The 72,089-nt window shown below is 35.6% G+C and overlaps 6 protein-coding genes across 8 annotated transcripts in view; 3 read left to right on the top strand and 3 right to left on the bottom strand.

The window, feature by feature from the left end:
* LOC138315600 (FK506-binding protein 5-like) overlaps positions 1 to 9,056 on the bottom strand; it is a 15,755-nt gene extending 6,699 nt beyond the window's left edge. The window contains exons 1-5 of the mRNA XM_069256740.1: positions 8,878 to 9,056; positions 3,737 to 3,849; positions 3,094 to 3,223; positions 2,797 to 2,908; positions 2,429 to 2,662 (exon numbers count right to left, since the gene is read on the bottom strand). Coding sequence (XP_069112841.1) covers positions 2,429 to 2,662; positions 2,797 to 2,908; positions 3,094 to 3,223; positions 3,737 to 3,849; positions 8,878 to 9,041 — 753 coding nt within the window. The 5' untranslated portion in view covers positions 9,042 to 9,056. The remainder of the gene's footprint in view (positions 1 to 2,428; positions 2,663 to 2,796; positions 2,909 to 3,093; positions 3,224 to 3,736; positions 3,850 to 8,877) is intronic.
* A 6,927-nt stretch (positions 9,057 to 15,983) lies between these two features.
* LOC138315601 (tyrosinase-like protein 1) lies at positions 15,984 to 18,020 on the top strand. The gene is made up of 3 exons (XM_069256741.1): positions 15,984 to 16,367; positions 16,730 to 16,845; positions 17,142 to 18,020. Exons 1-3 carry the CDS (start codon positions 15,984 to 15,986, stop codon positions 17,989 to 17,991), a joined length of 1,350 nt encoding a protein of 449 aa, XP_069112842.1. The 3' UTR covers positions 17,992 to 18,020.
* A 4,853-nt stretch (positions 18,021 to 22,873) lies between these two features.
* On the top strand, positions 22,874 to 24,651 carry LOC138316650 (putative tyrosinase-like protein tyr-3). Its single transcript, XM_069258325.1, has 3 exons — positions 22,874 to 23,257; positions 23,482 to 23,591; positions 23,814 to 24,651. Exons 1-3 carry the CDS (start codon positions 22,874 to 22,876, stop codon positions 24,649 to 24,651), a joined length of 1,332 nt encoding a protein of 443 aa, XP_069114426.1.
* A 9,418-nt stretch (positions 24,652 to 34,069) lies between these two features.
* Positions 34,070 to 38,464, bottom strand: LOC138315602 (vacuolar protein sorting-associated protein 4A-like). 3 transcript variants are annotated; one of them, XM_069256743.1, is made up of 7 exons: positions 37,857 to 38,001; positions 36,134 to 36,245; positions 35,693 to 35,834; positions 35,397 to 35,485; positions 35,135 to 35,254; positions 34,887 to 34,924; positions 34,070 to 34,227 (listed from the first exon to the last, which is right to left on the bottom strand). In XM_069256743.1, exons 1-7 carry the CDS (start codon positions 37,866 to 37,868, stop codon positions 34,105 to 34,107), a joined length of 636 nt encoding a protein of 211 aa, XP_069112844.1. In that variant the 5' UTR covers positions 37,869 to 38,001; the 3' UTR covers positions 34,070 to 34,104. The 3 variants fall into 3 exon arrangements, with proteins under 3 accessions (XP_069112844.1, XP_069112845.1, XP_069112843.1); XM_069256744.1 differs by lacking the exon at positions 37,857 to 38,001 and adding an exon at positions 36,598 to 36,624; XM_069256742.1 differs by lacking the exon at positions 37,857 to 38,001 and adding an exon at positions 38,292 to 38,464 and having other exon boundaries at positions 34,071 to 34,227.
* Positions 38,465 to 42,923: 4,459 nt separating this feature from the next.
* On the bottom strand, positions 42,924 to 47,885 carry LOC138315603 (uncharacterized). The gene is made up of 2 exons (XM_069256745.1): positions 47,454 to 47,885; positions 42,924 to 45,191 (listed from the first exon to the last, which is right to left on the bottom strand). Exons 1-2 carry the CDS (start codon positions 47,698 to 47,700, stop codon positions 45,061 to 45,063), a joined length of 378 nt encoding a protein of 125 aa, XP_069112846.1. The 5' UTR covers positions 47,701 to 47,885; the 3' UTR covers positions 42,924 to 45,060.
* Positions 47,886 to 66,509: 18,624 nt separating this feature from the next.
* The window catches only part of LOC138315604 (beta-hexosaminidase subunit alpha-like), an 8,155-nt gene continuing 2,575 nt past the window's right edge, over positions 66,510 to 72,089 (top strand). Inside the window, exons 1-11 of the mRNA XM_069256746.1 lie at positions 66,510 to 67,031; positions 67,442 to 67,918; positions 68,262 to 68,371; positions 68,937 to 69,047; positions 69,335 to 69,436; positions 69,681 to 69,786; positions 70,089 to 70,296; positions 70,757 to 70,906; positions 71,216 to 71,293; positions 71,484 to 71,574; positions 71,882 to 72,041. Coding sequence (XP_069112847.1) covers positions 66,884 to 67,031; positions 67,442 to 67,918; positions 68,262 to 68,371; positions 68,937 to 69,047; positions 69,335 to 69,436; positions 69,681 to 69,786; positions 70,089 to 70,296; positions 70,757 to 70,906; positions 71,216 to 71,293; positions 71,484 to 71,574; positions 71,882 to 72,041 — 1,741 coding nt within the window. The 5' untranslated portion in view covers positions 66,510 to 66,883. The remainder of the gene's footprint in view (positions 67,032 to 67,441; positions 67,919 to 68,261; positions 68,372 to 68,936; positions 69,048 to 69,334; positions 69,437 to 69,680; positions 69,787 to 70,088; positions 70,297 to 70,756; positions 70,907 to 71,215; positions 71,294 to 71,483; positions 71,575 to 71,881; positions 72,042 to 72,089) is intronic.

The following is a 72,089-nucleotide window of genomic DNA, read 5'->3' on the forward strand; positions in this document are numbered from 1 at the left end:
AAAGATTTTAGCCTATTTGACCCTCGTGACCTTGAATGAAGGTCAAGGTCATTTATTTGAACAAACTTGGTAGCCCTTCATCCCAGCATCCTACAGGGCAAATATCAGTACCCTGGGCCTTCTGGTTCTTGAGAAGTTGTTTAAAGATTTTAGCCTTTTTGACCCTCGTGACCTTGAATGAAGGTCAAGGTCATTTATTTGAACAAACTTGGTAGCCCTTCATCCCAGCATCCTACAGGGCAAATATCAGTACCCTGGGCCTTCTGGTTCTTGAGAAGAAGTTGTTTAAAGATTTTAGCCTATTTGACCCTCGTGACCTTGAATGAAGGTCAAGGTCATTTATTTGAACAAACTTGGTAGCCCTTCATCCCAGCATGCCACAGGCCTAATATCAGGTCTCTAGGCCTCTTAGTTATTCACAAGAAGTTATTTAAAGGATTTTAGCCTATTTGACCAGTGTGACCTTGAATGAAGGTCAAGGTCATTTATTTGAACAAACTTGGTAGCCCTTCATCCCAGCATCCTACAGGGCAAATATCAGTACCCTGGGCCTTCTGGTTCTTGAGAAGAAGTTGTTTAAAGATTTTGGCCTTTTTGACCCCTGTGATCTTGATTGAAGGTCAAGGTCATTCATTTGAACAAACTTGGTAGCCCTTCATCCAAGCATGTCACAGGCCCAATATCAGTACCCTGGGCCTTCTGGTTCTTGAGAAGAAGTTGTTTAAAGATTTTAGCCTATTTGACCCTCGTGACCTTGAATGAAGGTCAAGGTCATTTATTTGAACAAACTTGGTAGCCCTTCATCCCAGCATGCCACAGGCCTAATATCAGGTCTCTAGGCCTCTTAGTTATTCACAAGAAGTTATTTAAAGGATTTTTAGCCTATTTGACCAGTGTGACCTTGAATGAAGGTCAAGGTCATTTATTTGAACAAACTTGGTAGCCCTTCATCCCAGCATCCTACACAGGGCAAATATCAGTACCCTGGGCCTTCTGGTTCTTGAGAAGAAGTTGTTTAAAGATTTTAGCCTATTTGACCCTCGTGACCTTGAATGAAGGTCAAGGTCATTTATTTGAACAAACTTGGTAGCCCTTCATCCCAGCATGCCACAGGCCTAATATCAGGTCTCTAGGCCTCTTAGTTATTCACAAGAAGTTATTTAAAGGATTTTAGCCTATTTGACCAGTGTGACCTTGAATGAAGGTCAAGGTCATTTATTTGAACAAACTTGGTAGCCCTTCATCCCAGCATCCTACAGGGCAAATATCAGTACCCTGGGCCTTCTGGTTCTTGAGAAGAAGTTGTTTAAAGATTTTAGCCTTTTTGACCCTCGTGACCTTGAATGAAGGTCAAGGTCATTTAAAGATTTTACAAACTTGGTAGCCATTCATCCCAGCATGCCACAGGCCTAAAATCAAGTCTCTAGGCCTCTTAGTTATTCACAAGAAGTCATTTAAAGATTTTAGCCTATTTGACCCCTGTGACCTTGAATGAAGGTCAAGGTCATTTATTTGAACAAACTTGGTAGCCCTTCATCCCAGCATCCTACAGGGCAAATATCAGTACCCTGGGCCTTCTGGTTCTTGAGAAGAAGTTGTTTTAAAGATTTTAGCCTATTTGACCCTCGTGACCTTGAATGAAGGTCAAGGTCATTTATTTGAACAAACTTGGTACCCCTTCATCCCAGCATGCCACAGGCCTAATATCAGGTCTCTAGGCCTCTTAGTTATTCACAAGAAGTTATTTAAAGGATTTTAGCCTATTTGACCCCTGTGACCTTGAATGAAGGTCAAGGTCATTTATTTGAACAAACTTGGTAGCCCTTCATCCCAGCATCCTACAGGGCAAATATCAGTACCCTGGGCCTTCTGGTTCTTGAGAAGAAGTTGTTTAAAAATTTTAGCCTTTTTGACCCCTGTGACCTTGAATGAAGGTCAAGGTCATTCATTTGAACAAACTTGGTAGCCCTCCATCCCAGCAACCTACACGCCAAATATGAGTACCCTGGGCCTTCTGGTTCTTGAGAAGAAGTCGTTTGAATAAAAAGTTTACGCACGGCGCACGGCGGACGGCGCACGGCGGACGGCGCACGGCGCACGGCGCACGACGACGGACGGTGCATGATGACAATAGGTCATCCTGACCCTTCGGGTCAGATGACCTAAAAATCCAAAGATGGAAGGTGGTAATTGAATGCCTAAAGTTCAATGAAAATTGAAATAAGACCAGTATTAATTGATTACAGGATGATAATTGAACCATAACGAAATCTGTATAAGGATCAATAATACTGTTCATCATGATTGAATGTATTTTATATATCAGTTCAAATTTAAATTAGATTTGGAAAGAGTGTCTTTAAGATGGGACACTGAGTAATTACTTTAATGATGAAAATTACATCAGATTCATGCAATTGAATTTTACCTTCAGAAGGTTTTTTCTACTTTCAGCTTCTTCTATGACCAATGCCTGGCACTGTTTGAGTGATTTGTTGAGCCGAGTAATCAGATCCTTTTCAACTCCTCGGAGAGTTCTCTGCTCCTTAATATCACGGGCTGATACTTCTACATCCATTCTAATGGTTAAATGTAGTGTAGCTTGGACTGTCTCAAGTTTCTTCTGGCAAGTTGTTAGTTGTTCACGTAACTTTGTCAGTGTCTATTTAAGATTAAACATTATAAGATAATTGCATCATCATTTGCATTAATTACATGCAGAAAATGTAAATATAAGGTTATCATACAGGTTTGTTATGGACATTAGTTTGGTGTAAGCATTTATTCTTAATTTACCTTTTTCTCCTTTTTTAGAAGTGTGAGTTTACTGGAATGGTCATCACATAAGAAGGAATATTGCTTTTTCAGGTCATCTGGTCTGGATTTGGTTGTAGGAGAGTCCAACCATCTATCAAGTAGTATTACAAATATTAGTTATAAATTGTCTGTAACATGAACTGCTGTTTTTTGTGCATCATTTAAATGTTTATAGTTACACATAAATTAATGACATATGCTTACACTGACCATAAGATCAATGAAATCTTAAATATTTTTTTTGCAACTGTTTCTTTCCATTTTTCTTGCCCTTACCTTTTAATCATTTCATATGGTCCATTAACTTCACGTAGTTTGGTAACAAAGTCCTGCTGAAGGGTGACAGAACTTTTCATGTAAGCCTGGTATTTCTCAGTGAAGTTATCAAACATTGCAAAATTTGATGCTGCGAATAAAACAAAGATACAAGTATGTACATGTAGTGATCAATTGTAAAAGTAACATTTTACAGTATCTATGGCACTGCCTAGATACATAGTATGGTACAGGTACACATTAAATTGGTCTGAGTGATACCAGGTATAATCTGACTATTCTTGCATTCCAAGGAATTTATTCATAAACCATTTTTAAAACACTTTTAAGTCAATCATTATCTACGAATCAATGTTTCTTTTTTCATCTTTTATTTACATAACACTAAGCAGAATGTAAAACAATGATATAATTAGAGACTGAGAATAAAGGGAGGTTACTGCCAGATGCTTGGCCTGGTATTAAACTATTTTTTTCAGAAAGACATGCACAATTGAGGTCCGAAAATGACCCAGTAAAGGTCTTAACAGCTAAGGGAAGACAAAGAATTGAAAACATTTTGAAATACCTCATATAAATCAAGTTTGAAAACAGAAATTTTTTATGATGACATACATGTTTTAAAGCACAGATGTACACTTACCACCATTACTCAATGTTTGCAAAGTAGCATTGTTTTGTTTTTCCATAAGTTGCAATTGGGATGATTCACACGCAAGTCTGTCTTTGACAATGTGCTTTATCTCCAATGCTATCCTGAAATATAGTTCAGTGATGAATAAATTTAATATTAGACCATTATACATGTCTGAATTTCTCATCGTCTTTCCTACATGTAGATGTATTGCTTGAAACTAAAATCAGCAACATTCATATAAACCACGTTACCACATTGCTATCATGTTTTCTACAGTACTGAAAAGAAGTAACTTTACGATTTGACCAAAGGCAAGTTTACATTTGTATTCATTTAAGCCTTAAGGTAAATTGTACCACCAAAAATAATATGTAAATAAGAACAAGAGGCCCATGGGCCTTAACGGTCATCTGACTATTAGTACAATACAACATAATCGTTTAAAGATTTTAGCCTATTTGACCACTGTGACCTTGATTGAAGGTCAAGGTAATTCATTTGAACAAACTTGGTAGTCCTTCATCCCAGCATGCTACATGCCCAATATCAGTACCCTGGGCCTTCTGGTTCTTAAGAAGAATTCATTAAAAGATTTTAGCCTATTTAACCCCTGTGACCTTGAATGAAGATCAAGGTCATTCATTTGGACAAACTTGGTAGCCCTTCATCCCAGCATGCCACAGGCCTAATATCAGGTCTCTAGGCCTCATAGTTATTCACAAGAATTTGTCTAAATGATTTTAGCCTATTTGACCCCTGTGACCTTGAATGAAGGTCAAGGTCATTTATTTGAACTAACTTGGTAGCCCTTCATCCCAGCATTCTACAGGCCAAATATCAGTACCCTGGGCCTTCTGGTTCTTGAGAAGAAGTCGTTTAAAGATTTTAGCCTTTTTGACCCCCGTGACCTTGAATGAAGGTTAAGGTCATTCATTTGAACAAACTTGGTAGCCCTTCATCCAAGCATGTCACAGTCCCAATATCAGTACCCTTTGACCCTCGTGACCTTGAATGAAGGTCAAGGTCATTTATTTGAACAAACTTGGTAGCCCTTCATCCCAGCATCCTACAGGGCAAATATCAGTACCCTGGGCCTTCTGGTTCTTGAGAAGAAGTTGTTTAAAGATTTTAGCCTTTTTGACCCTCGTGACCTTGAATGAAGGTCAAGGTCATTCATTTGAACAAACTTGGTAGCCCTTAATCCAAGCATGTCACAGTCCAAATATCAGTACCCTGGGCCTTCTGGTTCTTGAGAAGAAGTCGTTTAAAGATTTTAGCCTTTTTGACCCTCGTGACCTTGAATGAAGGTCAAGGTCATTTATTTGAACAAACTTGGTAGCCCTTCATCCCAGCATCCTACAGGGCAAATATCAGTATCCTGGGCCTTCTGGTTCTTGAGAAGAAGTTGTTTAAAGATTTTAGCCTATTTGACCCTCGTGACCTTGAATGAAGGTCAAGGTCATTTATTTGAACAAACTTGGTAGCCCTTCATCCCAGCATGCCACAGGCCTAATATCAGGTCTCTAGGCCTCTTAGTTATTCACAAGAAGTTATTTAAAGGATTTTAGCCTATTTGACCAGTGTGACCTTGAATGAAGGTCAAGGTCATTTATTTGAACAAACTTGGTAGCCCTTCATCCCAGCTTCCTACAGGGCAAATATCAGTACCCTGGGCCTTCTGGTTCTTGAGAAGAAGTTGTTTAAAGATTTTAGCCTTTTTGACCCCTGTGACCTTGATTGAAGGTCAAGGTCATTCATTTGAACAAACTTGGTAGCCCTTCATCCAAGCATGTCACAGGCCCAATATCAGTACCCTGGGCCTTCTGGTTCTTGAGAAGAAGTTGTTTAAAGATTTTAGCCTATTTGACCCTCGAGACCTTGAATGAAGGTCAAGGTCATTTATTTGAACAAACTTAGAAGCCCTTCATCCCAGCATGCCACAGGCCTAATATCAGGTCTCTAGGCCTCTTAGTTATTCACAAGAAGTTATTTAAAGGATTTTAGCCTATTTGACCCCTGTGACCTTGAATGAAGGTCAAGGTCATTTATTTGAACAAACTTGGTAGCCCTTCATCCCAGCATCCTACAGGGCAAATATCAGTACCCTGGGCCTTCTGGTTCTTGAAAAGAAGTTGTTTAAAGATTTTAGCCTATTTGACCCTCGTGACCTTGAATGAAGGTCAAGGTCATTTATTTGAACAAACTTGGTAGCCCAGCATGCCACAGGCCTAATATCAGGTCTCTAGGCCTCTTAGTTATTCACAAGAAGTTGTTTAAAGGATTTTAGCCTATTTGACCCTCGTGACCTTGAATGAAGGTCAAAGTCATTTATTCAAACAAACTTGGTAGCCCTTCATCCCAGCATCCTACAGGGCAAATATCAGTACCCTGGGCCTTCTGGTTCTTGAGAAGAAGTTGTTTAAAATTTTTAGCCTTTTTGACCCCTGTGACCTTGAATGAAGGTCAAGGTCATTCATTTGAACAAACTTGGTAGCCCTCCATCCCAGCAACCTACACGCCAAATATGAGTACCCTGGGCCTTCTGGTTCTTGAGAAGAAGTCGTTTGAATAAAAAGTTTACGCACGGCGCACGGCGCACGGCGCACGACGACGGACGGTGCATGATGACAATAGGTCATCCTGACCCTTCGGGTCAGATGACCTAAAAACTAAATGGTATAAATATACAAGAAATAAAATACATACCTTACCAAGCTATTTTTCATGTTATGATTTTTTTCTTGTACAATCACCGCTTATTCATACATGTATGTAGTATACAGAGTGAGATATATATGCAAATAACATTTTGGAACTTGTGGATCAGTCAATGTCATCACATCCTCCATATTCTCCAGGGATTCCAATGATACACAAGCTTGTAAGTGATCGCAACCCCTGGAGTATCGAGGATGATGTCGACAGTGATTATAAGTTATGTCATGGAAGCAAAGCCGTCATCTTAGGACAAGATTATTTAACAAGAGGCCCAAGAGGCCTTGAGTCCTTGACAGTCACCTGAGTGCTTCTACAGAAAAAACATTGCAAAGTTGGTTCAAATCTATAAAAATTATTTACGAATTAAAATAAACTTTAAAGTTGAACTTTCGTATTAGAATTTTTATTTTTTGTTTTTCATTTTAACAAGAGGCCCAAGAGGCCTTGAGTCCTTGACAGTCACCTGAGTGCTTCTACAGAAAAAACATTGCAAAGTTGGTTCAAATCTATAAAAATTATTTACGAATTAAAATAAACTTTAAAGTTGAACTTTCGTATTAGAATTTTTATTTTTTGTTTTTCATTTTAACAAGAGGCCCAAGAGGCCTTGAGTCCTTGACAGTCACCTGAGTGCTTCTACAGAAAAAACATTGCAAAGTTGGTTCAAATCTATAAAAATTATTTACGAATTAAAATAAACTTTAAAGTTGAACTTTCGTATTAGAATTTTTATTTTTTGTTTTTCATTTTGAGAGCTAGTGTATTATGTTACCAAACCTTATGCTTAAAATTCCCATTTGCTTTGCCAACGTTAAACAATAAAACCAAACTAGAAGTCAGTCAGTATCAGTGATTTTGTAAATTTCTCTTTTTAATCTATGGAGATTATTTGGTTCCATCAAACCTGTGAATTCAGAAGAAGATTTTTGAAATTTTAGCCATTTTTACCCATTTTGGCCCCGCCCCTCTGGTACCTGGGGGGTCAGCCAGGACCAATATGGATATGGTGTTAAAATGCTATTTCAGGCTAATAATTCTAACCCAGTTTGACTCATTTCCTATTAAAACTAAGCAAATAATGTTCATAAATGTGTTTTTCCTATATAGACCATAGTAAATTTGACCCCCTCCCCTTGGGAAAATCTGATATCCCAGGGCCATGAAATTTACAATTTTTTGTAAAGGGCCTTAAGACCTTCCAATCTATAAAGAGTATTTGGTTCCATCAAATCTGTGCATTCAGAAGAAGATTTTTGAAGTTTTAGCCTATTTGACCCTTTTTGGCCCGCCCCTAAGGCCCCTGAGGGTCGGCCAGGACCAATATGGATATGACGATAAAATGCTATCTCAGGCTAATAATTCTAACCCAGTTTGACTAATTTCCTATGAAAAATAAGCAAATAACATTCATAAATGTGTTTTTCTTTTATAAACTATAGTAAACTTGACCCCCTCCCCAGGGGTAAACATGAGACTCAATGGTCATATAATTCACAATTTTTGTAAAGGACCTGAAGACCTTTCCATCTATGAAGAGTATTTGATTCTACCAGTTCCAGAATTTCAGAAGAAGACTTTTGAAGTTTTAGCTTATTTTACCCCTTTTGGCCCCACCCCTAAGGCCATTGGGAGTCAGTCATGGAAAATTTGTTAATAGGATTCAGTGGCCATTTCATAGGGATAATTCTGACAACATTTGACTCATTTCCTTTTACAAATGACCAAATATGCTCAAAAAAGTGTATTCCCTACTGTATATAAACTATAGTAAACTAACCCCCTCCCCAAGGGGAAACCTGAGTCCCCAGGGTCATATAATTTACAATTTTTGTAAAGGATCTTTAGACCTTTCTATCTATGAAGAGTATTTGATTCCATCACATCTGTGAGTGGAGAATAAGATTTTTGAAATTATAGTCAATTTTACCCCTTTTGGCCCCTTCCACAGGCCCCAGGGGGGTGGGGACCATATAATTCACAATTTTGATTGACCTATGCCTTAAAAGATTTGTGCAAAATTTCATTGAATTTGCTTCAACTGTTTTTGAGAAGAAGACGAAAATGTAAATTAATTACTGACATACGACGGACGACGGACGATGCACGACGCACGACGACGGACAAATGGCGATTAGAATAGAATAGGTCACTTGAAACTTCGTCTCAGGTGACCTAAAATCCAAATTTACAACGATTCTCCATTTTATGTTGAAAATCTCAATTAAAAACATGCAGATTATCTTAAATAAATCCCCATTCTTTTTCAAAACCACTTAATAAGCAATATATATTGACTAGTTCTTAGAACTCGAGAAAATTTTGATGGCTGCAAATCGATGCCAGCGTATGGCGCTTAGCCTTTAATTCAAAATAAAATTGATTGTGTGAAAACACCTTTAAAAGGTAATTTTAAATAAAGCATTACTTACTCTCGTCCTTTGGCGAGACTGTCAACTATTTCTTTCTTCAATAAACGCATTTTACAGATCATTTTCTTGGAAGGACTTTCAGTAATCGACTCCATGATTGATTCACAAACGGAATATGGCGCCTTAGCAACCCTCGAAAAGTCACGTGAAAACAACCGCGCCATCTAGTTCACGTGACCTTAAGGGAGCTAACTCTAAATGACATCGATCTTTAGGAATACATCCACTATTTTTCAATGTGAAAATCTTTGTCACATTGACCCACAGGGACCTGGCACGAAAATTTTTTTTACCAATAGTATACATATATATATTATAGAATCAAGGGTGTGAACTCGGCGGTCGAGAAAAAACGGACCTATAATGGTAGTTTCAGATCCTCTAGCATTCTGGAAACGCATTCTGTGCCTCCCTGGTCTCATTGGAAATTATACGGCTAGTCCTTTGTATTCATTTCAAGTTTTGACAAAGTCTTTTTTTATATAAGGGTCCCCAAATTAATTGCATCACCATCTCCAAGATGGAGCGGCAACCCAGTATGAAATATAAGCTATTTTTGTTCACGTAGAAGGTCAGTGTTTCGAGGTTCCGTTTTAGGAAGCCTAATGGTTCTATCTTGTTTTGCTATAGTTGTTATATGAGTGTCCCAATCAAAACGTCCGCAACATATAAGACCAAGATATGGATTTGTTTTTTATTCCAGAATGTGTCCCGTTTTAATTTTAAAATTTGTGACTTTTTCCTTATTACAGGAATGTAGCCACTTTATTTTGCATTAAAATATCAATCAAATGTTTGCCCCAGTGTTCCAAATTGTGTAGGGGTCATCCTGTAATAATTGAATGTGGTCTTGGGAATTTGTGTGATTTCTCGTATAGAAGAGTCATCTGCAAAGAGGCTTACTTTTGAACAAACACAGTCAGGTAGATCATTGTATGTGACAGAGAAACTAATAGCGTCCACTGTTTCCCTTGACTCCTGAGTCTACAGATGCTTCTCGAGAGAATTCTCCCTTGTTACTCCTCATCTGACGCTGTGTCCAGGAAGGGTTTGAGAGCCACTGTGTAAGACTTTGATGCCGTAATGGTTCAGATTTGTGTAGAGTGTTTTGGTGTGGTACAGTTGCCGACATTTACGATTTCCCAATTAATTTCAAATCTAAGCTTTTTTTGAGAAGAATGTTTTAATCCAAACAACCTATAAACATAGCTGCATCTGATAAGTAATATATTTCACATCCAATATCAAATTATTTCATAACGAATTCGCTTTTTTTGATAACCTCGTTGACTGTCTCGCCGGATCACAGCAGTTTACGCCGAGCCGACCCGAGCTAATGGCATACAACTCTCTTACCCTTTTTTTTAAATTTCTTGTACATGTAAAAATGCTCACGTTATTATTACAATATAGTATAATGCAATTAATGTAATAGCAGTTTATATGTTATATTAATATTTGGATTTTAATTAAATGACAATTAATTACAAAAAACTTGACTGAATTCAATGAAAATTAATTAGATTATTAACTATGGTCCGTGCATGAAATAAACAACAGTTTAATTATGATATTGTCTTATTTTGTAATTTCAATAAAATGTTGCTTATTTATTTGGATTGATGTTTTACTATTTATTGAGTTTGATAGTGGAAATCGATTTTTTTGAAAACTATTTAGATAGTGACGTCTGGAGAAGTGGAGTGGACCATTTGTAGATTTATTTCCAATCTAATATCAAGGGAGATGTCATAAATCGACCTTTATCACTTTTACAGAGGGCTAAAACCATGTAGCCACGCCAATGGAGCTTGACATTTTACGATTTTCTCAAATTATTTTAAATCTATGCTTTTTGGAGAAGAATTTGTTTTAATCATCCAAACAACAAGTAATTATAGCTGGGGTCCTGATAAGTATAAATTTCAACATCAATTTCATTACGAATTCTGCTATTTTGTAACCTCGTTGACCTATCTCGCCGATCTCTCACTGTTTATCCGAGCCGAGCCCGTAAGCCTAAGGGTAGACAACTCTCCGTTCCCGAGCTTTTTCTAGTACATGTAGAACATTTAGCCATTCTTCAAGTAAGAATGGTTCCGGGCTCTGAGACTGGTTGGACTCCAGTTCATTACAAAGTGTCAATATATTAAAGTTAAAAGTGGTTTTCTATTCAACTTCATCTATGGAAATTTAATAAAAACCCAAATAAATAGATGCCGTCTCATACCAATCTACAATTTATGTCGAGTTTTAACTCTTCATAACCTATTCAAAAACCATTGAAGCGAAAACTCTTACTTTAGCGTATTGCAGAAACCCTCACAGTTTCATTACACGGACAAAAGTTAATTATCTAATTAATTTTCATTTGAATTTAGTCAAATTTGTACTTAATGTCATTTAATTAAAATTCAAATATTAATAATAACATATAAACTTCTATTTACATTAATTACATTAAATTATATTGTAATAATAACGTGTGCATTTACATATACAGTCATTAAAAAAGCTCGGGCCGGGAGAGTTGTCTGCCCTTAGCTCGGGCCTCCGGCTCGGGTAAAACAGAGATCAGCGAGACAGGTACTTGTCAACGCAGTTAACAAAAACGGCAGAATTTGTTATGAAATAATTGGATATCTATGTTTAATTCTATAACCATTATGACCGAGCTAGGTTTATTTGGTGTTTTGTTTTGGGGTTTACGGCAAATTCCTTGTCAAAAAGGCATAATATTTTAAATAATTTGGAAAAATCGTTAAAATGTCCACGACTCCATTGCGGGCTAAATGGGTAAACTCGAGAGAAGCGTCATTTTGTTTCATCAAGCACTCAATGGAAAGATAAATTATTTCTCTTTAAGGTAAGATATCCGTCAATGTTGTATAGAACCCATTTATTAAAATAATCACGGTTTTAAGAAAATAGGTCCGTTTTTCTCGACCGCCGAGTTCACACCCTTGATACTATAATATATATATATGTATACTGTTAGTTTTAAAAAAATCGTGCCAGGTCCCTGTGCATTGACCAAAGTATTTTGACTAACAAACTTAGTACAGTGGCGTAGGAAGATGAAACGTAATGAGGGGTGGGGATATTACGATTTAGAGTTGCTGAGATGAGTTTTACGATGTATTTTGATGATTTTAAAGCGTTCTTACCATGGTAATTTTTCGATTTAAAGTAACCTGCATTTAGAAATGATAATTGTGTCGTCATATCATTGTGCAACCTTGCTCGAATCGATCTGAACATACCGGCTTCACACCATCGGCACATTGTTTTGTAACTCAAAATAATAATGAATTAATTGTCTTATGTCTTGCTAAGACATATAAACAAAGTAATCTTTTAAGAGACTGAGTTTTTGAAATACAAATGTAGCACGTAGAATCCCTTAATGAACATTTTAGTGTAGTTCATGTGTATTGAATATCTACTATTAAAGGTATGAACATGTGCTTGAACGTTTTAGGAAATGCGCCGCGCAGCGCAGCAAAGGACCCTTTTTCTTTCAAATATGCATTTTTAGAACATTTCAGTCGGCGAAAATGGGGGGGGGGGGGGGGGGCAATTGCCCCTTTTTTCCCCCTGCCCCCCCCCCCCCCGTTCCTACGCCCCTGTAGTACATTATTTTTTTCGACCCAAGATATATATATATAATGTGCCTTGTTTTATCAAAGTACAATTAATCTGAATCTGATTTAGTATTATTTATTTGGATTTATGAATATACAGTATTTAAAAATAGCGCATTACGATATTGAAGTTGCATGGTCTGTGACTTTTTGTATTTTTGGCATAGAGAAAGTATTTAAAGTATTTATTGAGTTTTAACGTGTACGCGTTTAAAACGATCTATTCCTATCTGTACTGGTACTGGTATTGCTGATATTGACCACGTGGTACGGCTCGGCAGGTTCCGATCTATACGGGTATCGCCGATGTCGGTCACGTGATGCAACTGTGTTTTCCGATATTACCCGAAAGTTTGATATTAGCATTGACTGTGGCGGTTCTTTCAAAACGTGTGATATTTCATGCGACATTTACCGCTATGTCAATAGTATATTGGTGCTTTGATGGATCTGAACCATCATATATAACCATCCATATTCAAACATTGTATGTTTTACGACAGTTTGTGATGGTGAAAATTACAAGAAATACAACTTTAATACATTGTAATCAAACAATGTACAGATGCATCTTTTTTTAAAGGTTTCTTTTCGTTTTTCTTCTGAATAGATATTACCAATCAGATATCTTAGATCAAAGCCATTTTAGTTTTTGGTTAAGTCCACTAGAAAAATTAGTTCTGTTTCAATACACACATTCAAATCTCCAAAAAATGTTGACATACATTTCAAATAATTGTATGTTATTTTGAAAAAAATGGCCGATGATTCAAATAAAGTTTGACAAACTGGACATCGAATAAACTAAAAGGAAATGATTTATATCTTGGAACTAATTTGACAAAAACAATAGCAATACCGTGCACCTATTGAGCCATTGTAAAGCCACGTGTACCTTACGCTAGCCATAAAAATGCCAAAACGAGATATATGTTTTTGCCGCATATATAGATAGTATATAGATATTTTATATATGAATTACGGACACGGCTCAAGAGCGTCCTTCCTGTAACTGACCGCTGAGGGACATGTTAATTAATGTATCAGCAATCACGCAACATTGCCGATAATACATTTTTTCGTCTAAAATCGTCAGGCTAATAAATTAGCAAAATACCGACAACAAAACGACCGTAAAGGACAGACAATTTACACGGTGTATAACACCTTACGGGACAGCGGAGGAGGGAAATAAAATAAACGTATTAACTCAATTTATAGCTAAACAGTGACATTACTTACCTGGCAAAAGACTGTGGGTCTTTCTTCGGAACAGAAGAACCGCTATGAAAGTTTTCCAACTTAACATTACTCCTGATAAGTGAAATTTTGCAAAAGTTATCAAAGATGGGCATGCTATCTTTTGTCTTTGACAACTAGCATCGCATATTAACACAGGGTCATGTGAAAATCGTTGTTCGTGATATTTGCTATAATACTATGTGGAATAAAACATCATGGCAGTGATGATATCACAGAAGGTCCTTATAATTCTGGCTTGGTATAGATATTAACACAATAGGTATTTAGACAGTTGGTTATTACATCATAAAGCTGTGGAATGTTGTTTAAGTTGAACTTACAAACATGATTATACACCACTGATATATTGTGAGATATGGACAGTGCCAACTTCAAGTTTCAAACGTCAGAACACAGGGACCTCGAAAATCTTCCCATATCGCGGTAACTTGAGGTAATGACTGTTAGTGAACACAGGAACTTGAAGAGCTTCGTCTGGATGTGATATCATCACCATACAAGGTAAATGTATAATATTTTACACGTTCACATAATTCGTTCCACTGTTCTGAACTATATTGTGTGTCTAATGTCTTATGAATTTTACTCAGCCTTGATTTCTACATGAATTAGATTAGCTAGTTTACAATTACGACATTCTGAATAGATAGTATACATTGTACAAATGTGTAACGAAATCAGTTTTATAGGATACTTTATAAACGTGCACTAACCAATCTAACATATTTATATGCATGTTGTTGACGTCATGCATATCACAGGAACGCAAAATAAACAGCCATTTCGCCTAAATTCGCATGTGAAGACAGAGAGGCCTTGCTACAAAGTCTCGATCCCCCCCCCCTTTTTTTTGGGGGGGGGGGGAGGGGGGGGGGGGGGGGTAATTCATATACATGTGCGCGCGCGCGAAAGGAAGTGCAAACATGATGACTCATTGCCAATTTTACTGGAGGAAATATCATAAATATATCCCTGAAAGTTTCGCGTAAAATGTAAAATTTTTGCGCAATATCCACGTTTCGTGTTTTTTCCTCGCGCAAAAAAAGAGAAAAAAAATGGGATTGAACAATCACAAACGCTCAAAATGACCTCGGTGACCACCTAATTGGTAATATACAAATGATGTACTTGTCATTTTTGCTTTACCCACAAAAGCCATTACGATTGAACTGACCATGTAGTTCCCTGTTACATGTATCTCTATCATCGGTGGTCACCGGTGTCCATTAGGCTGGCTATAGCTCGGACTGGACCGTGGCCAGAAGGAAAGAGAAAACTGGAAAGAAGGTATTCATTAATCTTAATGTTTTAGTTCTGAATTTACACAAACAATGTAAGGAAGAAAATCGTACAGCTATATAGGTTGTCCATGCATCACCTTTAAATTCAAGTCTTAAATTATAAATATAAAAAAATTTACACTGACGAAACTCAGTAGAATAATACAAAGTGAAACATACTATACATATAGCGACAGACTTAATGGCATCATGATACGAGAAGAATTGTGGTCAATAGCATCATAAATATTCTATTATAGTTAAATTTGTAAACAAACGGCAATAAAGTGGCCTTATTGTCTGAACATTTCTGAAATAATGAAATACAAATCTAAAATTTTATCAAAAATTATAAAACAATATATTTCTGAACCATGCTTATATTGTCTTCGGTATTTTGATCAGCGAAAACAAAAATCTTTGGAATTTATATATAATAAATAAATGCATAGTATCCTTGTGATAGTATCAAAATAAGGAAAAAAACAAAAATGAAACAAACCTGCAATCTCTGGCGCTTTCACAGCTTCCGCTGTTCTTTAGGAGATGTTTAATCACATCTCCTGAAAAACAGCGGTAGCTGTGCTGTGTAAGCGCTAGAGATTACAGATTTGTTTTATTTTTTTACATCTCCTGATAAGCGTTTTTTTCCCGATGAACATTTTTTTGCATCATTAAACATCTCCCGATGAGCAGCGAAGTATTAAAAAAACAAAAATTGAAATAGGTCTGCGATCTCAATCGCTTTCGCAACTTCGCTATAATATATATATATTAAAAAACAAAACTTAAAAAACAGGTCTGCGATCTCAAGCGCTTTCGCAGCTTCGCTGCTCATCAGGAGATGTTTATATATATATTTGTAATTTATGACATAATTCAGCAAAATGTTGTTACAATTTTTATGTATTTTATTAGAATGAAGTGGATTTTGGCGGTCACTGTAGCTGTGTTTGCATGCACTGATGTCACCCGGGCCTTGGATACCTATCAAACGACTCTATATGATAGATGCTTATACAACCAATCAGTTGTCAATTTCGATTTACCGCCGCTCGCACACCGACGTGAATGTATAGAACTATTTTCATTGGACATCAAAAACAACTTATCAACGTATAATATCACATCAGAAGCAGCTTCATACGTCGAGTCATTGCTGCGGAAAGTCATATCCGATATATCGACATCAGGTCACCGAAGGAAACGTCAAACCAACCTCTGGAGCAGACGAGAAGTGCGAACTTTGACTCCAAGGGAATGGCGACAGTTTACAACACGTCTGAATGTACTGAAACGGCAGGTATGTAATTGTGTTCAATACTTTGATTATGAAATTAAAAGATCGCGCAATAAAACTTCTCTTCTAGGTATTGAACATGCATTGTTAGTAGAATTTCATCAGCGACATTATTCATATTCAGTAACTAGTAAATTACTTAAATTTCGTGCAAAATATGCCATCACAATGCAGCTAAAATGGCCGTTACCCTATTTAAGATACAGTAATATCAAGAAACATAAACCAAAGCTCAACTGTGCCCCTTTGCTACTGAGCTCCAAATCTCCCTTTGACTTATAACCATTATTAACATTATTGTTATAATCTATTCTGTTGAATCAAATTGATTTTCTAACAATTTAATATCGTGTTGCTACTTTCAGAGACTTGGCAATAGCAATCGTTATGATGCCATAGCTAACATCCACAGAGGGGCCGTACTCAACTCGGCACATGGTGGCCCAAACTTTCTCGGATGGCACAGGGTATATCTTCTAGTGTAAGTGTTATAGTGTCACAACATTTTGAGTATCCCAAGGATAAATGAATTATTGTTCATCCGGTGTGCATTTTGATAGAAGCGTTAAGTATTCTGCCCGGCTCACCTTCTGCCCATTTTTAAAGTTCGACTTTATCATACAATTAATGCGATTTTGGCTTCCATGTACACAAAATCATCGGCACCATTTTAATACAATTCCAATATGGATCCCCTGCCATGATGACATTCCCTTTTAAAATTCAACATGATCAGCGTAAAATAACCATAATAACGAACGGTGTTTTCGCTTTCAGATTCGAGGCGGCAACTCAGTTCCCGACGCCATATTGGGACTCCAGGTTGGATTTTCACATGTCGGATCCGACTCAGTCTGTGTTATGGTCCAGCGAGTTTTTCGGAACAGGATTTGGAACTGTAGACGATGGACCATTTGCTAGTTGGATCACACCGGGCGGTATCTCATTAGTCCGAAACATCGGCAATGCCGGAAGTCTGATATCAAGGGAAGGTGTCCGTAGCGTGCTCAGCCGGACCCGCCATCGCGACATCGTCGAGCCAAACCCTAACCCTGTATTTAGTGTGGAAGCACATCATACTGGACCACATGTCTGGGTAGATGGTCAGTTGTCCTCTCCTGTCACAGCCGCACAAGATCCCATTTTCTTCCTACATCACGCTTTTATCGACTTCATATGGGAATTGTTCCGCACGCGCCAAAGAAGAAGAGGGATAGATTCGGCATTTGATTACCCTAGAGATCAGAATGCGCTTCACCGACCGGGACGAGTGATGGACGGATGGCCATTTATCCGAGGACTCAGGAACATCGATGGATACAGTGAAAGCTTTGCAAGAATGGCGTCATATTCTCGATCCCCAACTTGTGCAAGATGCTACAATCCAACATGGCCGTTTCCGGTTTTGCAGTGTGACACAATGAATCGGCGATGTATTTCAGCTCCAGTGCCGCCACAGGACACTGTGGCATTTGCCAGTGCCACCAATAGAGGGTACCAGAAGGCTCGGGCACGGTCAAGTGTGGAAAGGATTGGTCCCCTTCCGATAGGAGGGAAGTTTCCGTCAGCATTCACAGATGCACGAGTCAGAGGCGATACCCTACCCTACGGTCCAGTCAATAACTAGCCATTGTATAAATTACATAACCACATTAAAATCACCTGCATATAGACCTTGTGTTATCTATATTAAGAGGAGACCGAGTTCAAAGCTTATTATGGTTATTAGTCAATAAACATAGGATATAAACAAGTAGATGGTCTAATGAATAAATAATAAAAAAAAATAGGACAAAAAGAGCAGCGATGATAGCATTGGTGAAGTTTTGGTTACCATTAGACCATTAGGACCAGTTTGTGTGATCGCGATCGTCCTTGTTTCTTGGATAATGTTTTCTTACTTACAGTGACAAAGAATCTGTCAACCCTCTTTAAATGTATTATTGATAAGATATCTATTAATCTATTCAATACACACAAGTAATTTTAAGTTTTATTGGAACCTATCACAACTGCGAATACACTCAGGAAATGGGGATTTTAACAATCTAGATCTGTCAATAAGTATTAATTTTACAGATTTCTCACAGATCGAATTTAGTGACCACATCAATGTTTCAAATAACTGGCAATACGATACGTCCTAAACTACGCCCAAAGCTACAGTTACCAGACATTACGTAATCTCTATAATTATTGACCAACTTTACCATACCCGGATATTATAATAAACACGTAAACCACCTCAAAGTTAAACATCTTGTGAGGAAAACCACGAAATTGAGAAACATTGAACACCACCAGCCCAGTCTGACCAATCTGTAGGAGGAAGTCATTTCTATCGTTCGTTTAATTAGTAATCATAGATCTCGCCAATACATCATGTAAATGTGATCATTACAAAGTGTCTGACAATCTAGTTTGACATTTACACAATTTTTTGTGGTAACTGTGTTACTGACGGAATTGTTAAGTCTGAAATCTCCAGGTAATTCATATACGAGTTTATATAATCACGTCAGAAAGGTTATTAAAGTTATTTAAACTTGTGTAAATAACGATTTTCATTCTTACTTGATTCCTTATATTACCATAACTTAGTTATAATATTCACTACAGTATTTATATCATTTAAGATAGAATATATAAATCAATATAAAGATATAAGTGAAGCCGCGGGATAATGGTTTAGTTCTACAAGACGATGAGAGAAAATGCTAGCCATTAAAAAGGGAAAATAAATAAATGAATTAGCAAAATAAAGACTACTTGCAGTCAGATCACCAAACATATGATATTGTTAAAAACACGTTTTTCAATGTTTAAATCTCTTATTTGTAGATATGGTCACTTAGAATTTTGATTCACTGCCTACATATTCTTCCTTCAGTACACTGTGTACCACCGACAAGAAATCCCATTATCATACATGTTATTATATCTGTTTGTCTTGCTTTAAAAACTAATTAATAAAGATAACATGGATCAAAGTTTTAACCTTTAGTGCCTCTTAATGAAGTTAAAAAGGGACTAAACAACGGGGTCTGAACTAAAAAGAGACACGAGACGAGACAACGCGTCCGTTTTTGGTTCATTTCAAAAGTTGACAAATTATTTTCTAATTTCCGCAATAACGACATATGCATTGGTCGTCGTTGGGTTGCCCTTTAGCCTTTGAACCAAGCTGACCTTGTCTACTAAATATCTAAATCATAAACCAAATAAGACTTTGTGCGTCTACTTTCGGAAAAAATCTCTCGTGAATGTTAATTAACAATGACCTTTGAAAGCTTTTGACTTATAAATTCACATCAGAGTTTTTACATCAGTTTCAAAACGACAGCGGAGTAAGGCAGTGTTAAATATATGAAAGTTCTAAAGATTGAATTAGGTGTCAAACTGCGCATGTCAATATGACATTACATGTATTACAGGAGAAATAATTGTTTTTTGCTAGGCTCTGGGTCATTTTGTGTATGATTGATATCGAAGACACGACCAGCCATCAACTGTGTGTGTGTGTTTATGACAGTATTATCTTAAAGAAGATCGCCATTATTTAAATCCAAGGTATGTAGAATTTATGTTGGGTTGAGAAATATTTTATGAATTATAGTGAAAATTTGGAAATGACATGATTGATGGTGTACTAGCTATCTGTCATGTCATGATTTATTGTTATTTTTTTATATAAATCCAATACATAAATGCATGCACAGCAGAAAATATTTACAATAAATAGTGGAATAATTTAGTTTGATAGACATTTTTCATAAAAAGTTTTCAGGATTTTCAAGATTTTTATTGTTTAACCCAGGCACATTAAAATGTATTACATGATGACATAAAAGTATACAAAGACATCTGCATGGATACATAATCTACGAGGTATACAATACAGAATTTCAATTTAGAGTAATGTCATTAACTTTCTTAGAAAATTGCAAATTTGTTTATAACTTGGATACTTGGATACTACAAACATTCTGTTTTGGGAAACCGAGTCATCGCCCAGTTTCAATAGGAAACTTTATATTAGAGGTATAGTAGTTTTTGTTTTGTTCCGATTACTTTGTTAAGTAATTTTCTAAAATACATTATTTTTTAAATTTTGAATATAACCGACCTTTGGACGAAAACTCTATGTCAAACAAAGCAGAACATGGACAAAATTATGACACAGAGAAAATGTTCATACCAAAAGTTTCGTTTTACATATCTGGTAAATAGACATGATTAATAATCACGGCCATAGTTATACAAAATTTTGTCTCTTCTTAATCCATTCATTTAAACTTTATCTTAAAAATATTGTCTAATAATCATAAGTTTTACTCACTTTATAAATAAGCTAAAAATACAGTATCTTATCTTATTACTTATAACAGAAATTAATATTTACCCATCGAAAACAGTGACGATTATAACTACATTCAATAACAATCAAGATAACACTTCCTGGTAATTAGTTATCCATAAATAATACTTAATATCTATGTTGATATTTCTTAACCCAATCACTTTCATTTATTGATTTTAATGACATTTGGGTCAATGACCCATCAATAGATATCTTATTATAAATATAAATATAACATACTTTATAACAAAATTACAAAAAGTACATTTGTATTTGTCTTAGCACAGAAAATGAGTAAATAACCAATATACTTATAATATAAACAGGATTATCCTATAACTAATTACAACAAAAATAAATTGTATAGCTACTCAACCTTACATGGCTGCGCCAAATCACACAACTGATAAAACACTACATTATACACACTAGCATAGGCCACACTTAACCACTTCTTCAATCAATCACCAATATGCGATCCATTCACGATCTTTATCCAGGTACCACTAAATGCGACTTTTCTAAATCCATATACCAAATATCACAGTCAACACTTCTTAATGTATTAATTAACAAACAAACAAAAAAAAAACATTCTTTTAACATTTATCAATAAATCCGTCACTTTTTCACACATCCATCAATATCCATGGCCCTTCCTTAACCATTCATCAATCGCTACGTTTCTTAATCCATCACTCAATAACCTTATGCTTACTGACCTTTTACCAATAACTGTTCTTTATCCATTTCTCGACAGTCCCAACTTTTCATATTCTACAAACCAACAGTTCTTTCGAAATCTATTGATGACGTCCTGTCAAACTTTAGTAGCTGTCATTAAAAACCAAAACTTTCCTTTCATTATTTACTAGTTGATATAATTAAAAGTCTAGATTCCCATATTCCTTTGTAGATCTTTATTTCTCATTCATTTAATTTTTGCTGGAATTATTGAATACTAATACAGTATTAATTCTCAATCCGTACAAAACAAACACATCATCTCCCTAACAGGTAATTAAAACATCATTTACGTGTATTTACAGAAAGGACAACTCTCATTAACCTTTAATGTTAATTATAGCCCTAATGTATTTGATATTCTGATAACACAGCAATCAAAATATCATTAAATCATCATGTAAATAATTATCATTAAAGCCTTTCAATGCCTCTGCGAGATGAATTATCGCTGACGATGGTAAAAAGAAACTAAATGTCGTGACCTGATGATAATTAGACATAAACATAAAAGACTATATCTATATTAATATATTTAATATGGTGTGATGACATTAATGGGATTCATACTGATTGCATTAAGGTTTCTGCGTAATTTTTTTTTCTCGATTTCATATCCCAAACATATATTAAATAGGCCAATCAACAATAATTACATCTATTTGTTATTTCATTTTTAATTATTACTTAAAAATAAAGATTGTGTGATATTGTCGTAATATTTTAATAGCAGATCCTGCAGTAATGTAGCACGTAAACACCTTTTCCTATTCGGTTATGATTTTCCTCTTCAATGTAAAGTTGTATGGTCTATAACTTTAGCTCCTTTTGTCATAGTGTGAAAATTGTTTAAGTGTTCTGCACATTTTTCTCCGTCTTTCTGAAGTTTAAACGTTCTAATTTTACCACTTTTATCATTTTTATAAAGTTGCAGCACTGGAAGTATTTCTAAAAAGAAAAAGTCAAAAAATCTTTTTATCGTATACACGAGAAAAATAGGCTCGAAAGATACTGATGCCGAATCATTCTGAACTCTTCCGAACATTGTCGCGACAATCTCGAAGTAACAGGAGAGTTGTGAAATCTAGAAAAAGGTCAACAGTTTTTTATCTTTAATCATGTATATATGTCTTTAACTAACAACACAATTAATTATATTTAATATTTAGTCTTGAAGTAAAATAAGAAGCTCAAACTTTTCAATAATGGTAAAGGTGAAAAGTAAGTAACTTTCGTAACTTAAGAAAAATACTGCAAGTAGTTCGTCTGCTCCAGTTTTTGATAGAGAAAAACACCCTTCGTCAGCGGTGGAGCATCTTAAACCCTAGTGAGTAAATCCAGGGAGTAAATCACGAGCCCCATTTTCTATGTTGTATTGTAATGATATTTATTTTACTACTTTCAGATGCAGTGGTTTGTCGCATCATTATTAGGCATTGCCGCCATCATCCAAGTTATATCTGCCCGATTCCGTGCCATCTATCCCCCAGAAGAAATCATACAATGCTTTGATGAAAAGCGTTTCCATAACAATGCCACCGATCCGCGCTGGGACTGTAGCCACAGTTGGTGTGTACAAAAGTTCAGGTGGCATATGGCAAAAAGATTGTGGCATAATATTTCTAGTGAAACCAATCAGTGGGTAGAGGAGCTTCTGCGCATGACGGAAGGAGACCGTCGGCGGAAGCGACAGGCGGAGCCATTGAGAGTTCGACAAGAGTATCGCCGTCTGACAGACACTCAAAGACGAAACTACCATAGAGCGATACAGATGCTTAAATCAGATTCGGTAAGCGATGTTTTCGTACACAAATGGTGGATCCCTTTACGTTGGTATGCAGCTAGCTACAGTACTTTACATAAACGATTATACATTGCGATTGAACACTATTGCAGAATAAATTGCGCTTACTAGAATACGGATATAATAAATTATAAAACAACCTGAGCTGTCTTTAGGATATTTATTTGCGTTTTGCATTGATAATATCAAGGACTTTGTTGCATTTTCAGTCCATCCATCCAAATCGGTACGACGCATTAGCAAATCTTCACCAAAAACTTGGCGACGATATACACCATGGCGCAGCCTTTCTGGGATGGCACAGGGTTATGCTTATTATGTAAGTATGAACTTTCAATGTCTTACACAATTTAACGTGAAGTTACTGAAATACTACAGCAAAGCATAGCAAATAGATGGAAAAACCCGGTTATGTCGTCGAATATCATTGTTGGGGCCATTGTTACCAGCATAAGCAGCATCGTGTGAAATTAATGAAATCTGGTCGAAATAATGTTACTTCTAAGAAATCGAAACATTTCCTTTTGATCTTACTTTACAGTTATGAGAATGCCCTCCGCCAGAAGATCCCCTCTGTGATTTTACCATACTGGGATTCACGGATGGATGAACGTCTAACCAATCCAAGTCTTTCAGTAATGTGGACCGATGAGTTTGTGGGTAACGGCTTTGGGAGAGTCGTTAACGGACCATTCGCCTACTGGCAGACTCCTTCAGGGCCACTAGTCAGAAACTTGGGCCAGGAGGGCCAACTACTGTCGAACCACCAGACACAAGCGATTCTGTCGCGAGTCAGAATGTCGGACATAACCGAGCCATATGCACAGCCTCCTTTTGACTTTGAAATTCGACACGGAGAAGTCCATAAGTGGATTGGCGGTATAATGGCGCCCGCGGAACATTCCGCGTTCGATCCTATATTTTTCCTGCATCACGCTTTTGTGGATTACTTGTGGGAGCTATTCCGTGTGAACCAACGAAGAGCAGGGGTAGATCCGACAACAGACTATCCTCGGAGATTCGGTCCCGCTTCACAGTCCCCAACCTCTAAGATGGGATTCGGAAAACTCAACATGATCCACGGTCTTAGTGATATATACACGTCACAGATTTACACGTATGAGAACTCGCCTACGTGCACATACAGACAGACGACATGTGGCAGTAAGTACCTCCGATGTGAGGTTCGATTCGGATCACCGAACTGCGTAAGTGTTACTGCAGCCGAGTCTCGTTCCTTTGGTAACGGGAATCCGTCTAGAATGGGAACATCTAGATCAAGACCCATTTCCCGTTCCGGTAATAACCAAAGTCCACGGTCAAGGTCTCGCAATGCAGGTGCACCCAGAACACGTGGAGGTGCGAGGCTGCCTATTTGACCCCTTTGACCTTGAAAGTAGGTGAAAGTCATTAATTTTCACAACTTTGGTAGCCCTTAAGTCCAGCATGCATGGTACAGGTTAAATATGAGTACTCTGGGCCTTATGGGTATTGAAAAGAAGTCATTAAAAGATTTCATCCTATTTGACCCCTGTGGCCTTCAAAGTAGGTCAAGGTCATTCATTTTCACAACTTTGGTAGTTCTTCATCCCAGCATGCTACTGGCCAATTATAAGTATTCTGGGCCTTTCAGTTATTGAGAAAAATCATTCAAAGATTTTAGCCTTTTTGACCCCTGTGACCTTGAAAGTAGGTCAAGGTCATTTATTTTCACAACTATCGCAGCTCTTCATCCCAGCATGCTTCAGACTGAATATGAGTACTTTACGCCTTATGATTATTGAGAAGAAGTTGTTTGAATGAAAAGTTTTTGCGTAGACGGACAGTGCATGATGACCATAGGTCATCCTAACCCTTCGGGTCAGATGACCTAATAACATATCACCTAAACATTTCAAATTTAATTATTTCATAAAATATAATCATGTATTTAAAATTATTTCAATCAAATATTTATTGTAAACCAGTTACACATTTGAATTTAACATATTGCTCATTTAGGTGGTGTGCTTCCACTTCAGAAGGGATAAAATATTTCATTGTTATATCATTTTTATAGCCAACCTTATCAATTTATATTAATTCTTCATTGTCATTCCATTAAAAACATAAATATAAACTCAAAAGATTTCATAAGGTCAATTTTTTATAGAACATACTGAATTTATCATTTATTGTTAATATATAATTTATATACTGCATGTTGTTGTAAAAAATAGTTTTTAAATCGAAAGGTAATCTGTTTGCAGAAATTACGGCAAATCATACATTCTGTATACCGTATTTTTGCGCGTATAGTGCGCACCCGCTTATAGTGCGCAGGTACGTTTTTGAGTTTCATTTTTGAAAAAAAAATATTTACAAAAAAAAATCTCAGTTTTTGTATCTTCGTTCACAACATTTTGCATTGCCTACAAACAATTTTGAAGAACAAAATCAAACGGTTCTTATTGTATAGCAGTGCTTAAAACAACCTTCTGTTCATTAAAATTAACTGGCGAGAGGAGTTTGACACGATGATTGACACTTTGTTTACACAACGGCAGGTCTAAGCCTAGTTAGCTTGTGAATTGCCGGTGACACTATAATGAGGATATCAACAACGATGGTTCTACAATCAAATAATTAACCATACCTTGTGTAATTCCAAGTGGTATCAATCAAGTCTATTGTGTATCTGTTCGGCATTTAGATTTAATCATTGTCCAAGATATTAGCTGGAAAGCCGACTGAGTAGGCCAATCAACCACAGGTGGCCGCCATATTTGATTACTGACTGCACGCTTCCGTATTCTCAATTATTTCAATTAGTATTGAAATCAGGATGATATCTTACAGAACCATTACAAAAGATAGTAATAAGAGTAAATTTTACAGTCATACCATCATTTATAGTGCCGATTGGTCAGTGTTAATGTAGGAAGGTTTTAGTTTCGTATTTAATTTGCTGGCTCTGCATGTGGGATTACACTCACTTCCGTAAACATTTGCAAGTTCAAAAGTTTTCACATGCTGGAGAAACTTATTTATAAGGTAATCTGTCTAATGTGACGAATTAATTACACACTTATACATCGTTTCAAGCTCCAGGCTATATTCATTTAGCCATTTAGATTTGGAGATACCTTACTGAAGATTCACGATCGTAACATGAATCCGGTCATGAACACATGTGCTCTCAAAACGGACTTTCAAGGAATTAAAGATGAAAAATTCAAGAGATGTTTTCCTTTTATATTGAATATATGCATTGACCATTGACTTAAAGATCCAAGTATTTAATCATAATTATTTCACGACAACGTGTACAAAATGTTACTGCATAGCTCGGACCTGCCGGTCAGTGATCATAACCCAGGACCTGGCCATGCCTTGTACCTGCGTATAGTGCGCACCCCCAACTTTTCACTTGATAGATTATGAAAAAAAGTGCGCACTATACGCGCAAAAATACGGTATTGCAAAAGAGGTTTGAAAAATGAAACATAATATACACTTAGTATGGATTCAAACAAGAAGGTGTTTAAAGGATTTTTAGCCTATTTGACCCCTGTGACCTTAACTGAAGGTCAAGGTCATTCACTTGAACAAACTTGGTAGCCCTTCATCCCAACATGCTACAGGCCAAATATCAGTACCCTGGGCCTTCTGGGTCTTGAGAAGAAGTTGTTTAAAGATTTAAACCTTTTTGACCTCTGTGACCTTGAATGAAGGTCAATGTCATTCATTTGAACAAACTTGGAAGCCTTTCATCCCAGCATGCTACAGCCAAATATCAGTACCCTGGGCCTTTTTGGTCTTGAGAAGAAGTCGTTTGAATGAAAAGTTTACGCACGGCGGACGGCGCACGACGACCGACGGTGCATGATGACAATAGGCCCTTCGGGTCAGATGACCTAACAAAATGTTTAACAACCATTAAAAGACCGATTAAATAGCAGACGAAACCTCAACACTAAACTAGCACTGTCACTCACCGAGTACACAATACGCCAACCATATAAAGATGAAAGCGGGCCATGTGCCAAAAATATCCATTGTCATGACCTAAGATATTGGGCCTAAGGTGTTAATTAATTGGTAATTGCCATTCATGATCCAATTGTCATGCCTGGTTGGCGTTTTGCATTCGTACCCCGGTTAGTTTACCTGTGTTCTCGGCCAGCCGACTCACCTGTCAAGGCCGCCATTTTTCGGGTGCGTTTGATTGCAAATTCCCAAAAAATGTTGGACTTCGCCACTGAAATTGTGACACGTCCATGGATGCTAACTATTATAAAATGATGCCTCCCAACTGAAATGGACACGTACAGGACGCATCCTGACGCGTCCCGTAAATTTAATTTCTGATTGATGCATCAGTGAATCGTTACACCTCTAATATCTCAGTGTTTTTCCTGCCTTTATATTTGGGGCCGAAATAAGGCCCCATTCCCAATTGTATTTCTTGTTATTTTTTCCCAAATCTATGTCTAAATTTCCCAAATCAGTGAGTTGACGCATAGTTTGTGAGACGAAACTAAAAAATTCCGGAAATCCCAAGTCTGAACGTCGTATTTTAGTATCCATTCTTACACTTGATTCTTAAGAGAAGCATAATTGTCTATTTTTACCTTTTCCAAAATTTCAATAAACACCGTTTCAATTTTTCATTTCCTACTTTTATCGTACAGAATTTCCCAATTTTCACCAGGTGGCAATTTCCCAAAATACCCAGGAAAAACACTGTATCTTTTATAATATTGAAGAATATTACTTCTGTAACATATTATGATTACATTGAATTTTACTCCATCTTAAGATCCAAACGTTGGTTAATGTACCACAAACTCACAAAGTTGATACATTCATACATGTATATGAATACATTAGGGGTGAAACAGTATACCGCGGTGTAGTAGAACCGCGGTATTACATGCTCGGTTCGGTACACAGTATTGTTAACACAAAGTACGGTACATGCACCGTGGGTGGAGAAGTTTTCTATGGGTGTCTTTTTCACTCTACAGCGGTTACACAAGTCTGATAGCAACGAGTCTCTGATTGGTCATGCGGCCGTCATTGTGACCCAATCACAAACCGCCTTACATAAAGTCAATGTTTTGACAGGAAATGGAGGAGGCATCGTCTGTACATTTGATAGATGCTCCGGCAATAGAGCATCGTACCATTCTGCAGTTTTAGAACAATTTGGTTTTAGAACGAAGGACGCTACGGCAGCTACATGCCGTATATATGTTATGTCGATTTTTTGTATAAGCATGGCAATACTTCAAACATGAACACACACTTAGTTAGAAAACACTAAATCGGCAACGTGCACATACTGACATCACACAGCTCAACTCAAGTCCAAGTTGGACAAGTTCCGACCGCAAGTACTGCCAAAAAAACACAATGCCAGACGACAATATCGGAGATATTTAAAAAAAAAAAATTACCCTATAAATAACTGTTAATCCAAAAAAGTTACACAGGCAATTGGGGTTTTTATTGCAGTTGACATGCGTCCATACTTCATTGTTGAAAACATCAGTGGAAAGTTAGAAAGTGTTAACAGCCAGGGATATCGCTTGACATCAAAAGGCCTCCCTTTCTTGTGAAAACGTAAACAAACTTGTGTTCTTAAAAAAATTGGTCATTCTAGACGATTTGCAGTAAAATTTTGATTTTTGAATTCAATAAACTTGGGAGTTGAACAGTTTACACTGAGTTCATTGCCTTTTTCATCTCTTATCACTTTTACATGTACCGAACCGAAAAAAACCCGAACCGTACACTCTATACCGCAATACGTACCGAACCGTGAAGTATCTGTACCGTTTCACCCCAAGAATACATGTTAATACATGTTGACTACTGGGGTACAGGTCGGAAACAAAACTTAGTACCTATGACAGCCCTAATTGAAACATCAACATATGCCAGAATTTGAGGCAGTTAACAAAGAAATTCCCATAAGTAGATATATAGAGGCTCAGAGAGAATTTTTGACAGACTATGTGCCAACAGCCATTAGTGATAATGCAAAAATAAACATTGTACACAAAATGTATAAATGGACCTCGATACATAAAGATCGAGTGAGTATTTGACAAACAGCCTTTAGTGATAATGCAAAAAAACCATTGTAGACAAAATATATAAATGTGACTCGTTAATTGCTTATGAATGTATAAACGATACATTTTGTTATTTTGTGAGAAGAATTTTCTTTTCAGTTATTTTCCAGTGACTTTCAGCTTATATCATTGTTTTACATCAGCATATAACACATTTTTTTAATGTTTATGTACAGTTGTAATTGAAAATCATACGTATTGAAATGGAAACAATTTACCATTCATCATTGGGAACAAGAATATGTTTGACCCAATAAGCACCGCCATCCCCATACGTGCCCCTCCCCCTTTTTTAGGCTTAATTTCATGAACTTTGAATTAAATCATACATGCCATACCTCCCGGCGTGAGACAAAACCTCTCGTATTTTAAAGCCTTTTTTTGTCTCCCGGGAGGAGAGTCTAAATTCCCGAATTCCGTAAACCCCTCCGTTTTATATTCGTCGACGTATTTGTGTACACGCTAGGTTAATTTTAGCACAAGAGTAGTCACTCCCTGACCCCCTGACCAACATCCCAGTGGCCCTAATTTGCAGCCTTGGGCTATTTCCACCTTGGCTTGTGGTGTCACTTTCACTCACGTCTGTGTATTACGTAAACTGAAGTCAAGCAGCCGAGATGGACCTTGACCGCCTAGAAAACAATCAGCTGGCCTTTCAATAAATTTTATGACTACATCTAGTTAGCATTTACTGCTTACAACTGTAAATGATTTACTCACGTTTTTAATGTGAAAATAGGCCTATCTATATCTGATGGATGTCACAAGCTTTGCAATTGTAATGGCCACCATTTGGGGTAATTGTAATAGATGATCCGGATTTTCTAGAATTTCCAGATTTCCTAATAGTCACGTTTTTAAAAATGGAAAAGGTTATATTTTTTTAAAATTTCGGTGAGAATTTGTTTTTAGAAAAAATACATTAATAATAAAAAATTATCATTTATTGTATTATACACAAACCAAGGACGTACTATTAAGGATTTTAAGTAATCACTTTATTTACCATATTGTAAATATTACTACATATCTCTACAAGCCTTTTTGGCTTTCCAATGATGTTGGACTGATGATAAAATGATGAGAAGAATTGGTACTCGGCGAGAACTGATCACTTGCCAGTGGTAGTGACTGAGCATTAGGATTAGTCTACATGCATATATGTTTTGCTGAATTTCAAGCACTTTATATATCCCCATTTCAGAAAATCACTCTTTAAAGATCAAGAAATTGTTCAAACTTTGTACGGCTGGAGATTTTCGCATTTGAGACAATCTCGATTTGCAGGAGTGTTTCCCAACCTCTTGATATCTTCATCTCATTATGCTGCCGTCTGTCAAAATCGTCTATAAATACCCGGTCCCGGTTACAGGCTTAACACACAAATAACAACCTAGCCGGTAGCGATAAATAACACAATATGACAATCGTATATCAGAAAATGCCATATGTTTCCATTCAAGAAATTTCCACTGACATCAATTAAATGATCACAATTTAATTCTTACACGCTACTGACAAATAAATGGATGAGTAATTTTAGGATGGGAACAGTACACGCCACATCGTAAATTCGGAATGTGTGTCAGGTTTTGACACAAATTATTCACCTTAAAAATCAGAATCTATTTTCTTTTACGACTTTTCAAATAACCCAGTCAAATTGTTTGGTAAATCATGTTTTCATGTGTCTAAACAATGAAAATTAGTCACGTTTTTACCTGTCTGCGACTTCTCTTCTACAAGTCTGTCTGTTCGTCTCCTCGGTTAAATATGCGGAACTGCCGCCTTTTAAAAATGTGAAATAAAATACAGTAATTGTAAAAAAATTATTTTGAACTTCAAATTGATAAAAAGAACATTAAATTCACTGTATTATATTTCAAATGATTTAAAATATAAAAATCAAAAATATTCGCTGCATGTAACCGGAAGTTGAAACCGGCGAAGTGCTTTCTCACTCGATAGGCTACAGTAACAAAGTGAGAGATGGAATTTTTAATAGGTATTCAGGGAAAAGGATTCATTCTTATGGCATCAGATACGGCGTCATGTCGAAGTATTGTTTCAATGAAACAAGGTAAATTTTCAATGAATCTATTTCAGTAGACAGTTTTATTTTTATATGTTTTTTAAGCAGAGAACAGAAGAAGCAAAATGCACGACGAGACTGGGATTCGAACAAGGGTCTACCGAGTGAGCTATATATCCGGACTGCCTATCAACCCGACCAAAAACCGTTACGTTTTATAATTTAAATGGGTACATGTAAAAGGGGGAGGGGAATGGGGTTACAGTTATATTTCTATAAATAGAGCATGCATTATGTAGGATAATCCAATAATATTAGATCTCGATATTGAGAAACTTCTGATGTGCAATATCGAGATCTAATGCCCGAACCCTATACGAGTCTTCGCAAGTTCCGCCCTCGAATTAGAGCGGAACTTTGACGCTTAATTACCAAGTGAAAAACTTACCAGAATGTCAAAAAGCATGTATAGCGTGAATCATTAGTTATCCATGAACACATCCTGGTATATGAATAGGTATGAAATAACATTAATCCACGGAATAATCACACATTTAAGAGCTGACCCATAGCATCGCTGTATAATCTAGGTTAATTCCTATTCAAATTTTCGTCACTTCCGGTTTATCAAATTATAGTACGGTGTATCAAATGGAAAGATAATATTAATAGTGGTAACCAAGGTTGTTTATATGCACGGAAACAAGTATTTTTTATTAGTTCTGATTGATTCTGGAAATATTTAAATAAATTAATGCATTTTTGTCAAAATACTGCAAAATATTTCATAGATAATGATACTTTTACTTTCCGTCACCATTCCGTAATTTGTAACAACCGAGTAAAAATGGCGACCGGGTAGACTTACAAATAGTGGTGGGGGTATAGAAATGTCTAAATTCGGTATAGCAGTGCAATAGTGACGTTTTGAATTTTGGATTTAACATGATTTGGGATAATTCTTTCAGGATATAAAAGGTTAGTGTCAACACAACTTGAAATTTTGAATTTATATCGAGCCCATTTCTGCGCCGTGTGAATCCTGCCTCGATTGTTAGAGGTTAGACACGACGTAATGATCAAAAGTGTCTCGTCGTGCTATACCTCTAACATTGTTGGAGTATATGTAGGAGAGCTACATGTCGAATGCTCCGACAGGAATCGAACTCAAGCTACTGTCTGTTTGTTATGTAGTTACAATAAATATCATAAAAAATTGTATGTCTGTTTCTCAAAGGTGCTCGGTTTTTTTTCGCGCAAGTTACCACTACATCATTCTTCTCTTTCTCCTGTTAAAAATATAATTTACTTACAGTAAATAGGTTGGGGACACTCCTGTATTTGCAGGATAGGCCTGCATTTGAGTAATAGTCCTGTATAATAATAGTATTTGAGGGATAATTTTGTTACGCAAATGCAGGATTCTGTAAAACTGGACATAATAATGTATTATGTGTTGAAGACCTGACCGGTTTCATTTTCTTATGAAAACTCCTCAGAGGTAACGAGTTGAGTGTGGGCTTCCCTTTATATATCCTAAGGATAGCCGGTAGCCGGATTCCCTTTTTGGGTGGCCGAAGGCAGAAAATGGATGGTTGGTGTTAGCCGGTATTGGTAGCCGGTAATGTGGTGTTATAGCTTCTGCTGGCATGTTGCCCGTGGTAAATAGTAGGGCTGCCGCGATACGGCAGAAGCGTACCACGATATATTGCGATACACAACAACTGTATTGTGATATGTATTGCAATATTTTGACCTTAACATATGTGTTGTCTATTTTGTATATATTCCATGATAAAAACACCCTTTACATTATACAAACATACAGTGCTATGTTATGTAGTTTTACATCGATTTGAACCATGTTGTTGAGTAACAAAAATGTTCAAATGTGTTCTTGTTTTAAAAAAAATACGAGTCTGTTTGTGAAAACGCTAGGCTAACTGTTACAGACGATCGTAACCTAATAATGCAATAACTAAACATGATAGTGTCTGCAAATATCTACACTTTTGAACCTAAATGATGAACAAATTTACGTACAATTGTCCTGGCAAAGTAAGCTTACTATCGTGATTAAACTTCAAAGGGCTGACCGGCTTGCAGTGTTGTTTTGACACGTGTAGGAAATCGAAAATGGCGGCGGACGATGAAGCCTGAAAAAGCTGGCAAAATCCCTGCAGCCATGTATTCACTGGGCCTTAAATGTGTTTAGAGAATTAGATATTCCGGTATTGTTGATTGATGGAGTGAATCAGCTTGATAATATTTCAGAAACTAGCCTAATGTCACATTATTTATATTCAACGTCATGCAAATGTTTGAATCATTTGAACATTATACACGTTAGTTACAAACATTTGACCGACATCTGAATCGAATGAAAACGAAAGGGATACCCACATGGCTTCATATTATCGGAAAGGAAAACAAATACAACTTGCTGGTTTTGTTTTAATGACAGGACGTTTTAATTATATCAAATTAATGAAATTATGATACTAAGAAAATATATCGTAAAAAACCGGTACAGGTAAACTGTATCGCGGTACAATATTTTTTGGTGGTGTATTGCAATACCCCAATATACCGGTGAACCGCGGCAGCCCTAATAATGTATAAGTGAATTTTAACAAGACCAAACCATAGAAACAAATAAAAGATTATATACACTCCACCTACTTTTCACTTTCTCCTAGCCATTTGGACACTAAATCTGCTGATGATACAGAGAAAAATGTTGAGTTGTCAGCCTCAGTAGCCACAGCTTTAGCCAAGTAAGACTTTCCTGTACCTGGGGGCTAAACACAGAAAAACAAATCATTACATGATGCAGATCTAAAGTTCATTTTGGTCAAATTCTTTTTTCTCCAATATCTTTAAAATTGTGTTTCTTGTAATTTTCACCATCACAAGCTCTCATTTAAAATACAATAAGTGAATATGGATGCCTATATATGATGGTTCAGATCCTTGAAAGCACCAATATACTATTGACATAGCGGGAAATGTCGCATGAAATATCACACGTTTTGAAAGAACTGCCACAGCCAACGTCATGTTTCAAACTTTTGGGTAATATTGGAAAATCGAGTTGCATCACATGACAGACATCTATACCCGTATAGATCGGAACCTCCTGAGCCGTATCACATGGTCAATATTGGCAATATTGCAGATCGGACCAGTTCGGATACTTCTGAGCTATTTTAAACGTGTAGAGGTTAAAAATCAATAATTTAATTTAATTGTTTAATAACTTTAAGAATATGAACTTTACAAAAGTTGGTAAATATAGAAAGATTATAACTTGTAGAGGCGAAGAAATGTTAAAGATTGTACAATAACATTTTACATGCAATTCAGATACGAGAGAAATTGTAAAGTTTAAAAAGTTTTCATCTCACAAAGGTATTCAAAAAAATTCATAACAAAAAGACACAGGATAAAAAAAACTTACCCCAAACAATAATATTCCTCTCCAAGGTTTACGCTTTCCTGTATTGAAAAAGTATACAATCAAATCATTATTTTCTATCGCTGATCATTTCAATTTTAATCTTAAAATGGTATCTGTCTAAACAATAATTTACTCAGCAAGCCATAATTTGTTTGCTTTAGTTTAACAGATCATTTAGGGCCTGGAAGCAAAAATGAAAAGTTTTGTAAGTCAAAATATTTTATTTTGTCTAATGGAATGAAAATTACCTGTAAAGAGATGAGGGAACTTGACAGGTAAAATCACTGCCTCCTTTAAAGATTCCTTTGCCTGATAAAGTCCAGCAACATCTTCCCATTTCACATTGGGTTTCTCCATCACTATAGCTCCTAGAAGCAATTCAACAGAAGTACATTTGTACAGATAAAAAAAACCTTCTAAGCTGCAGATCAAACAAGTGTTTACATTTTCAAAATCACAAATTCTTTCAATACATGTATTTACATGTTTTACATGCTTTATCCCTATTACCTGAAATTTGGTCGTTGAACTTTTTGCTTTCTGGATCACCCTTATCATCATCCGAGTCACTGTCGCTTCCTTTTCCTTTCTTGTTGTTCCTGACATACAAAGGAATTACATTTCTTTATATTTACCTCAATATTTATACACACTGATGGATGTTATTGTTTAGACAACATAATAAAAGTTGAACAGCACCAAACAGTCTTTTTAATATACATGTAATAGAATATTAGAAACTTCATTTACAATTTTAAAAAGTAAGGTAATTACAAGTGTATGAAATTCTGTGTCTCTTTACTAACCTTCCCCCTGTTGATCCCCCTCCATCAGCAACCGGGTTCTTCTTTTTACCATAGACATACTTCTTCAATTTCTCAGCCCGGTCCAGATATTGCATACATTTTGCTCTGATGCTTTCCTTAGCCTTATCACTTTGAGCTTCATCTAAAATAGGTTTAAGTCAGAATACAATAAATCAGAATCTCTAAAAAATAAACTTTAGTTGCTTGAAATCAACAAACAATGACTGTACATGTACTTTCGTTTCAAAATAAATCCCACCAAGATTTACATTTATATCTGATAGCACAACAAAGGTTACACATTGTCATTAATTCCATATAAATTCATAATTATATGATTACTTTACAAACAATTTACAATGCCATGATTATCAATAATTTGCCAATATTTTGCAAATGAAATGAGTAAGTGTGGCAAACACTCATGATCATACTACTTACATTTCATAGCATGGAGAAAGTACTCCACACCGTGTTCATACAACTTTAAAGCTTCCTCATAGTTTTTATTTTTATCTTCTTCTGTTGCTTTTGTCACAATATCAATAGCTTTCTGTAATAAAACCAAAAAAATAAGTGGATTTTTTTTTTCAAATGAGATTCCACATTACCAGGGGAATTCCAGTCCAAACTTTCATCCTTTAAGATCCACAAAATCTCTGCACAACATCCATGTTTTCCATCTCAAATATGTAAAGCAATTCAGGGAAATTTTCCCATATTTCACAAATATCTACTATAATCTTTCATGCCATAAAACCAATGATGAAGTATTCTTGAAATTTTCTAATCTCAGACTGATAAGTCAAAATGTTTTGCTCCATAGATTTGAAGAAATATCTTATTACTGCAGATATTCCTAATACTGGGGTACTTAAATAAAAGGATATCAAATACATTTATACCTTAAAAACCATTCCGTCCTAATGAAGTGGAGAATATAACCAAAGATGAGAAGAAAATGTTCGGTAGCGCTTTGGTTTGAAATCCTGGAAGTATGCCAGTGCCATATTTAGACATGACCACTAATCACCTGAGAAGCATGTGAGAAGATCGAGTCCCATGACTTCGATTTCTACACCATCGATTTCATAACAAATCTTGGGAATTTTGGTATGATCAGCTACTTTGAATACATCGGCAAAGTGCATAGACTTTGTTAAGGAAGCATCAAAATGTTTTGTGTTTATATTGAAGGATCTGATCATATGTATTAATTACTGTCATAAGAATTGATGTATATCAGTATGTATCAGGTATACATTTTAACATGTGTGAAATTTTTTAATGTGCTATGTATGCACACTACTTACATCGAATCTAATGAAAAATAACATTTTACAATCAATATTTCATTCAAATGGTCAGGTGACTCCCATATAAAAACTATTGTTAGTTCTATTTTCAGATATTCTGTAATGGACTAAAATGGGTGTACATACACTATTCATTGTCTTTATTACTCAAAGTTTCATCAGACTTAAAAGTTATACTGTATACATTTTATACAATTACCCTAAAACAAAAATGAAGGCGGAGGTTTTATCCTAAATGTAAAATTGCTCGCTTGTACATATATACAATACATTGTAAATTGTGTTTTAACTTTGTAAGAATTTTGAAAAAGGCATTTTCTTATTTGAAAGAATAGTCTTGTACATGTATATACATTTCCGAGAAATAACTGAAACTGTTGTAGGCTCGCCTTAGATGTTGGCTTAATTGTTCTCTCTGACTTTGTACAGGATATTATGGAATTTTCATAAAATTAGAAGTGTTATAATTAAAAAAGAGTTTATATTTTAATGTGTCTATATGACAGTGCATACTATTTTATGTAATATTTAATGTACATAAAGTGTAATTAATATAATAATTAATGTTTGTAAATATCAGATACACATGGCCGTGCATGTAATTGTAATTGATTACAAATTAAATTAGCTTTCAATGGCTACAGTGACATTACATACCGGTAATGTATGTTACGTAAATAGTATATTTAAAGCGAGAACATAAATTGATGCAATGCATAATTTAAGGAGAGGACTAATTAAAGAGATGCCTGACATCACTTTTCAGTCTAGATTTACAACATCATTATAAAAATAAATAATACCATAAGCTACAATACCACAAATTAATTAAATGACAAAATATGTACCTCCATCACCATTTTCTGATTTCGAACCCAGATGTCAATTCGGTGCAATGTTTAACCAGTTTGTTACTGAACGTCTATACTTCCATATATGACTGTCTATTTTGACTATGACCATGAATCACCTGTGCATTTATATATTCACGTGAGACCGTGTCTAATAATGTATAAAAATAACTCGGATTTGTTTACATTGGCATCGAAATCGAAGCCAATGTGTATTGAAATTTCATAATGAATAACTGTCAATTGAGTGTGGCAATGCAGTAATTAGTACAAAAAAGGGATTTCGAAATAAAAAAAAAGAAGCTTACTTCTCATACCAATCTAAAACCATACTTCCGTATTTAAGAATGTAAACAGTGAAAATATGAACTCGTCCCATGACTTTGTTGTCATCATCTTGAAAATTTATGACAGATTTTGGCGTCAATTTACCTGTAAGGTTGCCATGAAGGAAGTATGGATACGGTGTGCCAAATATTTTTGTAATATCAGACAGAACGTAAATAAATAGCAAGGGTAACACCCGGTTTCAGACGCCTATCTTCGGTTGATTCATTGCTGTCTGAGAAATGGAGGATAGCCACTTCCGGGTAAATTTGATCACATGACATGGAAGGGAAATAACTCTATCAAACTCTTACAATCAAGCAATCTTTTTAGCGGACGATATCTTTTTCAATTGGAACAGTTGTTTCAGATATTTATTTATATGTAGTTTTCCGTTTTAAAAAATGAACGTGAGCACTACTTTTAATTTGATATTTGACACTCACTATTGTGAAAAATAAAAGTTTTATACTGAACAGGTTACTGTACATGATATCCAGATTAGGCTTATAATATAAAGTAGCGCCACGAGTATGGAAATATAGAGTATAGATCTGAGACATTCTTCAGAAATGTTTCACACTACAAGTTGCGTCACAGGATGTTGAAGAAATATATCTTCATAACTAAATGTTTGATATTTTTTTACTTAAAATTTTACAACAAAGATGGCGGCGATACTAAATTTAGAACGACTCGCCAAAACTACATAAAATACAAGTTATATGTATACAGAAAACCCGTTACAATTTAGCGGAACCTTAGTCAACATGGCACTTACACCTTGTTGTCGCTATTACTTGTTCACATTTAGAATGAATAACGATTTAAACTCTTAGAACACACAACGTACATGCCGTACAATGCAGTCAAACATCAGCTGATTTTACGATCAGCTGGTCAGCCACAGTATTCGTAAACAACACCGGGTATTGATAACTAAAACCGGATTCTAGAATAACCATTACTAGTACATAAATGCAACATAGAGCATAAAAGATGCTCTCAAGTAATGAATTTACAGGATATAATTAACATTATTTAGCATCATAAAGCAGCTGTTGCCTCTGTCCCACGATTAAAAATCGCGCTAGCCATACTGCTCTTTATGTAAGCCTGTATTAAAATATTAGACTGTATGATTTCTAACTTGCAAACCAGCCATCCTACACGGTAGATTCCGTTTACGTCTCTTCCGGTTCCCATTAGTATAAGGCACCCTCTAAATCTTCTAATCATGTGTTTCACCTGATTACCCACGTCTCTCCTTATTTTTGCGCCACACAAGTATCCGTAGCTATACCAATTACATTATAATAAACACTATAAAATAGCTTCGTGAGGTCACGATGCATCGACTTGCTGTTTTAACATGCCTTCGCTCCAGTCTTCTACTTTTGGTTGTGCAGTTCCTTCTTATATGCATAACAATCACGCTTAATATGTCCCATTTTGCGACAAAATAGCATTCCATCTGAGATTTCTTGTTTGTGTTGCTTGTCTTGTCGGCCTCCTTAGCTTGAAGCATCATGACCCTATCTACTATTGTTTCTATGTCTTCTTAGCTAACCTCTCTCTGTGGTCGCAAGCGGTTCTTTCTATGCCCAGCTTGGAATGCCTCAAACTGCAAAGCTATACGAGCAGCTTCATCTATAGATGTAACATGCGCTTGATGCACGGCCCATTCAAGCTCGGAGTCATTTAATGATTCTATAAAAGCGTCCAAAACTAACTGCTTCCTAATATCCCTTTGCGCTATCGGATAGGCCATGCGTACTAGCCTCTTGACATCTGTAACCAATTCAGGTATGGTTTCCTCCTTCTTGTGCAACATGTGGCGAAGCTGTGTCTTGTATAGTGCACTCAGGTTCTTAGGTTCAAACCTGTCGGTTAATGCCGATACCATGCAATTTGCCGTAGCTACGTCTCTCCGTGTAGTTCAGATCTAGTAATATACCTTGTGCCTCTCCTCGTAATGAAGTGGCTAACTCCATAGCCATTGACTGACTACTCCATCCATTCATTTCTGCTACCATCTCGAAATGAACCAGAAAATCTTGACAACTTGACTTCCCGTCATAGGTCGCTGGCTTCCTGGGCTTTGTCACACTATAAGTGTTTATTGTGTGGAATTCATGAGTTCCCCTTGACACACGAGTCAACGGTTCCTGTATATCTTGCCGATGAGCCAAATACTCATTTCCCGAACTCCGCATCCCTGAGTACTCTGTGTCCAGCGTGGAACCATAAATCACCTTACATGTGCTGGGATCACCATCCATTTCCCTGGATGTATGTGGATGTTTTTCATCTGTATAACCGGTGTTCGACATGCCCACATGTGAGTTACTCATATCAGATCTTCCCATCAATCCGGTACTGGCAAGATCCATCGGTCTCGGCCTCACCACCTCCGGCGTTTCACCATAGGTGTTTCCCGTGCTGCCCTTTATTTCAACCTATATTACCTTCAAAGCCCGTTGCAATTCTGATATCTGCTTGCGTAGCTCCGAGCTGGACCTCTCCAACTCTGTAAACACCATATCTCTCGTCTGCTATAGCAGGGATAACCCTAATCCACTGTCCTGTGTTGGAACTCGAAGCTGTACCTCCCCACTTGGGGACCCCAATATGCACTGCCTGGCCTGGGTGAGCTGCGTCAGATCTACTCTGGGTCGCTAATCTATACCGATGAGTGACGTCTCACTTGTGTCCGCCGTAGCCATAGCTTCTTCCAGTTGTGCCGTGTCCTTGAGTAATAACCTTCAAAAGTTAGGTATCCCACGTGCACCGCTGCCACCAATGTAACGCACAATCGCGTCACGTCCGGATTCTCCCGTCAATATAACGAGTCGTAGTCACAGACTACTACCCTTAAAGATCACGTAGGACACTATGTCAGCTGGTACCAAATACCAGGAATAGCTGGAGAGGTTCTGCACCCGGAAGCTTGTCAACACAGCCTTTATGACTAGAAAGGAACACAGTTATCTCCACTTTATAATAGCTGTCTCAGCTAGCAAAAGGTCAATATTTGGTAGAATGAGAGACTATGTATCTCAATAGTTTCTCATAATATAAACTCAATGCAAGAACAACCAGTAACTCCAATATAAAAGACAAGTGTTGATTATTGATAAAACAGTAATAAATAAACAAGTTATATTTATAGAATACTCTCACATTCTTATGAACACTCCATAACTATGATTACAGAATATACAACAGATCAATCCTAATTATTCCAACAATATATCCTTCTCATATATTTCTAAAGCTATGCATAACTTCCAATATTCTCGTTACCAAACAATCTAATAACAACTGATCTAGTTAATTCTAAAGGATGCCAATAATGGTTGGTGATGCCACCAATCCCCTCGTCTGTCCACACTTGGTCAACTATATCGGTGATTACACCGAATGTCCACAATACAAACACGTGTACAAACGCCACGCCCCCAGTGAATGTAAACAAACAGTGTAGTGATGACACAAACTGCCGACCGACTCTCTTAAAATCTGATATTATTCCAAATATACTGTAAATAGCATTGAATTAATATCCACAAGACTAGCCTTTTGCCTTATAAAATGTTTCCAAATAATAATAGAAAATAATTCTAAATATTGACCACGGCGACACAGAACCCTTGTGACCCGGAGCAGATTTAATGCAAAACTTATCTCCGGAGCGGAAATCCGCATTTTATATAGCCTTCGATCGTATCCCTCGCTCCGCCCCTTTTGCCATATATGGAGCATCGTATCCCAAATCGTATCCCTCGCTCCGCCCCTTTTACCATATATGGAGCATCGTATCCCATGAACGTATCCCCGGACCGAAGCACTCCGTTTCTCCAATACAATTCTTAGTAAAAGAGTACGCTGCCGCTATACAATATAGTTATAACAAATACATTCTTAATAAACCTTTAGTAAACCATCCTAATCAGAAACATCGTTTCAATACTTATAACCATAGATATAAACAATATCTAAATACATTTCAACTTATTTACATGCCGAAATCGACAAATAAATAAGTATGTCACTGGTTCACTCGCTCCGCCATTTCGGAGAGTTGACCGAGGGAACGAGATGAACTTTGCAAACCTTCGCCCAATACGGCGCTATTAAACCTTTACTGAAAGAAAGATTGGAACAGTTATGTTTCTGATAAGGTATTGTTATAATCTTAGCTAATTTTAATTTCTATGCAATATCTAAAACCTTACATTTTCTCTCCAGTGAATGTTCACTCTTAGCCTTGTTGTCGTCAATGACAACAAAGATGGCGGCGATACTAAATTTAGTACGACTCGCCAAAACTACATAAATACAAGTTTATACAGAAAACCCGTTACAATTTAGCGGAACCTTAGCCAACATGGCACTTACACCTTGTTGTCGCTATTACTTGTTCACATTTAGAATGAATAACAATTTAAACTCTTAGAACACACAACGTACATGCCGTACAATGCAGTCAAACATCAGCTGATTTTACGATCAGCTGATCAGCCACAGTACTCGTAAACAACACCGGGTATTAGATAACTAAAACCGGATTCTAGAATAACCATTACTAGTACATAAATGCAACATAGAGCATAAAAGATGCTCTCAATATATTCAAGTAATGAATTCACAGGATATAATTAACATTATTTAGCATTTTACTGATAGTCTAATAAAAGGAAGCAACAACATTATAACAATAATGGCTTTAATGAATACCACTTCCAGAGTACATCTATTAACTGTACCAGACCTGTATTTATCAATTGAAAATTGAGAATACAACAAAAATGAGTGTTGCAAATGTCATGAGATATATAGGTCTAACCGGGAAGGTAAACATAGAACAAACATTAAAAAAAAAAAAAAAGTGTTTTAAGCATGAAGCAGGCACAACACACCATGGTAATACTACCGGGAGGGTGGGAGTGGGCAAAAAATAATCAGCCTTTAGCGTGGCTGTTGAAGCACATGTCAATTGAAAACGAGGTGCGGTAAAACATTGCGGAAGAGGTAAACAAAAGAGGTTCATAGCGTTGATACGTTTGCTCCTATCAGTTTCAATATAGCGTTTATAGCAATCACTAGACCATAAACCTAGAAGTTGGATATCGTCATCTGCGACACCACACGAACTAGCCCAAGTAGCAGCCCCCCGCCTCAGAGAGTGACCCCCATAGGAAGCGGCGTAGTACCCTAGTTGAGAGAGAACCAAGCGGAAGGCCTTAAGGAAACCAGAGTAGGATAAGCACTTCCCAGAGGACAAGAGGAACAGAGGTTGGGTTAAATCTGGTCGTACTAAAAGCTGCTAAAGTGGGGCACATGGGCAAAGGGGGTGACCTTGCTGTAAACGGGGAAGAACAATTTCAAGAGGAACAGCTCTGAATTGCATGGTCTTTACAACATTTAAAGACAATAACATACCCCATGGGTGAGACAACAAATCCAGACACTGAACATGACGGGATGGGTCAAATACACCTTTAAGGATGTATTCTTCTGAGGTTTCAGTCCCGTTGAAGTCTCGTTTCAACATATATCAAAGAAGTTTTGAGATTTTCAAATACAATTTATCAGTATCTGTCGCAAGTTGCCAGATGCAAATTTTGTCAAAAAATTACATTTCTATTTTTAGGAGATTTTTTTATACGGGGATTTTAAGAAATGGCCCATTTGGCGGCCATTTTGAAATTGTGTCTTTTTTCGCTTCAAGTAGAGCCACAGTTTTACCATTTTTTACTGAAATTGCTTTTACTTAAATCATCCCTGCCCCAGCATTTTTAGCTGTATTGAGCTATTTTTTGCTGCAAATTGTTATTAGGTTCGTAGTAATTAAAATATTGAGCATTAATATGTGTATTGATACACTTTTGTGACTTTATTTTTACATTTAATGGTAATTTGGGCACTTTTATTTTTTACTCTAAAATACTGAAAAATAACAAAAATTCAAATGGAGCGAAAAAGTAAGCACACGGACCCCCAATATTTCTTCCTGATTTAGAAAGAACAGCCGTTTTCCTATTGATATGCAAAATAATAACAAAAGTTTAATACCAGAACTTTTTCTATAAAGGGTTAAATTTGACAAAAATGGCTGAAAATGGTGCATTTTGTAGCTCAAAATTAAGGGGTAGGGGTAGCATATGTTGTTATTCTGAGAAAAAATATTAGTCTAATTGATGAAATCTGGTATATTTTAAAAAAAAACTACCAGAAAATGAATTCTACAAACATTCATACATATCAAACACCTCATTAGGAAATTATGGCTATAATCTCTATCTCATATGGTCAAAACGGCAAAATTCCCATAAAATCCAATATTTTGTCAACTAGGTGTCTATGAGGGACAAAAGCTCAAAAACGAGCACACGGACATATTCTTATATTCTTACATTTTCTTATATGGTATGAGCTCCTTTTTCAAAAAATCTATATGAGAAAAAAAGTTTAATACAAGAAAATTTTGACTTCTCAGAGGTGTACATCCTTAACTAAGAAATTATTAGGTCTCAAAAAACCAAAGAAACCAACAAGGCAGGCTGCCCAAAAAACACAGTTGTCTTTACAAGTAAAATCTAAAATATCGTGAATCTCTAACTACAAACGGGGAGTTACTGAGGACTTACAGGATTGTGCTGTGCCAATTTCTCTCTTAACACCCGTTAAGACATGTTTTACATGCCAGGTTGTAGTAGAATCGGGTAGATTTTCAGACTTGTGCAAGACTGATATAATATTTAAGTAAGATTTTATACTGCTAAATTTGAATTTTTTCACATCAACCAAATAGGCGACATACATTTCTACAGTCTCTATATCTGCCGGAACACTAGCTAACTTATGGGCCTTACAAAAACTCAAAAAAAGTCTGTAGATGAGTTTTATAAGTCTCTGATGTGGAACTAGCCCACCCCTTCTTTTTCAGTCTTTTCACACCGTGTTTGAGTCTCTCTGTCTGGGGATCCGCGTAATCCCCACCTATAACATAGAAAAGAAAGGGAAACATGCTTTAACAGCTCATCGGCAGCAAAGTCAATAAGGTTATAACTAGTCACAACACTTTACAAACGAGAAAGCTGACCTTGCTCATGAAGGCGAGAAGCACTATCTGCGATAGTATTAAATCGTCCATTTATGAATTTTGCTTTGATTTTGAAATAATAATATGCAGATATCAAAAATAACAATCTTAAACAAATTTAAGTACACTATTCTTAGAGGACCCTTTGTTGATAATGCTCATGGTGGTCATATTGTCCGTTGACACAATCACAGTTTTATTACACCACCAAGGGGCCCAACGTAAAGCTGATAATACGACAGCCATTGTTTCTTTAATATTAATATGTTCAGAGGACATCACTGGCAGGTCTAATTCCCAATTGACATAAAAGTAATCACCATTAAAGTACCCTGCGCATCCTTTATCACACGCGTCTGTCTGTAGGCCGGTTACAGGTGTTGACTCTATAAAGCGGACACAGTCATTAAAAGTTGACATAAACGTTATCCACCAGTTTAAGTCGGAGAAAAACTCATTATTAAGTTTAACTTTTGCATTAGAACTTTTATATTCACTTGGAATCAAATTTAGCATACGTCTGAGAAAGGCGCGGCCTCCCTTTATCACTGAACATGCCCAACTGAGCTTTCCACATAAAGATTCTAGTTGTTTGACACTTGCACGCTTTTTTCCAACAAACGTATATAGTAAGTTTTGAAATTCGGTCATTTTTTCCTGCGGTAAACTCAATGTTAGTTCCGTCGTGTTGATTAAGACTCCAAGGAAGATAAGCTGCTGACTAGGACCCTCGACTTTGTTCCACGATATATTGAAGCCCAATTTTCTCAGAGTTGAGATGAGTAATCGAAGACCTCTACTGCATTGTTCAAAAGTGATTTCGATAATCAGAAAATCGTCTAAATATGCGATAACTGTCACATTAAAATGAACTTTCATAATATGACACACAGACGAACTCAGCTTTTGAAAGATTTTTGGGCTTTTGGCATGCCCAAAAGGTAATTTTGTGTCATACATATATGATGGTGATGTTTCTCCCTTAAACGTCTACTTTAAGCCTGTGAGAGTATAATCTGAAGGATGAATTTTTACTGAGCGGTAGGCACTTTTTAAATCCACTTTTGCTAAGAAATCACCTGGTTTAATGATAGAAATAGCACTTTTTAAATCAATATAAGAACAATCTGTATCCGAGGTATAAGAATTTAAGCATGCATGTATAGGCCGACTAGCATCATGAATTAAGCGAACATCCCCGTTAGCTTTAGGGACAGCTCCAAGCGAACTAATTATTGTCGGTTTTGTATCTGTTATTACGTAGTTTTTTAGCGATAACTCTGTGAGTATCTGATCTTCAACTTTTTCATTATATAAAGCAGCTGAGGCATAATTGTCTCTTACGACTTCTTGGTATGGACCAAATTTTGAAGTAAGCTTAAATCCATCACGTATACCAACTAAAAGTTCCTCCCTATCCTCACAGTCATTGGGGAGAAGTTCTTCCCACGCCCCATGTTTTAAACAGTTTGTACAGTCTACTGCTGAGCTGGCCCGTTTTGGGGGGTCCCTATGACAGTGGGGTAAGATTTGGAAGTGTCTTTTGAGTGGTTAACGGCCGAATGAACACTTGAAAGGCAAATGGCACAATTATGTGCCATCCTACATGTCGGTCGCGTACACATGTTACTGTTGAAGCTACGATAGATTTCTTTCCCGTTAGGCAGGAAGGGACCCTTCATACGTCGATCCGGTGCACTGTTGTGATATGGGGTTTGAATGCCAGCCTCTTGAAATGCCCTAGACGTGGCATTAGAGGATTTATGAACTAGGTTGAATTCTCGTAGATCTTGTCTGTATCCCCCACTCAAAATGCTCCCTGGCTTGTTGTTCTCGATATTCCTTATCATAAAGGAGCACGGAAAACCAAACATACTTGGACGCGAGCCGGAAAATGTCAGCTGTATACTTTAAGTATGGCGCAGAATTGGGGAGATTGCCTGATTTTGTTAGGGCATTCATGATTTGGATGTTCGCGAACCCCCATTGTTCTAGTGTCACTTTTTCCAAAGTACGAGTTTTACCTATTCTCACCTCCATATTTTTGCCTAGATTCACAGTGTCATATTGGGGAATAGGGTCCTGCCAGATATGGTCTACGATTTTTAAACATTTTCGCTGTTCGTTGTTATTGTTCAAATTGTTCAATATCAACTCACCGACACTGGCAACGGCTCCACTCTCGTGACCTTGACCGTGATCCCTAGAATTGTCTGGTGTCACGTAATCTTTTGCGAGTTCGGTTCGTATTTTTTCCTTTTCTTCATTAATTTTTCTTCGTATCATAATTTTTTCTCTGTCAATTTTTATCCTTTTCAGTTCGCTTTGCAGTTGTTGTAGCTCTTCGTCGTCATGATCGTCCACGTGGTCGCCATCACTCCCCGGCATGGGTCCATGTTCTGGCATCGTCAAAGATTCATGGAAAACGTCTTCCGAGTATCACTTTCGCGGGATTCTTCTTCGTTTTGAAGGGCGTCGATAAACCCTTTTAGTCTTGCTCCCGCTCCTGTTCGCTTGGGACGAGCCCCGCCGTTACCTTCAGTCATATTTCAGCAAAAATCATCAGCAAAAATAATTAGCCTTTAGCGTGGCTGTGAAGGAGGCGCGGTAAAACATTGCGGAAGTACATCAATTTTACAAGCACTAAAAATACAGAATGCGGGAAAATTGCGAAACGACAATACTAAAATTATATTTACATGTAAATAACACCATAAAACAGCTGTTGCCTAACGTTAGTCAACTTCTTCTTTGGAAATTTAGTAAAAAACCCATTCGAAATGCAAGAAACTAGGTGCTGTCTCATACAATCTATATCGAATTCCAAATCGTCATTACCTTTAAAGCCACTGAAACAAACCTACTAAATTAGCTATTGCAAAAACCCCACAGTCAACCCCGTTTGTCTGTTGTTGTACACTTGGTAAAATTGCCTGTAACGTTTTCCTATTTTTCCCATAAGTAGATGTTAACCGAATTTCTAATGATACTGACAAATGATCCTTCTGCCTAGTTATACCTATCAAGCTATCAAGTATATATATACATCACTACCATCTTCCTCTTGAACTGACACTACCCATTGGTCCTCACCTGTATTACGGATCTGTGCTGCTGATGCTGAAGTTTGTTTTAATCTTAACGCATAATCCCAATTACCATTTTTCAAATCTGTTTTAAAATATTTTAAAAAGTATAATTATACATGTATGTTACACATGAATAAAAAATATATACATAATTGGTAATGTATTATTTATTTAATACATATGCATATATGTAATTCATATCTAAATATGTTGTTATTTACAAGAGATTTAGATAAGCATATATATGCATATAGCTAGCTCAGTGTATAAGGTCAATAGAGTTGTCTACCCTTAGCACGGGCGCGGGCTCGGGTAAACACATTTGTAGACACGGTTACAAAAAAGACAGAATTTGTTATGAAAAGATTTGTATATATTGTTATAGTAGAAAATCTAGTTACTAATTATAAGTAAATCTAAAAGAGTAATTTCGGAAAGAAAATATATGGGCTCCTTGTAGAACTGCGTCCCTGTCGTAGATCTAGAACCCGGTAACATTAATAGCTAAATGTATGTTCTACTCTCACTAAAATCTCGGGAGTATAGACCTCGAGTTGTCTACCCAATTAGCGCGGGCGCGGGCTCGGGTAAGCAAATGAGATCGGCGAGGCCCGCGCTAGTAGACACGGTTACAAAAAAGTGAGAATTAGTTATGAAAAGAATAGTACTTTATATTATAATATACATATTTGTAATCAGCTGGGTTTACTTGTTGTTGAAATTATAACAATTATTACAATAAAAGCTTACTTTTGAAATAATCTGCATAAAACCTTGAAACCCAACGCTTTTGAAGCGCGGGGTAAATAAATTCGACTCGCCAACTGAAATCGTCGATTTTACAAAGTTTCGAATCATCTCAAATAACATAACTTACACGGAAAGATACAGATTAACACAAAGACTAATTGTGCAAAATATTATTTTAATGTATGCTGTCGTTAAGGAGAAAACTGAAAATAGCCAAAGCTCGGCGCGGGTCCCCGGCGCGGCCGCGGCACGGGATACAAGATTTAGCCACCACCATTTGGGACTGAACGGTGACCAAGATGGCTGACCGGCCACTATCTTGTATTTTGATAGTTGAAGTTTGTTACCGCTATTTCTCAGAAAGTACTGGAGCGATCTATCTCAAAATGTAGTATGCATGAAAAAGTTTCAAAAGCAGAGAAAAAATTCCTCTTTCCATTGTCAGACATACAAATGTAGATCATTCTTTGATGGGCGCCAAGATCCACCTGGGATCTCTTGTTTAATGTAGAAATTTAACACAAAAAAAAAAATGTTGTTGAAAATATAGTATTTGAAATGTTTGTCCCAAGTGTTATTGCCCCTCCTATTACTGGTGTGTTTTTGTATGGAACTGGTGTGTTTTGTATGGAACTGGTGTGTTTTTGTATGGACTAAACAGCTTTACTACATGTAGCTGTTATCTGAATAATTTCAAACGATCATTAATTACTGCAAAAAATTATATGTCTTAAATACAACAAGAAAATCAAAACACGGCTACGTAAAAATGGATGCGTATACATTTTGAGATGTCACTAATGTATACATTTTCTGTAAAAACTAAAGATATTGATAAGAAAAAAATAAATTGCGCCTGGATTGCATACTTAACACTCTTCAAATAGAAGCACATATGTCTGTGTGATTAAAGATTTTCAAAAGTCTTGAATTTCTGAAAAAAAACCCTCATAAAATGTCCCTTTTGTAACGATAACTTCTGTTATCTCTTCCATTTTAACAGGATGGAAAATTGTTTTCACAGAAGTGACAAATACATGCAGTTTACACGTGTACATTTGTCTACTTAATTGACAATATGCTTTAAATATAATAGTCCTCTTATGTTCCTAGTCCCAATCAAGTTGTGAGGAACAGGTAAGTGGTTATATTCAAAGAGATGATTTTACTATTTTGTAACAGGAGTGACATAACATGTAACAGCTAGAGTGCCACCGGGAAGACATGTACTATACTAAAGTCTAAGTACATTTATTTAACTGTCTAGGGTTCATCAACTTTTTTTTCTCATTTTTATTTATGTTCTAACAGCCATTTAATGAGGCATTACAATAACTGCAAATCTACATTCAACAGCGTTTCGTCTTATAAGAAGAGAGACATCTAACTAAGATAGTATAAGATGTAACAGGAGAGACAATGTGAATAATGGCTGAACAAATCATTGCTAAGAAACTTTCACGAACTTTATGTTTCTAGTTGACAATAACTTTAAGCCAATGTTCAAGTAGGATGCTCATTTTTGAAATAAGAGAGATATTCATTTTGTAACAGTAGTGACTTCGACTCAGATGATATAAGTGTAACAGGAGTGACAAGCAATGCTATGCTCGAACAGAATTATTGCTGTAGAAATGTTCAAGAATTTTTGCTTAAGTTAAAATATACTTTAAGGCAATGTGTAATGCAATAATCATAGAAATTACCAATTTCTGGTTGTAGTATAATCTATTCATATTGCAATATGAGAGAAATGCCAACATTTAAAAACAACAACATAATCCAGAAATATGTTTCTACATGGAAGGATGAATACGCTAAACTTAGATTTGAAGGGTAATGGGAAAAAAGGGACAAACTAATTAAGCTCTAGGCATTGGGGCAAATGAATCAGCTACAGTCATTAATACCTCCTTAATTATCACTATGATTATAACATATATGATTAAGTAAAATATTTTGAAATTAATTACATAAATGTTATATGATTTATTTAGTATTTATTCTCATATATATATAAACCAAGAAAAAAGTACGTTTCCATGTAGAGTTGAATGTATAAAAATAAAATAAAAAAAAAAAATAAAAATAAAAAATGATAGTTTTTTTCCTTCTCTAATACACAGTCCTAAGATTTAGGTGAATTATCTCCCCTGATGAATGTGTATTCTGGTAATAACCCTTCACAAAACCAATATACTGTTTCCAGTTTTATAAAAGAATGTTTTCGCATTTACATGTTTACTTTATGTTTTACCATCCTACCCATTTTATATAAAAAAAAAAAACATTATTTGTTGCAGGAGTGACACATGATCATGCTCAAAATAATTAAATTGAAAAAGATGTCATGGTGTAATAATGTAACTTGACATATTGATCTTTGGTAATTGTTTAACAAATAAAACCTCAAATAGTTGCCATAATTTCATATTCATTTTTCAAGATTGTTAAAACTGAAAGTGAGACATTTGTGTAGAATGTCTCATCTAGGCACGGCCTAACTGTTATTTGCAAATTTTGAAATCGATTTTTTGTGGAGAGATTATTAAGTAGATGAGGAAAACAGTACATGAGTTACTGTTGCTATGAAATTGAAATTTGTATTTGCATATTTCATGTACATGTATATGCCATTACGGGTATGTATATTGATAGCCACGACACGCTTATATATAGAGAACAGACTTCCAATAACAAAATAATGACTTAAAATCGATAACTGGTGCCATATGCTTGATTAAGATGCGGAAAGGTCACACAGTCATGCAGGGAGTAAGGGAAAATTCGATGGGGGATAACAGTATTCAAAAAATAGATGTCCAAGTTTGTTTAAAATGTTGTTGATAAGCACAACATGGTGGGTGATTTCGGCTATGTCGCGATGTCGCTTTGGCGTCCCCGCCACGCGACAGAGCGACAATGCACCATGCGACAATGAAACAATGCTCTTTGCGACAGTTCGACAAAGTGCCATACGACAGCGCGACAATGCGCCAATTGAAAGTAAGACAATGTGCCATGCGATAGTATATAATGCACCAATGCAACAAGCGCAGAACGACAGTGCGACGGTGCACTATACGACAACGCGATGTTGTTATACCCCTATGAAATAGTTCCTATATAAACTCTATTAACAAAAATGCCAACAAATGAACTGTTCCGTCGAGCGGTCCAAAGAACTGTTAAAATCGACTGTTAAAATGTGCTGTTGGACCGGAGTGACGTCACAATGGGGCATAACAAAACAGTTATCGACTGGGTTTTCGGGCAGCAGATGATTTGTTGGACCCTCAAACAAATCGTCTGTTGCCCTCACCCCCAGTCAACAACTGCATATTGTTACCGATCGCCAGGTGTAATATAGCCACGCCTCGCTCTCACAAACGCACGTGTTTCTATTCAATGTCGGAGCAAACATCGTAGCACACACAATACAAAATGCAAAGTCACGTGCGGTTTGATTGACAGCTGGCGATCTGTCAATTGGTCGCATAGCACATTGTCACTATGTCGCGTGACGCATTATCGCAAGTTGTCGTTCTTCGCTTGACACATTGTCGCCATTCGCGTGACGCATGGTCGCCCTGTTGCTCTTCGCATGGCGCATTGTCACACTGTCGCCAAAATTAACCACCATAATAATAATTATCTAATTTTGAGTCGGATGAAGAGGGTATCAAGTTATATTTCGATGCTGTTTCGGTAAAAATATAAAGAAACAACTACATACGCTAAACTTAGATTTGAAGGGTAATGGGAAAAAAGGGACAAACTAATTAAGCTCTAGGCATTGGGGCAAATGAATCAGCTACAGTCATTAATATCTCCTTGATTATCACTATGATTATAACATATATGATTAATTAAAATATTTTGAAATTAATAAATAAATGTTATATGATTTATTTAGTATTTATTCTCATATATATATAAACCAAGAAAAAAGTACGTTTCCATGTAGAGTTGAATGTATAAAAAATAAAATAAAAAAAAAATAAAAATAAAAAATGATAGTTTTTTTCCTTCTCTAATACACAGTCCTAAGATTTAGGTGAATTATCTCCCCTGATGAATGTGTATTCTGGTAATAACCCTTCACAAAACCAATATACTGTTTCCAGTTTTATAAAAGAATGTTTTCGCATTTACATGTTTACTTTATGTTTTACCATCCTACCCATTTTATAAAGAAAAAAAAAACCATTATTTGTTGCAGGAGTGACACATGATCATGCTCAAAATTTTGAGTCGGAGGAAGAGGGTATCAAGTTATATTTCGATGCTGTTTCGGTAAAAATATAAAGAGTCAACTACATGTACAGTCATATTTGTCAAGATATTGATATATTTTAATAACTTGAAGACATAGGAGCGGTATCCTCCCGATGACAAGTCCATATGTGTTGGGTATAATGACATTGAGGACATTTTTAACAATTTCTTATCAGCAAATATATCAGCATCATTGAAATGCTAATGGAATGGGATTGACAATTCACACAAGACATAATTTGCTATTGCTTATAAATAATTTCTGATTTTCCAATAGAGATCATATTAAACATCGACAAACAAGGGTTAAAGGTTTATAATATATAGCACTGGGGATTTAAATATAGCAACACGTGGTCCATGGCCTTATGACTTGTAACTTAACCATGTATATACAAAAATATTTCTTTGTAAATAAAAGCAAAGTACTGCTATTATGTTTGATGTTTAAATGCAATTAGAAGGATGCATGATTTGCTTTTAAAATGAAAGAAGCACACCATTCCCGTTACGATGTTTCGAGCCTTCAGTGATGCCGTGAGAAACCATGAAGGCCAGGTGCTATATGTAGCATAACATTCACTTTGTTATCCGAGTGTTGGGTAATAACAGTATCTAATGTTAACAAAAATTGCAATATTTTAAGGTAAAAATGCCTTCGAACGGAAACATATTGCCAAGTATAACATACTATGTCATATATATTAATGTGATTTGTTAAGTATTTCTTCCCAGATATATGTCGTTACGCACCTTAAATTATTCACTCCAGATCCTTTGTTTTGAAAATCAATACAAGTGACAGTGATATAAGTCAGCTGCTTTTCACACGGGATGGGTTAGCTGTCTGGCTCAGAACGAAGGAGATTCCAGGGAATATTCTCAACATTAAAATCTTGCCATTATATTCTATTGATGAACACAACATAGATATATAAACTTTCGGACAATCGCTAGCGACTGTTTAATAAATAATTTGGAATAACATTATACATATTTTGATTTTACCTGCTCAGCGCACAGATAACAATGGATCATACCTGGCTTGGTCGTTACTTTGTAACAACGCTGCTAGCTCATATGACAGGTAAGAAAACATTAATACTCATTGTCACCAACAAGTAAGAAAAATATGAAATTATTCTTTAATCACAGGAAAGTAATAGTACTCGTCTATCAAACGTAACACATAGTAATAAGTTTTACCTGTCACCCATATCATAAGACAAGCCTTGTACCCGTTATTCAATTATATGTATTGTACATGACACACTCAGAAAGTTACTCTGAATTAAGGAAAAAATCTCTCTTTCTTTAATTCTTTTTCTTTCTTTTCTCATGTGTAAACTATAGCTTCAATTTTTCAATGTTCAAATATACACGGCAAAGAATTTTTTGGTGTATAGTAATATCACCCAAATGAGTTAAATGATCATTTGTGATGACAGTTAGGATATTATTTTGTATTTGTAACAAAATTCCGTAGATGTTTGCTGTATATTTATTTATGTTAATATTAACAAGAACATAAAACGAACGTTCATATTCCGAACCGTTACATCTGAACAAATAGTCTTAAATAGCATAACTGTTTAAAACGACGTTGAGTTGAAAATATTTAAGAATTAACTTGAATAGATTTTTTATGTTATGGAGATATAACACAAAAATCTGAGTGTACTCTAAATAAACCGCGAAGCGGTTTATGATGAGAGTACACTCAGATTTTTGTGTTATATCTCCATAACATAAAAAATCTATTCAAATTAATCCTTATAATTCAATTTACTAAAGATAATCTCTTCAACATTTAAAATTCATTTTGGGACTCTTTTGTCTATGAAATTATTACGCCGTCATCTCAGCCAATCAGAAGCGACGTTACAAACGGCGACGTCATTTTTTCCTTTATGGGCTGATAAAGTAAATTTTTAAGCCAATGGAAATGCTCGTAACAAGCAACATTGAATTATTGTCTAATATTGGCCAGTTAAAGATGTACTCATTTGAAAGTTAAATTTTTTTTGTATCAAACCTTTTTTCTCATATAGACTTTTGGAAATACCATAAAAGAATATGGAAGAAAAAACACGCGCTACGTGTGTTTGATATGTATGGATATTTGTAGAATTTATTTTCCAGTAGTCTTCGTTAAAATATACCAGTTATGATTGATACGACTCATATTTATTCTCAGTATAACAACATTTGCTACCCCAACTTCTTAATTTTGAGCTAAAAATACACCATTTACAGCCATTTTTGTCAAATTTAACCCGTTAAAGAAAAAGTTCTGGTATTAAACTATTGTCAATAATTTGCAACTGGCAACTTGCTACAGATATTGATAAATTGTACTTTTTTATCTATATTGAAACGAGACTTCAACGGGACTGAAACCTCAGAAGAATACATCCTTAACTGGCCAGTGTGTAAATGTGTAAATGATGAAACCATCCTCTGTCTGTTTTGAAGACAATAACACTTCTTAATTTGCAAGTCATCGGCAGCAGGCGAATGTTTCTTTCTGTTTTCCTACTCACCCTAGTTTCCTCCTTTTATTGTTTGTTATTTAAAGTTCAATTTAAGGTAGATATCTTGTAATCAGGATATTGCTAGGACTTGTTCTCGAAATCATTTCATAACAAACATTAAATGAAGACTAAAATAAGTATGAGCTTGTGTTTTGGCACATTTGGCCACGAGTTATGTTAGTTACTGTAAACCAACTTTCTTTCGCGTGGGATTTACTTTTTCCAAAATTCGCGATCCAAGTAAATTCGCGAATTGATATTTACATTATTTATTTTTCTAAAGTGATAAAAAAAAAATCATTTTCTTTTAAAATCCGCGATTGTCAATCTTTGCTAGTTTGTTTTGAAATGGAAATCGTGAACTTCAGTAGCCGCGAAAGAAAGTTTAGTCACCGTAAGAGGTTGTAACTTATCAAGCGGTGTTTTAAAGAAAGGTCGTGTCTAGCCAATAGTAATTTAAAGAGATTGCTTCTTGTCAGGGGTCATTTCAAATCGTTGCTTAATGTCAAAAGTTTAGTAAATGGTACGTTTAGCTAGCTTTTATGATATACCATAGACACTTTATACATTCTAATTTGCCTTCGATATTTTGTCAAGACTAGTTATCGAAGCGCTTATGGGATAAAACCGTTGCGGAGTTCAATACAAAGATCTCTGAAATGTTTGAAAAAAGTACAGACATGCTTATCTGTATAGACTTTACCATCCAAGAGACAATTTAACCAAGTGTGCTTTATTAATAGACCATGTTGTGTTGCAGCTGGCCATTTGGCCCTGGAAAGTGTGCATATCTAGCAGGTCTTTACACAGAAATTATCTCTAATTTAGCTTTAATAAAAACCATTTATTCGGCATAAAACATTTCCCATCACCTATAAAACCATAGCGCACAAAATTATTTTTACTTGTTTTAAATTATTTACTCGAAACATTGCAGAAGTATTGACTAACAAAAAAATCAAAGACTACTAAACTTCTGATAAAATGTACATACTGATTATATAATTTACTTGGCAACTGGAAACATTAATATCTCTCGTGTATTAGAATTTATTATTTGTGAATAAAACTAACTTACACAAATCGAAAATGCATTAAATCAGGCCTAGAGCCTACACGTATGTACTGGTCCGTGTTAATAAATCATGTCAGTTTCATGATAAGTAAGGATAATGACTATACAATGAAGTCTAAACCAGTATCTAACTTTGATGCTTTAGGTTATAATCATGCACTTGTACCATTTTACATCAATTAATATTGATTTCATCTATTATTCTCAGGAGGACATTGATTCAGGATGATAGTCTTGTCAATGGTATCGGTTCTTTATAGGATGATCATATTGTCATGTAAAGAAATAAAAATTAAAAAAAATAATCATTAATTTGCCCCATAGTCGCATATGTCGCATAGTCGGTCAAAATTTCCACGATTTAACTGGAAGAAAGAAGATCATTTCGCGAAATCATCCAGTGAGCAGAACCGGTTATACGGCAACTCTAACATAACACTTTGACAATTAATTACCTATAATTACTACCTTCATAACGATAATATTAGTAAGTCAACTGATGGATTTGTTTTTGTCTTCAAAATATTCAAGCAAAATAGTTTTGGATTGTAAATTTAGTTTTTAAATAATTGAACGCAAATCCATATCCAAGAACAGACACCATCATTTTATAATATACTATGCTGTTATTTCAGCAAAAAATAGATTTTGAACACACAAGCGCAGAAATGAATACAGGTAATCGCAATGATATATGTACTATAAACGAATTATGCAGGAAACTTCATTTTGCTAACTTGTAATTAATCTTACACTGCATCTATATATAGAAGAAACGCAAGAGACGAACAAAAAAAAACCACCTAGACGACAAAACAAAAATGCCAATACATGTAGTATATTTTATTGGATGTTAATGACATAGTATTGTATAGGGAACTATATCATTGCGACAGGCTGTCGACTCAGTGATCAGCGAGAACCTTATAAACTAAACTGTTTACATAGGAACGACCTAGTGACACCATAGCTGGTTAAATATTTAATACATTTTATAACACGTGTCACACAGAGATCGATTGTGGCCTATAAATATTTCCCAATATAAATTTAATCCACAAGATGTAACAGTTATTTTGAGGGTGATGACGGTAGCATGTCAACATTTAAGTGACGTCATGATAATCACGTTTTGGGTGTTAGCTATGCCCTCATACAATTAACTTTGCCTTGGTTAGTTTTTATATTAGAAGCGGCAAGTGCATGTAATATATTTATTCCACATACTGACCAATAACTACTGCCGGATAAACTTGCACTTTATCCGTCAAAACGAAATGCTTTATCCGTCAATACGAAATGCTTTATCCTTCAATACGATCACGTGAATTTGTTCCAAATCTGACAGAACATTTTCTAACTTGACCCATAACTTTAACCTTCTGGTGAATGAAACGTCAATCAGTCCCGCTGTAAAGTGACGTCACATTCACCGAAATGACGTCATTTTTACGATATTGAACATCTCGTATAGCGGCGGCGTCTTTTTCTAGGCTCATGGCAAAAATATATATTTTAAAGTAATTTTGTGATGGGTCATTATTATATTTTTTTTAAAGAGTATTTTCATATTGTTTCAGTGATATTACACAAGTAAATAACTGGCAATTTGCTATAGTTTTTAATGTCATAATGGTTACAGGATAAACAGAATACACTGTTAGTATGCCCTATCTTACATATAAGTTTTATTTTGGTGCTCGACACAAACAGCCGAGCGGTTTTTCTAAGTCTCGCACCAAAATAAATCTTTTATTTTAAGGTACTAACCATGTATTCTGAACTCAAAGGTAAATTGTTGAACCAACTTGGTCATCGAAACGCCATGAGACCATCGCCTGTCACCATGCGATCAATTATGGTTTCCAAGGATGCGCAAGCCGAGAAAGCAGGAATCGTACTACACAGCAATAGGAAAAATATCAAAAACAAAACAAATGTTCCCTCTTATAACACAGATAGTGCAAATAAGTTTGAAGTCTCTAAATTCTTGTACAATAAGCAACAATTGGTTTTAGTAGTTGTTAAACATAATTGTAAATTTTAATTGTCAGCCTTGTTTACTTAATTATTCGGTTAATTATCTATTCAAATATTTTATAATCGATACCTTTTCTTTTTATCAGGGCTATGTGCTGGGAATGAGAACAGTCAACACAAGGAGGTGAGATTTACTCTATTTAAATGGAAATATCTCATCAGGGGAACACACTTGTTGGCATTATTTACTTTCAGAAGATGCGTTAGACTCACCAATATAAGACAGTTATATATTTTTGAAACAATAGCCCCGTTGATCCGAAGAATGGCAAAACATTAATCGAATTGAAAAAAAACTTGAAAACTTTGTTATCAATCCTCAGTTTTTATTGACTGAAGAACGTTGTGAGAATGCTTGAACAATATTCTGGATTTGTTTGACATATTTCACTCTACTTGGTGAATAAATCGGATGCTCTATTGTAACACTGTGTATGTTTATTGCTTTAAAAATAATTACCGATGATTTCTCTGTTGTGTTTTAGGATATGAAGATTGGCCTGATAATAGGCTTTGTGGTTTTAGCTACGGTACTTATCCTAATGTGTGTACTATTCAAGCTGTGCTGTTCCGTGAAGAAAGCGCCGCCCATGAAGAAGATGAACAGGATATTTGACAGAGATCAGGTACAGACGATGCATATGTGAGGCTGCCGGATTTACACATTTGTAAAGGAGATAATCGCAATTAGCTCTTTCTTGAAGGACCTCTTGAAAATGAGTTACTACAGGGTATGTTTTCCCGAGGGGTTTGGTGTTGAGAAGCCTACCATACCAGTACATTGTGTACGGGTGTTTTCCCATATTTATCAAAATGAAATTAATAACGTTGACAAAATATGTTAAATTTCAATTAACTATATCAAGTCGACATGGGAATACAATTGACAATCTTTAAGATGGCATTATCTTAACTAGTTTTAAGAACTATTTTAACACATTTTCATACCTTGGTACATCTGTATGCAATTTTCACAGAAAAAGTATAATTTACAAAAAAATACAATTTAAATATATAGATCCACACTTCATTTAGTTGCACGACATACTTACATAAGTTGCTATTTGACAAATTCATCGTGAGAATTATGCACCCAAAAACCTATATATAACTGTATTCAATCTTTACATAAACTGTATCATGTTATCAAAACAAAGGTACCTTTTTGTGTAAACATGGATAATATCATTTACTTTGATTTGGCGATTACATTATACTTCATTTTCTGTTTTAAATTGGTGCTAATGATGGAATCAATTCTTGTCTTACCCTTTTAGATATAATTGCGAAGGATTGTATTCTCGATTTGTTGACATGAACGAGAAAATAACATATTTACAGTAAATAAATTATCAGCTTAGCTTATTTCCAGTTGTGATCCACCTCTTCTTTTTCGATGTAATGGTCCTCTGATGTCATTAGAGCAACAGTGTTTCGTACCATCAGAACTGAATAAGTTTATGTCCTTTCTGTTGTCTGTTGACCCCCTCTTCAAATGATGCCCTCGCGACTGCTTTTCAGCATCCTTTGCAATTTCGAAATGTGGTCATCAACTTGATGTTTTAGTCTTGGAGGACTTCTTTGACCTTGAAACACTACCCACGTTTGAATTCCTTAACCCGAATTTACCCTAAGCACAAGATGGAGTCGTGTATATCCTTGTCTATTTTTACCTTTTAAACACCAGTACTAAATTATGAACGGTACTCCACTTTAGATCGAATGCCTGTTTTTGCATCCTTATCAAATAATATCCGAATAAAGAACATGTATTAATTCAAGTCATGAAAATCGTAACCGCCTTGGTCAATTGTGTTGAAACAGCCCTGCTATCGTCTTAGTGACGGTATTTTGTGTAGTTGTGTAGGGTGATATTGAAAGGAAAATTATCACACTTTCCAACGATAGTAAACATTTTGTAAAGACTTGCTAGAAATGTGATTTTATTTTTACTCTTCGGAGTCTCAAGCAAGAGTTTGTCTCTTTTTGTACATCGTATATAATAGGTAGTTCATTTAGTTGACTTTCCAACCAACATATTTTAAACGTATTTATTTTGACGCAATCAAATTTAAATTGGTTTTGAAGTTAGCGCAGTGATTCATTAATGATTTTGTAGTAATTGCTACATTACAGACATACAGAAATTGCAGTATTGTAAAGAAAATGTTAAAACATATACGTTTTTTATCGTTGGAAACCCACGGGTCATTGATCTAATATTTGTATTACTCGTGTGTTACCGACGAGGAATCATGCTAGGTGTCCGAAATGTTTTGTTTTTAAATGTATTTGTCAGTATTTGTGATGAAATTATTATTGTGTAAATGTATATTTTTCTGTTTTGGAATTCGTCCTGTAAAGATATGTTGTTTGTCTCTTTTTTAACTATTCCGCTATTTCTGACCATAATAACCGCAGGTTCAAAATTCTGACTGATCGCCTGTTTATTATGGTCAGCTACTTTCTGTTCCTTAAAAGCCGGGGAAGGTAGTATAAACATGGAGAGTGGGAGTTCTATAAGTTCATTTGTGGTTAAAATGTATTTACAGTAAAAAGAAAACGTTTGACATTCATTTTATAAATACGCATCACATTCAACAGCAGTAGGTAGCCGACAATAAACAGTCGGTTGGTTAGAATGTTGAACCTGCGATTATGTTTTAAGCGGATTATTTTTGAGCATGTCACTATGTTAATAAAAGACTATATTGAAAGTGAAAGACAGTCACAGTAAATGTATGTTTTGGATTTTATTTTGGGTAATAAAATTTGATAGAACATTCACCTCAGTGTTGTTATCTCTCTAAAATATCAGCATAGACATTTTTTTGTTAATTTCAGTAAGCAGTAGACATTGCTGTAGGATTGACGTCCCAGGATTTATCGTTCAACTTGACTTGTGGTTATTCATTCGAATAAAAAGCTTAACAAACCAATCATCCAATCAAATGTACAAGTCATAAAAGAATGAAACAATTGTGTGGTTAAATCAGGTCGTATTGCTGCATTTATACCTTGGTGGCCTTTCATAGAGCAAGAAAAAATTTAAATTAGAATTACCAAAGGAAATCAATACAGAATTTTTTCCCTTTAACATCTATATTGGTTTCCTATGGGGAACTGTATGTCTAACTGCTGTTAAGGTAAAGAGTATTTGTGGATCTAGGTTCTAGGTTATTTACCAAAAGCAAAAGCATTGTGAATAGAATGCAAATATCTTGAAATGGAATTTGTCAAAATAAACCTCCGGTTTCATCATTGTCAATGTGTCCACTAATATGGCGCAGATGTAATGAGAAACTACAAGCTAATTTATTCGTGTTAAATGACCTTTCTGCAATGGCAATTAACCAAAATGAGTTTTATATATCATTCCTTCGAGTTTCCAGAATTCTCTTTTTTTTTGTATTTTTAATGCTACTTTAAAAATTAAAATTAATGTCATTTTGAGTCGAAACGCGTTGATTGATTATCTATCTTTAAGATATGTTTTAAAAATGTCTAGCAACTTATCAGTATGATCGATTGTCACTAAAGGGCATTGCATATTATACAAGTGTCGGCTGTCTCTAAAATAACAAAACGAAACGTGACTTCTATAGATCTTTATGTCACATGAGTATTTGCATGTCTTATTCCATCTCAGAAAGTTACCATGGTAACTATGTTCGATAACCATGTACAGGCACCATTGGAACAGAAAAAAACCATAGACTCATTGGATTCATACACCTTTTTCAGACACCAAATCGAGTACGGGGTGCGTTAATATTAATATACTATATATATAGTTGGGGAATCGATATCAACCATAATGCAACTAAAAGCTTTTGAGATGTCGAGGTTTTGATAGGGCGTAAAGAAAACAGCCTAATGGCTATAAATAATTCATTATTGTTTATATTTTTAAAATTATAAGTTTGAACTTTGAATGCATCATGCGCATTTACAAAGACACGGGATTTAATGAGCCGGTAAAATTCTATCTCTTACTCTCAAATTTGAATAACTGTTATATATTCATGAACGCTAAAAGCATCAAAACGCATACACCAGAAGGCGTTCTGCTCTATGGAATACACTATAGCAACGTAAACATAGTCTATCTGTACGAATTACGATACATGTATATGAATACATCGATTATCATTTTATTCATATTTGGATGAAAGAACATAATTCTGATATATAACCTTGTTTTTTTATTTTAAAATAACATTTCTCCAAATATGTGTTTTGTTTTCTATCGAACTAGTTCGTTGAAAAGATCAGCGCAGTTCATATACATCATAGAAACTCGAAAAGGCAGTCTTACCCTGATAGAGTATTACACACTTTTACTGAGCTCTTTATGCTTCCAGACACCAAACAGCACAACTCTTAACCTTGACTTTGACATATTTTGTATATTTGTCTCCAAAATAATGTTTAAATATGTTAACTTTCCTGTAAATATTTTATCCCTTATTCATCTTATGGTTTTTCAGCAAGTATTTTATATCTTTATGATTTAAACCAAACAGCACTTTAACTAAGGTCCAATGATTGATTTTTACTGTTTTACACATGTTGATTCAGTGATCAATGCAGCGCTGCACACATTTTATATTCAAACACATTGAAATTATTTTAATATTTTAGCTTATAAAATCATACGTGATAGGAATGGAAGTTATGAAACACGACGGAAGACATTTTTAGGGGGGGGGGGGGGCGGTAATATATTATTCTCATAGTGAACGAGGTTGTTTCATTTTCAATAAAACATGTTTTTATATTTCTTTACTTATAAACTGTACTTACTTGCTATCATAGGGCTGTACCTCTGACTGACTGCACAATGAAAGGGAAAATAACACTAATGAACTGTACTCTTATTGTACCTAAAATAATTTCATCTCAAACTGCTGCAATTTTCTATGCTAGCATTTACAGACTAGGTGGGAAAATATGAATGACAAAATAATTAATGACAACTAGATCAATTTATCGCCGGATATTTATTTCACAGTGTTTCCATAATACGGAAACACTGGCTCATACCCATTGATATAAGTATACTTATTACCTATAATGGTTTAAAAGGTCTAATAACTTCTATGGGGAAAAACATACAAAAGTTGTCGGGGCCATATTGGATGCATATGGGAATTATGGGTAAACATAAGCAAACACTATCGATATGATGCTTTGCATATTAACAAGCGGTTCAAACGCTCTTGTGATTCCGATGAACGTTATCTTTATCTGGTAGAAGCTCATTGTTATCGCTCTCATTTGCAAACGTTCAAGTGTTTTGGAAGAGACACAGACATTCGATTTCTTTTACTAGACTTATTTATTGATTATGTTCGTTTTGATAATACAAATATCGTTTTCATCGATCACAGATTATTTTAAATCCATTTTAACCATCGATTTTTTTCTTTCACGTTTTTTCAGTCTGTAAAAATATATTTTTGGGTAGTGTTCAAATAATACACTCTCTTACCAGTATACTTTTTTAGCTAATCACACACCGAAAACATATCTGTTAGGAAAATTTCTTTTTTCCTGAAATTGAGTTGGGGCGAAAGATAGAGTGTGAATACATGAATGAAAAATAAACAAAACGTTCCGTTGCGTTATTTCAATAAAATTCCCAATTTTCACATTGCATCTGGCTGTTGCCTTTAAAGCCTTAATTGTCCTTAGTCTTATTAATCATAATTTTATGTCAATAACTCTAGCGACTAAACTATTTTGGATTATGAAAGACTATGTTTTAAACAGAGGGTAGAACTTTGGATACAGCATGTTCAATGTCACAACTTCCTGAAATAAAAGCTTTAAAAATTCCAACTCATGCCGTCTACTTCTTTACCCAGTGAACATACAAAATCAATTATTTCAATTCTGAATCAGTGTATTTTGTTGATACAATTGAAATACTCTACAGAGGACGTTGACACACAGCCGAAGACATGATATTAACACTTATCATCAGTAAGCTTGTTAATAGCTTTTAAAATGATTTTCATATCGCTAATAAACAAGTAAGTGATACTTCTCAGGATGAAAATACGATAGAATTCCCAATGGTTTTTTTATGTCTTTTAGTTCTGTTCGAATTTCAGTTCAGTGAATTTCATGCAATTAAATATCTGGTGAATACTTTTGGTTTGGTTTAATAGGCCTGATGTCCTGTATTGACAATCCTAATAGCATTAAGCTATACATAACACCCCCTATCTGATGGCAGTGGTTGTCAAACATGGATTCCACTTTATTTCTATCGGTCATTACTCGACATGCCATGTGAAACGCCAGATAGCTCTGCGAATTATAGAGTGATTTAATCAAGTTCAACCGGGTACAATGTTATATTACTCTAAGCTACCATGTTTGAAAATCAATATGAAATGTAACTGAACAGCATACGGTATTCCCAAATGGATTCTGTTTATGCATATGTCAATATCGACATTAAATATAAATTATGAAATGCAAACCGCGTGATTCTGCATTGAAATCCGTAATTGTATTTTAATGGGAGTTAAGTCCCTTGCATCAAAATATGACCGCATTCAATTTGGTCATTTGAAGGAGGATCAAATTTTCGAGTAGATACGGAAATCTTGTCTATAAACCGCCAAAACAAAAAAACATGGCTGTTGAATGCCCTTTATCAGGACCAGAGCAATTCTAATGTTCAATGACGCTACCTTGCGTTATGTGATGCATCATACGTATTATAGTGAACCCATATACATGTACTCGTAGTTAGATAGTTGGTAGGACATTGTCTTCTTTGTCGAAAACCACATACAGTTCCATTAACTTGTGTATTAGCCTAACCATTAATCGAGTTACGAAGGATCAGACGAACGATTTGCTGGCCGTTTAATTTAAATACTTTGTTTTGTCATTTTACAACCGAACAGATGAGTCAATAAGATAACACATAGTTCAATGAAGGCATTGTTATATTTGTCTATTGCACTAATACACAGATGTGTAGGGTTACTACTCATTCACTCCTCAATAACACAGAAAATTACTACCATGTTATAATAGGGTTAAGCGGGAATATATGTTCCCAAGAATATGTTTGAACGCGATTACGATGAAAATGTAATTAAAATCCAATGAGGGTATGCATCAAAGATAGTGGAAGCTCTGGACACTTTACATGAAAAGTAACTGTAAAAGTAATTTTCCATAACCGTTTGGAGTAGAATGGGGTTCATATCAATATCAATATTGTAGAATGAGGACAACATTTTGTGCTACTTAATAATGCGATACGTATGATAGGTTGTGCTGTGTAGATTGTTTTTTATTTCGGTATTTTAACAGATCTGGAACCATCTCAAAATAATTGTTATGTACGTACCGGAAACTGACCACCAAGCCAACTCAGGTGACACTATCTCAGTAACGTCTACATTTAAATTGATAGACAATATTGTGAGCCTCGGGTAGCCCTGTAACGTCAAACTAGATATCTATGTCAATGTTTTCTGGACAGACCTTAAACAATAACTGTTTGTAAAATGTGAGTAAACTTGGACAGTAAAGAGACAGTATGTATTCGCAGGACATTGTGACATTTCGGTTGGAAACAATGAAAATGTTTTAACTGGATAGAATGTGTTTCAAATCGTGTTGATTAGGATTTTGTACACGTAACAAGGGATATAACGTGAAACAAACAGAACACAACCCATCGAACTAAAGTGTGATTCTGATTACTGAGTACTGTTCAGTACGGTCCTATCTGAACCTGTTCTGGACCAAAGTTTATTCTTAATTACTTTTAAAAATTATAGTGTCGAACGATGACGTCATTAATTTTACACGTGTTTCTGATCACGTGTCTCCTGGGTACTGGCCAGTGTGGTCCTATACACAAGCCTGTTCCGGACCAAGGATTCATACTTAAAGCACTATCAGAGGACCAACAGAGACGGGCAGCGTTAATTAGTGGTGAATCATTTTTATCTCGAAAGAATAGATAATGATACAGTTTTATATGTTATCTAAGAGCTCATTTAATTTTCTATTTGTTTATTGTTCATACACCGATTACAGTATTCGGGATACACATTTCTTTTTTATAATTATTTTCAAAATCATTTTCATGACCTAATAACATGTAACAAACGAACATTTTCGTTTTAAAGCTGACAATTTGCCAATTAAAACATCGAGGAGAAGAAATATACATGTAAACATTTATTTAAAAATAATTTTCTTTCAAATGGTTTTTATACCAATAATTGATATTAGTTGATATATATGGATCATTTTAGTAATATGACCATGTTTTTTTCAAGTACTTTAACTACTTGTATACCAACTAAGTCATGCTAATGACATACAATATCATATTTCAGATGATGGTAATGGAGATTACATAAAATGGAAAAAGCTCGAAGGAAGCTTTGGTGTTGAGTTTGCGTGGGGCAGTGCACGACCACATATCAAACGTGCCCTACGCTCCACACAGGGAGAACCATGGCCAACACCCCAAATCTTTACAACACGTGAAACCATGTTCATACTAAAACCTGATCATTTTAGAATTAACATTAATAAGTCTTTGGCCAATGACGTCATCATGGAAGCCATTGATAGATATAACAGGACAATGTTTGAGGATTCAATAGAAGTAACTGAGGAAAACTTTAGAAACGCGCCGAAATCTGAGGTCAATAAAGAAATGCGGTATGATAGAGACGAACTTGGATATATTAATGCCGAACATATCCGGAATCTCACGATCCAGGTTCGCAGGACATGTGACGTCACATCATCAGAACGATCTGTGTCCACCTGCGATCCTTATCCATCGTTGAATATGAGCGAATCTTGTAAGTACAACAGCATCGTTATCAGCAATGTTATGTTTCAATCATATTATCTTATTTCTATATTAAGACCATTTCTATTCCCATGCACCCCAACTAAAATGACACCATTCTCATTTTTCCCATTGAAAGCATTAATTTCTCCCGGTAAAACATGTATTTGTTTGACATTCACAACCTTCCATTTACTTGTTATATTGTTACGTTAATATTGACTATATCTAACAATGTTAAGTCGGACAACCCTCTGGATAATCCACTCGGAAATTTGTAGAAGGCAATTCAAACATTTATCCATCTAAGAATTTAGATATTGTTAACATTGTTATGTGTCCTTGTGTTACAGACAGTCTGATAGTAAACTATACAGGGATTGTGTTGAGTGCGGAGGAAGAATGGGGCGTGGTCCGAGGCCTGGAGACACTCAGTCAGCTGGTCACTCACTACCGGGGTCAGGTATAATACTCAGTCAGCTGGTCACTCACTACCGGGGTCAGGTATTCCCAGTATAATATCTAATACTGGCTCGTCTATAGAGTCAAAATGTATGATGCAGTTTTTCAGTGCTATAGTTATCTTAAAGATGCTCCATCGCTGACGAATGATATTTCTTCTCAAAAACAGGAGCAGTTTAGGAGGAGTTTAGTTTTCTTCAGTTACTAAAGTTTCTTACTTTACACCATTACCACCATTGAAAAGTTTTAGCTTCTAATTTTACTTCAAGATAAAAATAATAGAAATAATTAATTGCGTCACGAAAAATATCCGTGGCACTGTCTCCTATATGGAATGAATTACTGATTGTACATGATTGAACACCAAGTATTGTTCAAATGATAAGTATCTTTTGACGCTTTGTCGGAAGTCGAACATCTTTATGAACATGTATATGTAAAAACGTCATTTACTTCAAACGTTTTCTATCTTTAAATAATTATTGACGGACATATCGGAACGCTTTTTCTTCCTTTTTCTTCTTCTAATTAGTTAATGTAACATCGTAAGTCACATTTTGCTACAGTTCTATATAAAGGAGACGACGATAGAAGATTTCCCCCGGTTCCCTCACAGAGGCATTCTGATAGACTCTGCTCGTCATTACCTAGAGAAGGATGTACTGTTTGATGTATTGGTAAGGGCGTTAGTATTGTCTTAGTTATATTCAAGAATCAAACTTTTTGTATTTCTGAGGAACATCTAGCAATGCTACTAAGTTACCAATTAAGCACATTTTTACAGGCAAATAAAATGAAGGGAAGGGAAATAGCTAGATGGGGAGCAACATTCCAAGTTTGACACGTGAGCAAAATATGGACCATAAAAATAACTTTAAAAACATCAGAGAATGAATTAATAGGAAATAAATTCAATAAATCTGTCTAGACATACTCACTCTAATTATATTGCGTTAATCTACAGGAAGGAATGGCAATGAACAAGATGAATGTTTTACATTGGCATATGACAGATGACCAGTCTTTCCCGTATAAAAGTGAAGTATTTCCAGAATTCAGTAAAAAGGTAAAATGGAATGTGTAACAAGGTGTAAAATATACATTAGATAAGTGGTATCTCTTAACTTGTTCAAGCAAGCAATACTTTTGCTGTACACTGGCATTATTTTTTATTCTTTTTGGTTTCCAATGCAAATAAATAGAATGATAGAAGTCTATAACATTTCATGCCACATAATTTTGAAAACATGTTTATATTGCGATAATTTTACTTTACAATTTTATCCTTCATAACATGCCATCTTTTTCAGGGAGCATACCATCCAAATATGGTCTACAGTCGTGATGACATCAATGACGTCATTGAGTACGCTCGTTTGCGAGGCATCCGCGTCATACCAGAGTTTGATGTTCCGGGTAAGCTATATACATCTGTTTTATCTAGGATATAGCAACATTGTTGCTTAGGTCTATTGTCTTATAAACAATAACATATTGTAAAGTGATTAAGCAAACAGACGATCTAACAGATTTACATAAACAAAGGCTGGGTCATTTCCATCGCACACGGACAATTGCGCCCAATATCAAAGCTCGCCAAATATTTTATGTTATCAGATCCTAATTACTTGCATAAGGTGTTGCACATCTACCAAGCCACATACAAACCTTAGTATTTCATTATTGTATTTTTTTTCATATTCTTTTATGTTTTAAAGGTCATACTTACTCATGGAGCCTTTCCTATCCTCAACTGCTAACCCAATGTTACTATAATAACAAACCTGTACCAGCATTCTTTGGACCTCTAGATCCCACCAACGAAAATGTATTCAAAGTCCTAAACAAACTCTTCAAAGAAGTGACCAATGTGTTCAAGGATCGATTTGTTCACCTCGGCGGAGACGAGGTTAATACCGAATGTTGGTAAGTAAGATGTAAATAAAAGAAACAACACTTTGGTATTGATTAAGTTTATTTCAAAGGCTAATAACACATGCTATGTTGATAATAGCGACATTTCGGAACTGATACGTTGGAAATTAGGATAATGCTGTGATTTTCTGTGTTTATGAAAATAATTGAGTATGTTAGTTAAGTCTTTGCTGCCTATAATACCAGAAACGAAATATTTAGATGCATAAACCGAATTATTATAATAAATAAAGCAATAAATTCACTATGAACAAGAAAATGGAGAGGGGGGTAAATAGATAGTAACTTGAATTTCTTATTGTAGAATATTTTGACGATAGAGACATTATTGAGAACGTCACATTTATGCTTGGTCATAACTACAATCGATTTTTTTCGTCGTCAAACTAACATGGTAATTGTTTTATTTTCACAACAGAAGTAACTTTCGTCATTATTTTACCTGTTGAAGGGCGTCCAATCCTGAAGTTGTTGAACTCTTTCGGAAATTATTCTCCAAAGATAACCTTCAGTCCGATGTTGGCAACGTTGGTAAAGCACGAAACACAACTCTAGCATCCATTGAGAACAACGTGTCAACAATGTTAAAAGATAAAACCAGGTAATAGTTATGGATTAATTGAAGATTTTAAAGTAAAAAGAAAAAACTGTTTTTCATGTAAATTGCATTTTTAAAGATTTATTTAAAACTCCTTTCATTCTTCAATTGAAGTCATTTCCATGTGTAACGATACGAACGTTTTCCCATTTCATTGACAATGACCCATTAACATAACCATTGTCCATAAAGGCCTTCACAGACAAACGAAATCATTTTAGACAAATATATTTTTTTCCGGTATCTCTAAAGCACCAGTCGTATTGTCCTAAATGTTTTACAATCTACCATTGTACCTATTGCGGTTTCCAGGGCGATGGGAAAGGGTGTCAATACCATCAAAATGGAAGAACTTCTCCCGTCCTACCTATGGCAGTACTTTAACAACAGGTAACTGTGACAATCAGACAAAAGATAAATAGATATTTCTTATTACATGTATTATTATAATATAAAATTAGAAAGGATATTTTAAGTTTTTAACTACATTATCATATTTCTTAATGTTACTGCTGTTGTTATTGCATTCGCTTCTGATGATGATGATGATAATGATGATGATGATGATGCTTGCTTGCAGATTAAAAGAGAAATTAGATGTGATAGCACGTGAGCGTAACGTCGGATTAGATGTGATAATGTGGCAGGATGGTCTCCAACAAGGTGTGAAGGTCAGTATAAGATTAAGGCGCTTATACAGCTTATACAGTTTTTATTTATCGGAAATATAGTTTGATTTAAGTATATGCCTGGGTAAATGTCTTAAGCACACACCTTAGAAAAAACCATTTAAATTATCGTATCAAGTGGCAGTGCATTAAGTAGATTATTGTATTCTAATGGCTCCTTTTTCTTTTTTATGATAGTGAATAATCGATAACTCAGTTATTTCCATATCCCTAGATTCCTAGAAACGATATAATGTGAGCTAGTAAACCTTTACGTTTGAAATGAATTAGTAATGTATTGTTTAAATAGGTACCAAAGGATACCATTATACAAATATGGAAGTCCAAAATCCACGAAATAGGAAGCATGATCAGGAAAGGTTACCGCGTCATCTTTTCAACCTGCTGGTACCTGGATCATGTCCGCGGATACGTTCATTGGCAGGACTTTTACAACTGTGAACCAAACGGTACGTTTTCCTCCTCATCCTCGACCCCTCCCCCTCCGTTGTTGATTA

The sequence above is a fragment of the Argopecten irradians genome, chromosome 2 (genome assembly GCF_041381155.1).
Source record: "Argopecten irradians isolate NY chromosome 2, Ai_NY, whole genome shotgun sequence".
NCBI lineage: Eukaryota > Metazoa > Mollusca > Bivalvia > Pectinida > Pectinidae > Argopecten > Argopecten irradians.

What these genes read in the sequence shown, in the direction of transcription:
- LOC138315601 (XM_069256741.1), top strand. Translation starts at nt 15,984, where the DNA reads ATGAAGTGGATTTTGGCGGTCACTGTAGCTGTGTTTGCATGCACTGAT. An exon ending in TGAATGTACTGAAACGGCAG is followed by an intron (nt 16,368 to 16,729) that starts GTATGTAATTGT and finishes TGCTACTTTCAG; the next exon opens with AGACTTGGCAATAGCAATCG. An exon ending in CACAGGGTATATCTTCTAGT is followed by an intron (nt 16,846 to 17,141) that starts GTAAGTGTTATA and finishes TTTCGCTTTCAG; the next exon opens with ATTCGAGGCGGCAACTCAGT.
- LOC138315602 (XM_069256742.1), bottom strand. An exon ending in GTTCAACGACCAAATTTCAG is followed by an intron (nt 35,255 to 35,396) that starts GTAATAGGGATA and finishes AATTGCTTCTAG; the next exon opens with GAGCTATAGTGATGGAGAAA. An exon ending in GAGGAATATTATTGTTTGGG is followed by an intron (nt 34,228 to 34,886) that starts GTAAGTTTTTTT and finishes TTCTGTGTTTAG; the next exon opens with CCCCCAGGTACAGGAAAGTC.
- LOC138315603 (XM_069256745.1), bottom strand. Translation starts at nt 47,700, where the DNA reads ATGCCAGAACATGGACCCATGCCGGGGAGTGATGGCGACCACGTGGAC. An exon ending in TGGAGCCGTTGCCAGTGTCG is followed by an intron (nt 45,192 to 47,453) that starts GTGAGTTGATAT and finishes TCTATGTTATAG; the next exon opens with GTGGGGATTACGCGGATCCC.
- LOC138316650 (XM_069258325.1), top strand. Translation starts at nt 22,874, where the DNA reads ATGCAGTGGTTTGTCGCATCATTATTAGGCATTGCCGCCATCATCCAA. An exon ending in AGATGCTTAAATCAGATTCG is followed by an intron (nt 23,258 to 23,481) that starts GTAAGCGATGTT and finishes TTGCATTTTCAG; the next exon opens with TCCATCCATCCAAATCGGTA. An exon ending in CACAGGGTTATGCTTATTAT is followed by an intron (nt 23,592 to 23,813) that starts GTAAGTATGAAC and finishes CTTACTTTACAG; the next exon opens with TTATGAGAATGCCCTCCGCC.